Source organism: Melospiza georgiana, chromosome 1 (assembly GCF_028018845.1).
Source record: "Melospiza georgiana isolate bMelGeo1 chromosome 1, bMelGeo1.pri, whole genome shotgun sequence".
NCBI classification, from domain to species: domain Eukaryota; kingdom Metazoa; phylum Chordata; class Aves; order Passeriformes; family Passerellidae; genus Melospiza; species Melospiza georgiana.
Window position 1 is genome coordinate 148,667,160 of NC_080430.1, and position 72,089 is coordinate 148,739,248.

Genomic DNA, 72,089 nt, shown 5'->3' on the forward strand with positions numbered 1-72,089 from the left:
CATATAAAGAATTTCTTCCTAATATCTGGTATAGACCTTTCCTCTTTCAGCTAAAAGCTATTGTCACTTGTCCTGTTACTCCACACCCTTGTAAAAAATCCCTCTCCAGCTTTCTTGTAAGCTTCTTTTAGGTAGTGAAAGGTTGCAATAAATTCTACCTGAAGTCTTCTCTTCTCCAGGCTGAACAACCTCAACTCTCAGAGCCTTCCATCCACACTGCTCTCATCCTCTGCTTCACACCTACACGTTTGTATTAACTGTGCTCTCCTTGGCCCTTGCAGCCAGAACCCCAGAATAAGCATTCAGTGGATCCATAATTCTTGAACATTCCTTTTGTGGACAGCCTCAATTAACAGAATCAAGATGAATAAATCCTGCTTGATTCAATCCTTTCCAGAACTCTTCCCTCTGGTTTCCATAGGCTGATGGTTGCTACTTGTTAGGGAATAAATGCAAGGGAGCTGCACTGGATGGAAAGTCAGTGTCCAGCTTGGTGTCTTTGTCCAGGGTCCAGTGTCCAGTCTGTAGAATTGGCCCCTTCTGAAGGTGTCACTTGTGCACACCGTGTCCCCTTGTGCCTAGGCATCTTCAGAGGACCCAGTCTGTGCACACTTTCAAGTGTTCAAAGACTTAATTCTGCAAATGGGGGGCTGTGAGGAGAGCAGCACAGCTTCATAAAGCTTCCTGAGTGTGATTAGCTCATCTGAACATCACAGAGGAAACAAAAGAGCACATCTGTGGCTGATTTTTGTGGAACAGGAACAAACATCAGAATCACTCTGCATATGTGTTGGCTCCCTGGGAGCACTTGAAACTTCGAGGAGTGTGACGTAAAAGATCAACATGCTTTTAAAGGAAAGGAACAAAGTCTGAAAGGCTTTTATATAGGCTGAAGGTGTAAAAATCAGAAAGGTTCAAAGTGAATGCATGAGCCTGTCCAGACCTCCTTTTAACTCCTACTGCATTTTATAAATGTGTGATATCTGTCTTTAATATAGAGTGAGAGAAGTGTGGTATAATGTTAGTGATGCTGAAGATAGTATTTGACAAAAATATGCAGGCTTTTGTTTTGAATAATATATTGATACAGATTTTGTACTATAATTTCAGGTAATGGTTGCTTTGCACTAAACATAATAACCTTCTGAGCTTCTTCCTCATGTGTGTGAGCAGAACAGAGAAAACCTGGATTCAGGAAGGAATCTGTTAAAGCAAAAGTCAAGATGGATGAGCTGAAGATCAGAATGTGATGATCAAGAAACCTGTGTTCCACTCTGGAGTCTTATAGTAGCTTTTATCTAGATTTTGTTGAGTCTTATGCTTTTCTTTCTTTATGGTCTTTTTACAAGTTTTTATTTGTTTGTCGTGCTTATGCTGAGAAAATATCAGAGATCAACATTTCCATTTACAAGACAGAGTGTAAGAGGAATATTGTTTATTGTCTGTGGTGACCAAGAAATATCTAGATGAACAAGATTTATTGAAAAAAAATTTAAAAGCCTGGTCCAGCGAGGGCTCCTCTCTCCCCAGATCCACAGGTCCTACCAGGAGCCTGCTTCAGCCTGGGCTTCCCTTGGGGTTTCAGCCATCTCTAAGGCATCCATCTCCTCCAGCACAGGGCTCCCACATGGGCTGCAGGGGGATCTCTGCACCCCTGTGCCCTCCATGGGCTGCAGGGGCACAGCTGCCCCACCATGGGCTGCACATGGGGCTGCAGGGCAACCTCAGCTCTGGCACCTGGGGCAGCTCCTGCCCCTCCTTCTCCCTGACCTGGGTGTCTGCAGAGCTGTGGCTCTGCCGCTGTTGGTGATGGGCTCAGCCTGGGCCAGCACTGGGCCTGTTTTGGAGCCAGCATTGGCTCTATGATACTCAAGAAACACTTCTGGCAGCTTTTCAGAGAGTTCACCCCTGCAGCTTCCCCCACAAACCCATACATCTACATATTCTTAGATCTTTGAACATTCAAAAGAGGTAAATACCACAAATAAATTCAAGCACCTTAATGGGTTTTTTATTTCTCAAATACATATCATGTAGGAGTGTGGCTATTCTTGGCATTGTTCCCAATCAAGGCACAAATTATTCCTTGCATGTCTTTGTTGTGTTTCAGCTATTTAAAATGGTAAATCAGATCTTTTTCCAAGTTAATAATTTTCTTACTTTTTAAAGTTCTTGGGGAATACCATTATTCTCACCCTATTTTGTCTCTTGGGTATATAGCATGTTATCCATCACCTGAGCTAATTTCACTTCATTCTTCTATTTGTGCACTGAAGGGGGAAAGAATTGTTTTACAGGACAGCTCTTCCCACTCTTCAAAGGTGGTGCAGTTTGGGAACTCCAGAGATACTGCTGGATGTCAGCCACCCACATGGAGGTACTGTGAAATCTTTGGTCTTTTTCTTAATAACTGAGAGGAGGAAATGCCTCTCGGAATTGCAAATATACTTGTGAATTAATGAACTGGACAGTAATAGATGATTGCTTAAAGATGCCTTCAGCTCCAGGTGCCTTGATATATGAATTTGGGGTTAGTAAAGCAACTACTAAGTAACACTCAAATTATACTTTTGTAATTGTGCCCATACTGATATTTTCAGGCACAAATACAAGATTTTTATGACCTACTTTATTGTTTGCAGGAAAAACAGAGAGACCAAACAATGACTCATAGAATCATAGAATATTGAAATCATAGAATCATAAAATGGTTTGGGTTGGAAGGGACCTAGTTCAAAAACCCTTGCCATGGGCAGGGACACCTCCCACCAGACCAGGTCATTCAGAGCCCCATCCAACCTGGCTTTGAACGCTTCCAGGGATGGGGCATCCACAACTTCCCTGGGAAAGCTGTCCCAGTGTCTCACCACCCTCGGAGTGAAGAATTTCTCCCTAATATCTAATCTAAACTTACTCTCTTTCAGTTTGAAGCCATTCCCCCTTGTCCTCTCATTACATGCACTTGTAAATTGTCCTTTTCCATCTTGCTTGAAGGCTTCAATTAGGTGGCCCTAAAGCCTTAGGTGTAATTCAAGGAATTTAGGTGTAACTCAGATGAGAAGAGTTGTCACATCAAACTAAGGCAGAGAGCTTGCAGATCTCCATCCCATGTTGCTGAGCAGGGATTCCCTGGTTTCAGCTTCCGGTGAGATGGAGCCCATCTGACTAAGTGTGCTCATGTACAAATGCAAGTACTTAGGCCAACAAGTGACCCCAGGCTCATCTTCTGCTTGTTGGAGAGATAAACAAGATACATAATGGAGATTAGGAGACAATTTCATTTTAAAATAGATATTTACCTTTGGTGGAATCATATCAAATTCTATTGACTATTTTGGAAAAATCTGTACTGTGTGTAATGAGTGCTGTAATGACTACATTAAATGTAACTACTTGTATGACAGATGTCACAGGCTGAATGAAAAAATCTGGCCAGGGAGGAGAGAGGGATTTTGAAGTGCTCATGAACACTTGCCTTCTCATTCCCTTCCCACATTGCTCCCCCAAACACCCACATATATTCAGAGGATGTAAGACAGGGAGAAAGGCTGAGCTGCCTGCTCTCCCAGGCATCCACATGATTGTAGTGCTACACCAAGCTGGTCAGTAGTACAAATCACTGAGTGCAAGAGAGGATAAAAGCCTACTTTGTCTGTAAAGCTCTGAGAAGAAGAGATTTAATTCAGTAAAAATATTTCCAAATTGACAATCACTTTAACTGAAAGTATAGCAACCTGAAAGTACATCATAGATTCAGCTAAGAACTCAGGACCCTACTTTTGTTTTTGCACTCAATGTAGTCCTAGTTTTCATGTATAAAGGTAGAACAGTATGGGTCATGAAAACAATATACCACCTTAATTGATAGTAGTAGCACTTGGTGAGGAGCAATATAAGAAAAATTTTGGTGCTATTTTAATTTTCCATGGTACCTAGTCATGCTGCCTACTGTTAGGAGAAGACTTCATCTAACTATTCAGTGGAAAATTTGTCTCTTTCTCATTACTCTCAGAATCTTGAAATTTCCCATAAACTAAACACAGACAGCTCTGTAAAATCATCTGCTCTAGCATGAAAAATAGGTGAATATAAGCAAAGCTGTGTCTAAAACCAAACAGGGTAAAGCCCTGGAAATGGGGTGAGATGTTATCCCTTCATTTGGTTTTGTTGCAGGTGTCTGAGTGTAGACTGGAAAGGGTGAGGCTGGACATGCAGATTCATCAGCTGTAGTGGATTCAGGAATGGGGATGAGCAGTTTAGTAGACATTCCTGAATTAAGATGGTCCCTGCTTTGTCATGTGAAGTGGATCTTTTTCCCACCAAAAACCCCTTCTTCTAATGTCAGCCACAGCCTGATTCCCTCTTATTCTTCTCTACAGAAGTTATCCTTCCCTCCTCCTTTATCATCTCTAGCATTTTCCATTGTTCATCTCATACATGTTTAAAATACTGCAGCACACTGGACCTGACTCTGTTCTTATTCACCCCAATGTTCATGCATTTGCCTCAAGAGCTCACAGCTGTGATTGATATCCTGGGTTGTGTAAAACCAACAAAAGACACTATTTTGCTGAAGAGGAAAAAGAAAATTGTGTACTACAGCATTGGCAACATGGACCCTTATGTCTCCTTGCATCACCTTTAATCTAAATTTTTTTATTAACATCAACTGCACCTGAAGTTACTGTTAGCCAAAATTTTATATTACCTTTTATAAACATATTTAGCAAATGGATTTCAGCCTAAATGGACCTGTCAGGAGTGTAGAAGGACAGAGAGTTGATTTCTTGGTTATATTTCAAATAGTGTCCTAAAATCAATTACACCAGATAGAAGACTCCACGTGAGTCACTGGAGCCACTTTATAAACCATGGGATAAAACAAAAATTGAGTTGGTCATGCAATCCCTGCAAGTTTAGATTGTGATTTGGCTTAATGCTGGCTGGAGATAGGTTAAAGCCGTATTTTCCTTGAAACTGCATATCATTCATGCTCTACAGTAGAGAAAAAGAAAAAAAAAAGAGGAAAAGGAAGAGCAAGCTCTGCATTGCTGCATTTCTACTAACACTCATAGCCCAGTGATTACTGGGAGTTCAGCATTTCTGAAGATGCTGTCTGGCATAAATGCTGTCTGTCTTGCACAAGGCAAATATTATGGGGGGTGAACTTCTGCTGATGTTACCAGGTTCACTGCAGAAGTTAAACATGATATTACAATATTACATGGAACACAAAATGCTTCTGTTAATAATATATTTACATTTTATCAATAATATATTTACATTTTGCAATGGAAAAATCAGCCAACCAACTGAACACCAGCATACTACAAACTTAAGGTTCAATTTGATGATCTTGGAGGTCATCATTTCCAAACTACATGGTTCTATGATTGAGCATAACAATTAAAAATGACTGTATTATATAAATACAGCTCAACATCTTATTCTTGATAGTAATCAACAGTGGATACTTAAAACAAAACAATGAGAAAATATAAATAAATAGGTAATTATACTTCTCTAAATACTGTCCCAGAGTGTGATTTCTGGATAGGTGTGAGATTTATATATGATTGAGTCAGTACCTCTAATCTCTTAAAACAAGAAGGACCTCTGAGTCTTGCAGTCCTCTTAACCAAAACATTGTTACTGATGGGCATCACAACATATGTATTTATGTACATCAATTAAAAAAAAAAAGAGAAATAGTTATAATCCCCAATAATGTTAATATAGAGTGCAAGGTGTGTTATAGAAGAGAAGAAGGCTCATAAAACTTCAGAAAGCATAAAAATATTGACATAATTTTGTATTGGGTCCAAGTCACAGGTGAATTCAGTAAATTTAAGCTTTGCTCTGTATTTATATGTTTGTCCTTTATGACCAAAATGATGATTATTTCATCTCTGGCTGGAGAAAAGGCCTAATGCTATGCAAGCATGTAAGGTAGAACCATGAATGATCACCGTTGTATTTGACAACTTTTAAAATGTAACAGTTTATAATCATACTTGTTCCAAGTTAGAGATTAAGTCTGTGCTACTCATCCAGACTCAGCACAGAGAATAAAAGACACAGATTGGGATCTCCAGAGAAAGATATCTCAAAATGGGATGAATGACCTTCTGGAAGTGCTCCTTTATCTCTTCATCGACAGTAGTATGATTCTAAATGATAATCCAGACAGAAAACCTTTAGACAGTTAAGGTTAGGTAAGATTAATCTCTCACCTCATGCCTAAAAATAAATTCTATACACTCTAAATTTTATCTCTAGTCTCATCAAATCTAATTTAATTTTATCTAATTTAATCTTTTTGTGTCCACATTGTTGCAGATCTAGCTGCCAGGTTCATAGATAAATTCCTATCTATTTAGAAAGATGCTGGTGTCAAACACATACACAAAAACACAGTCACAAAACAAATAGTATTCATCTTTATATCCAATATGTCCATAACTTAATTTATGAAAAGGGAGAAAATACTCATGAAAGTATATTCACACTAAAATATACATAATCTTCATTAAGCAAAATGGTTTTAAAGCTCCTGCCTCTCCTTTCTCTAGTAATTCCCATGTTTTCAATTCTTTCCCATTTCCCAGTGCCTGAGGGCAAGAAGATGAGTTCTGTCACAGGAATATAAAATAAGATGCAAAATGTTCTTTTTCACTAATCAGAATTACCCTTTCCAGCAGCCTGAGGAGAAACTCACCCAGGTATAAACCTGGCTATAGACACTGTGTCCATTCTGATCATCTCTAGAGTACCTGAGCACTGACAGGAATCATTCCAAAAGTAAGTGTAGAAAGATTATGACTTTGATATCAACTAGAATTTAGCATAATAATAAAAACAGGCCAAGAAGATAAACAAAGATCTATCCAGAACTAAGTCTTTTATTCAGGAAGCCAAGCTTGTGTTAATACACATATCTGACACAACAGAGGTTAATCAAGGTCTGGTCTAGTGATCAGCAATGTTGCAGGGGAGTCAGCCTGCACCTCCCAGACCCCAAGCTAAAACTGCTCCTTGTTGCTTTGTCCCTCCTCAGACTCCCTAAGGAGATTTTTTTTTTTAATGGAAGCAAATATTTTGCTAATTTAACAATAAACTTGGCTTTCTGAATTCTACCTGTTTACATGCAACTGCAGAACAAATTCTTATTATCTCATCTAAATGGGCAACAAGTCTTGGGAGAATCAATTCTAATGTAATACAAGCCTCTATCTGTCTCACTTTTCCTGGGAGGTTTTCACTGCCACAGGAGCAACACAGAAACATTTGCTTGGAAGGTATTTTACCTTCTTGTTCAATTTGCAATTATTCTCTAAAATCATTCACTTCTGTACTTAACAGGAATACAGGAAAACACAGATTTTGTGTAACAGAAATACATAGGTACACGAGAGGATAACCTGCAGCCTGTTTCAGCTCCCTGACCTGCACTCAGAGTGTGTCACTGCTTCTGTCCAAGTCATGTGAATCTGTTATTTCTGCTTCAAATCCAGTGTGTCTGATAGGGCTGGTACCTGCAGCAGCAGGAGTCAGGACAGGGACACTTCAGCATGTGTGTCACAAATCTGCATCAGGGTCCTGAGTCTCAGCCTACTTCAGCCTGCCTCAGCTGAAGGCAATTACAGCAGTTCAGCTGCTTTGCAGAAAGTTCACCCTTGGAGATGTAACTGGCACTCATCTGATCCTGGTAAAGTGGCAGAAAGATTTCTGGTGTGAGCTCACACTCTCTTTCATGCATACAATTGATTGTTTTTCATTTCAGCTCCATCTCCCATCTCTTACTTTCGCCCATTTCCTCACCTACAATGAACACAAAAACTTTCTTCTCTTTCAAACTTGGAATCAGGATCTGGGGAAATTCCCCTCTTGCTCAAGCGGGAGTAAATACAGTCCTTACTTCCCTTTGATGCCACAAAGAATTAAGACAAAACCCTGTTAAAAACAGCAATGATAGCAAAGAACAATTAAAATGGTCAGAATAAGATTTACATTTGTCCACAGCACTAAAACCAATGCAACACTGGAAGCAAGTAATTCCAGATGTTTGTCCCACGATAGAGATACTGCTCAGACCTGAGGTGTGTTTCAGAAGTGAAGTTTATTTTCTACCTGAGGACAATGTCATATTTCTAGTAAATGCAAAGCTGACAGTGCTTACAGCAGCACAGAACCAAGGAGTTGCTCATTTGTTTCAGTGCCCTAGACTATACATTAGGAGTCTTGGAGTCATGCCAAACTACCCAGCAATAATTGTAGCAGTCATCTGTGAATAGTGATATTTGGCAGCATATTAGTAGTTCATTTAATTTATTGTCTTCCCACCTTATTAGCAGTACATCACAAGGCTGGAAAACTTTCTAAGCTCATATTTCAAAAGCAGAATCCTTAAAGCTGCACCTTAAAACTGGAAATTTGGCTTATGCAATTTTGTTCAGCCATGTCAATATAAACTCCAGACAATATTGTGTTGCAGAGCTCTCATTCATGCGATGACAGCTCTGTCTCCTCGGTGGCTAAGCTGGCAGTTAAAGTGATTCACTGCAATCAGCCTCAAAGGTTTCCAAGACAGACCCCAAGGTAACTTAGAAAGTTGTAGGGAAGTTTGACAGGATGCTTTATTTTGTTTTTGTTTGGAAATAATGCTCAGAAATCACAGTGAGCAGTGATGGAAAGGAAGGAACATCGCCCTTTGTTTCAAACAGGTTGCTTTGTTGGCTTGTGTACACAACCACAAAGCAGCAAATAACAGGGACATCAGTCACACACAAAAGCTCGCATGGGCTCATACACACTCAGCAGGAGGGATAACACTTGCTGTATACAATGCCACTCATTGTATTCTTTCCCTTAATCTTCAAGCATTTGAAGTATTAGAACTGGAAAGTTATTGCTCTCAGCCTTATTCTTTGACTGGTCTAAACTTATGTATTTATATACATATCTCTGAGGAGGCAAATCTAGGATTCCTAGTTTTACCTGAGACATTCCCTCCTAAGGTCTGTATTCCAAGATTCAGCTCAATCACAAATAGATTTGTCTTGCAAATTGCATTATTAATATTGAGTCAGCCCATTGATTATCCCTTAAATGTGGGACGGCACACAGCCAAGATAAAAGTTGGAGGTAATTTAGGGAAGAGCACACATTGTTCTCTATGAGGCATAAATATCACCAGCTGCTTTTCTTTATATGATGCAGTCTCCCATCCCAAGTGCAATCTGCAAACATTTCTCTGCATCTTGCAGAATGCATAATAGAGAATAACTTATGTTCTTTCATGTTGGCTTATTACAAGAATAGTAGATCTACTGGGCCAGCATTTTTGAACAAACAGGTCAGTTTATTTCCAACCAGAGACATGGGAGGAATGCATGATTTTGAATCATATTTCTTAAATCAGAAAAACACTCTGTGTATTCTCAAATAGGAAACTGTTTTCAGGATGTTTTATTGACTGTGGTGTTTATTGGCTTAAGCCTTAAAAGATTCAGATAGGCAAGTGGTAAAACTGGCCACATACCTTTCACTGTGGGTAAGAATACAATACTTAGCTAGGGTTTGCTGAATAAATTATTCAGACATTTGTTTACTCATTATATGAAAGCAGATTTTCATTGCTTTATGGGGTTAATTTTTTCTTCAAAAGTTTTAACAAATTTTTGCTGAAATTTCCAATCTTCAAACACATTGATGTATTTCTTAAAGGATCATTCAGAGGAATAAAGGAAGCAAAATAAAGGAAGTCAAAGGGTTCACCATGATCTTATGAAACTCAGACACACATACCCATAACCCAAACAAAACCTGACAGACCACCCAAACCCAACAAAAACCTCATTATAGGTCAAATATAATGAGGTAGCCACAACAATCAGTGTTTTCAAGCCTTATGATGTATGTAAAATTGTTTAAATGGGTACTTCAAATCACATGCTAGTATGAAAAATTGAACAGCAAGTTGCTAAAAATTACAAATTCAGTGGCTGATCTTTGAAATAGAGCAAATAATTAATGATGAAATGAATGAGTAGACCAGAGGATGCTTCATCATTTGTAAGACTGAATCCAAAGGTAATGTTGAAAAATCTGCAAAATATAAGTTAAAAATGTCGAGACACATTATATCATTAAGGTTGAGGTAAGAACTATAGCCTTTAAATTCTAACACTGAAACAAGGATCTAATTCAAATTTACATTATATTCGTGAGATGGTTGTGCATATGGACTGTTCCTTGCAAACATAAGTTGTTAAGATCCCATAAGACTGATCCAGAAACCTCCCATCTCATCAGTCACCCAAGTGACACAAGACACCCACCTGAAACAAAGTAAGGGGCTGAACTCTTAGGTGGCTTCACAGCAACTCATTTGACTCACTTCTACAGGACTTTTCCAGTGTGGCAACTTTTGTCCCTCCCACAGAATTCCCTGTACCAGTTGTTTGTTTAATTCAGTGCTGATTAACATCCTTGGTGAGCAACTGGTTGGTCCAAGCTCTGCTGGGAGGCTCCTGCTGCAGAATCCACATAACTGAGCACAGATCACATCCTTGAGAATGATCAAGAGGAGTTGTTCTTGCAGAAGAATAGGCAAGTAATTCAAGTTGTTGATCTAAGTTTTGTACAAGGCTTAAGATATTCAATATTGGTGCATTAGGTATGTGTTGGGTTGGGCACATCAGATCAAGAGATGGAGAGAGAATTCAGCAGAAATTCTGCTGTTTCACATCACATAATCCTTTATTCACCCATCTCTGCTCTTTTTAGACACCTGTCTGTCCTCTTTCTCTCCATCATGTTGTCAGTGAGAATGCTTGAACAGAAATTGTTTTTCACAAACAAAACTTTTGGTGGTGTAGACAAGAACAAGGTCAGCAAAAGATTATTTCCTGAATGATGGCCAAGGATTTTTGTTTGGGCAGCAAACTTTTTTCCCCAAAACAGTTAAAAATACATTTGAGATTCTGTTCACACATATTGTTAAAAGTCTTCTTTCCTGAGGAATGCATTTCCAAGCATTTAGCCAGTTTTGTGCAGCTAAGGACAGCACATGTCCTTCCCTGTCAGCCTTACACCACAGCACAGGCAGGAACAGGAATGACACAGGCATGACACAGATGGAACAGGGATTGTAATGGTTATTTTGTTTCTGAAAATGCTACTATTCATGATCACAAAGAAAACAATTTACACTTGAAGGTGCAGGTACTTTGAAATAATAGCTATTGTGCTTTTTCCCTACAGAGATTTCTCTGCAGCTTTTCAAGCAGGCAAACAAGGGGGAAAAATAAGAAAACATGCTGTAAATGGTTCATAGAAAATGAAGCAACACTTACCAATGCTAATGATTACTATGAATATCCAACCATAAACATGTCTCATGAGTGAGAAGGCAGATAAATTGGCTGCATGCTACTGATGGCATCCAGCATAAGCCTTCTAGAATTCATCTAGTCCCATCTAATTAAATACTCCTACACATGAGGATTTATTTGCAAGTTGCAATCTCCCTTTGCTAATGCAGGAAAGCATGAAAAGGTACAGCTGCAATTAGTACTTACGTTTGGAAGGAAAACTGCTCATAAAGAAATAACGTGTGCTTTTATAGGCACTCATCTCCTGCTTGCATATGAGGTTGAAGTTTGAGTCAGAGTTTCAGCAGATGTCAGACCAGTTTTTGTCCAATAATCTAAATAAAGAACAAGCTCCATTCTGAGCTCTAGGGAAACAGCAAAACTGGCAACCTGAAGGGTGTTCTCTCTTTGTCCCAGAACCAGGTGACATCTGGGGTGGATGTAGATTGCTATTGGGATTAGGGTGATTAAGAAAGAGGTTTTGTCTGTGTTTGTAATTGTATTGGGGGTGTTCTTGAGGTTCTTGGATAGAGGTGGAAATAGGATGGGGGTGGAGAGGGTTACTAGGGTTAAGAGTATGAATGTGTTTAGGACTAGTGAGAGGTCCATCACTTTCACTTGGACTTGTGCCAAGATGAGTGGCTCCTAAAACCATTGGATTACTATTACCCTTTGAAAGTAAGGAGACTGAGGTTTTATACTCAGATACTAGAGTTAGCAGTTCTCATTGGGTTTACCTCTCCTCAGCAGGTAAGAAGGGTTTAACGTCTATTTTTAGAGTCATGGTCTAATGTTTTGGTTGAAACTACACTTGCATATGGGGATATCGGAGATTAGTTCAGGTTTGAGGTTTAGAAGCATTATGGGGATTATATGTAGGGCTATGAGAAGATGTTCTCGTGTGGAGGAGTTTTGGACTGATGCAATGTGGGATGGGAGAATGCCTCATTGTGTCATTATGAGCATGTTTAGGATGTATGAAGCGGTACGTAGGACTGCGGCTCCTGTTAGGATAATTGTGAAGGCGGATCAGCTGAAAAGTGCGATTACAATAGTTCTGCTATGAGGTTTGTTGTTGGAGGGAGGGCCATGTTGGTTAGGTGAGCTAGGAGTCATCAGGTGGCTATGAGTGGTAGAAGGGGTTGAAGGCCTCGTGTAAGTAGGAGGATTTGGCTGTGGGTTCGTTCATAGTTGGTGTTGGCTAAGCAGAATAGCATTGAGGAGGTTAAGCCATGTGAGATTACTGGAATTATTGCCCCTGAGAATGCTCATTGGTTTTGGATAATAGTTGCAGCTACAACTAGTCCTATGTGGCTGATGGATGAGGAGGCGATTAGTGATTTTAGGTTGATTTGGCATAGGCAGAGAGCACTGGTCGTTAGTGCTCCTCATAAAGCTAGGGTAATGAAGGAGTAGTGTTTGATGTTGGATTTAGGACTGTTGGATTTAAGATGTAGGACTGTGATTCGTATAATACCATAACCTCCAAGTTTTAGAAGTAGGGCTGCTGGCAGCATGGCGCTGACAATGGGGGCTTCTATGTGGGCTTCAGGCAGTCATAGGTGTAAGCTGTATAGGGGAGCTTTGCCAATGAAGGCTAGGAGGTTCATGCTGCCCTATAAACTTTGCCCAGCAGAATAGTGTGTCTTGGCACAGGCCATAACCATGCCAGAGATCAGGCTAGCAAGTAGCATGGGTGATCACAGACAATATTTTAGCCCATGCTCTAGTGCTACTAACTTACAAAGACAGTGTAAACTCCAAGTGATCCACAGCACACTATTTAATCTCCAACTTTCACATAACCCTAACATAAAAAGTCCTCTCCTTTCTTCTTTGCCCATGACAGTAAACATCTCCTCCTATTTTGAGAGATTAATGAAGCTTTTCTCAGGCTAGAACCCTTAGGCACTAGAAATACCAAAAAAAAAAAAAAAAACAAAACACATCTGTCTCAAGACTATCATTTGGGGAAAATATCATCATGTATCATGAGGTTTTCAGTGGAAAGTTCAACACTGTCTTAATGCTTAAGATTAAAATTGTCATATCTTTTATCTCTTTGTACACATTTCTAGTTCCTGAAGCCCATTTCTGCTTGTTAAGAGCTGAATAAACTGACAGTCAGATAAAGTACCTAGTATATTTATTTTTACACACACCAATCATTTCTCAAAGAGAGTCAAAAGAGGGACCTTCCTTCTGACAAGAACGTTGTGCGCCCTTTGTTTTCTTTATTTTTGCAAGTTTGTTCTTTTTTTAGAGATTACCATAATGACAGCAAAGCAGCAATAAGGAAGTCCACCTGTATTCTCTGATTTCCCAGAGGAATCTGTGCATGACAACTGGAAAACAAACAAAACTCTTGACAGAGAAACAACACAACACTTGTGAGCTAATGAGCAGCACGGAGATGGGCCAGGCATGCAGACGTGTGCTGCAGCCTAAAAACTGTATATAAAATAGGAGGGTAGGACAGGGAGGAACTGGTCCTGTGTTAAATCACACTGCTGTGCCACAGAGCCACTTTCAGAAACAGATGCTGCAACCTTCCAGGAGCATGTACTTGTGCTTAAGGGAGAGCTGTGAGGCAGCAGGAGTCCTGGATTTCTGTTCACACCTTTTCACACAACCCTTTCTTTTGCCAAAATCAGTGTCTCAGCCTGAGGTCTGCCCTACAGGTAGATCTAGTTTGTGTGCAAATGCACTTTGAATGGCCATGCAGTTGTCCTGGCATGCAAATACCTGATATCCCTTGCTGTCAATCACAAAATGGTTTTGCTTCCAGAAAGGCATCTTTATATTGACTTTTGTTGGCACAGCTTCAGCAGTAAGAGTGGCAATAGGGCTGACACCTGACTGGCAAATGTGAGCTGGCAGAGGCTCCTTAGGTAAAGACAAGCCAAGTCCTTCTGTGACTGGCACAGTTTCTTTAGTCAGTGCTGTTTACCTGCATTCATATCAAGAATACTTTGCCAGTGCTATACATGAATATTCTGCTTTCAGGGAGGTAATAATACAGACAAACTCTGCAGCTATACAAGGGAGATTATGTTTGAGTCATGGAAGTGGCCATTTTTGACTACAAGGAGGGAAGAAAAAGAATAAAGAAAGAAAGAAAGAAAGAGGTTTTGCTTGGCAGTGCTTGTCACAGCAGGGTTGTGGGTCAAGACTATCTGTTTAAAACCAGTTTCCCCTCTGAGCAAAGGCAGAAGCTGAGACCACTGGGGATGAAACACTGATGTTATTGCTCCAGTAAGACCCTAAGTAGCTGGCAAACCATTTTGCCCTGATCTGCATGCAAGGAGTAGCTGGACTGTGAGCCTATAAGCCATAATAGCCAAGAAATTCAACCCTCAGAGACAGTGTAAAGTCAATGGGCCAATTAGCACCCATGTGAGCTGTTTCAAAGAGCAAAGACAATTATCTACATTTTGCAGCATGTGGTTTAAACCTTTAATTAACCTGTGCTATAGGGGTTTCCTTTATTTTCTTTGTTTAGTTTAGTTTTTAAGGTTTTTTTGTCTTTTTTATTTCAAATTTTTCTGTTCTGTTTTTTTTGCTGTTGCTGGTTTTATTTAGTTTTAATTTCACTTCCACTTCTCCATAGAGAAAAAACTAAACTGGACACACACTAAAACAGCTCTGTAAAGCTTGGACACCACAATGAACATGTGGCTGCCACTCATTTCTGTTGGAAAGCCATGTGTTCACAATCTGTCTGCTCTAATTGTGCCATGGATATCATATTTGTGTCTAAGGGGTTGCTGGGTCTTGCTGTGTGCCTTACTGTGTCTGGCACATGGGAAGAGCAGATGAGGAGCCTGTGGACATTGCCAGCCAGTGCTCAGCTGTAGCTGCATGGCACGGGGCTCTGAGGAGTGGGAGTGACTGCAAACAGCCACACTCTGTGGGTAGGACCAGGCTCCACTGAGCCATGGGGACAGATACAGAAGAGGATTAAAACAGGCAGAAAAGGTCAATAGGATAACTGTGCAATTTCTTCCTAAAAGGGACAAATATTGGGGGTTTGAGGAAGAAACAACAAAACCTGAATCTTTGGTCTATGTGTATTGCAACAAATAAAAAGAGAAAAATACAACATTTCTTTCCTTGTAGGTAGTGGAGCTTCTGTTCAGTTATCTAAACCTGAGTGCAGGCTCGTGACAAACATCAAACCTGGATATTCCCTTCAGATATTAACAGTTATCAGTTAATATCAGTTTTGGAGGACTGAATGTTTCTTCACACCCTTTGACCACCCAGCTAGAGAATGGAGGTGTCTGCTTTCTTGCTGGCATTTCCCTCTGAAAGGTCTCACAGGATTCCAACTCATGAAGCCAGGGAGCTGGCTGGTGATCCTTCACTCAGCGCTATCATGCAGGTAAGAAAACAGAGGGAGAAGGTCCCAGTTTGCAGAGCAGAAACACTTTGGACAGGAGGGTCTGCTTCTGAGAACCTACGGTTCTTACAGAGGCAAATTTTGCAGATAACAGCATATGACTAATAAAAATGATAGTTTCCTTAATTTTATATTTATAGACATCATTATGAACAACTGTAATATGGAAGAAATATTTCTTTATGCCTTCTTTCCTTATTGGAGAAACAACATCCTAATGATAAGAGATTTCTGATCTGGAGGCCATTTCAGAGCAGCTCTTTCAGAAGTTTATCTGTGTGTGCCTCTGTGTGTGTACATATGCACTTGTGTCTGTCTGCTTGGGTGCTGGGCCTGGCTGAGCTGGAATTCATTTCCCATTGCAGTGATGTCTCTCAGCATTCCTTCCATCAGTAGGCTGGGGGTGGGCAAGGTCCTGGGAGGGGACACAACCAGGCCAGCTGACCCCAATTAACTTAAGGGATGTTGCATACCATAGAATGGCAGCTCAGATACAAGAGCTAAGGAAAGGAGGAGGAAATGGGGGCATTTTTTATTTACAGTATTTGATTTCTGGAACAAATCCTACATGTGGTGAGGCCCTGCTTCCCTGGAAGTGGCTGAACATCACTTGCTTGGGATAGAGCAGCTTGCTGTGTGCCTGGTGTCCAGCCAAGGTCAGCCCACCAGAGTAAGACAGTAATAACATAAGGTGTTACAGTCAGTGGTTATGACCTTCAGCTTAGAGGGACTGTCCAGAAACTGGGCAAAAACAGTTTGAAGAATGTGTTTTGTACAGAAACCCTGAATGTCTCTAGTATAAGACAAGAGGCAGCAAGCAGAGACTAATGCACGGGAGGTTCCACCTGAATATGAGCAAGAACTTCTTCATTGTGCAGTGACCAAGCCCTGAACAGGTTGCCCAGAGAGGATGTGGAGTCTGCCCTGATGGAGGTATTCAAGAACCATCTGTGAATGCAGTCCTGTGTCTGTGCTCTGGGATGGCTCTGTTTAAGCAGGGAAATAGGAGCAGATGACTCATTGTAGTCCTTTCCAACCTGACCCATTCTGGCATCTTGTGAAGTGTGAGGTAGAATACAGAAACTGTTCTAAAACAGATTAAAAAAAAAAAAAAACAAAAAAACAAAACAACAACAACAACAAAAAAAGACCCAAAACAAGCAAGAAACAAAACCAACCCAAACAAAATACTTTGTGAAATAGTCCAGGCTAGAAAGATAGACAAATTTTGAAGCTACACAGAAAAGGATGTCATTATAGAAGTTCTGATTAATTTCTAGTTACAAACAGTCATAAAACAACCCTTTTTTCTTCCTTAGAATTCCAGCTTTAGGATGAATTGGATCTGTGGGGAGAAGTCTGTCTTCAGGATTCTTGAAGCTGCTCTTACTCTGAAGATTTCAAGGTAGACTGGGCAGCTGCAAGTAACAAATGCCCCAAAAACTCATCATATTTTTTTCAAATCTGTCTTCCCCAGCTAGTCAAACAGGCTATGTCTAGGTCTAGTAAATACCTTTGGGAACTTTCCCCAGGCACTGAGAGCAACAGACATGGAAAAACCCACAGCTGTGCCGTTGGACTCCTCTAGTCACCACTTCCAGACTCTTTACTGGGAATAGTTCCTGACCAGGATAACATCAGAGGCATGACCACAACATCTGTGAGACAAAGCTGCTTCTTCAAGAAAGAGATCATTCTAACTGCTTAGCAGTAAATTAAAAAAAAATGCATTTTACAGTCATATTATTATATTAGAGCATAATTTCAGATGTTATTTAATTTAATAACAAAGCCAAAATCAGAGAGGATGCAGACAGTTCCCAGTGCACACACTGGCTAACAGGCAGGGAATGAAAAATATCAGTTTCAGATGCCTCAGAGCAATGCTAGTATTGTCAGTCTATCCTCACAGATATTCTCAGGAGGAGTCATACATGACTCATCAGGTGGTGAGAAGCTGTCTTCATAACTACAGATCCATAAGTATCATCTTTACTGTGAAATTCCTGACCAGCAGAGAGAGAAGGTACAGACAAACTCCAATTTATACTCTTAATCCAGGCATCTGTCATGCAATGAATACATAATATATACACTTCATTGTACCAAATAAGGGTGTTATCTGGTGAGTAAGATAATATCTCTAATTTCCCATGGTTACCTGTACTTCTGAGCCAAAAAAATAGTGCTCATTGCTAGTATTGGATTTCAAACCTCACCTGAGTTTTACTTTTATTAACATTTTTATTAATTTGACTGCACTGATAAAATTGTAGGCGAATATGTTGTCCCCAAAATAAAAAAGGATATATGCTGATCAAAAGGGGTTGAATATGAAATACCTAATAATGATATTTGCAGCAAGAGGGGGGGAACAAAATTAAAAAAAGGAACAAGTTCTGAAGAATAAGTCAAGCATAAAGCACTAGAGCTGCTGAGCAGAACACCTATCAGAAAACAGTGGAAGCTCAAATCTCCTAAGAAGAAATGCAGAGTAGGCTCAAGCATTCCTCATCTCTGCAATTGCTCCAATGAGCCTGCACAGGTCCCTGAATCATGGAGGGCACAACAAAAAAAATAAAACAAAGCAATACTCCCAAGAAAGAAGTGGTTAGACACTTAATTTGTTTATTAGCAGCTCTGCATAATGGTGTTCCTTAAGCAAGGTCAACACAGTCTTTTCTCCAGAGAAATGCTGAGGTAAATGCTGGTTCTGCTGGTTCTGCATCTGGTTCTGCTCAAGGCAGGAATTTTGATCTGTGGCCTAACCCCAATTGTGAGTAAAATCAGCAGGACCTCCTTTTATTTCAGTAGTGACCATTCCAACATCCTTTCATTGGAATTTGAGCACAGGACTGGAATGTGTAGGATAGGAAGCTCAGGCTTCATCCAGCCTCTATCAAAAAAGAGATTGATGCTGCCCACCCAAAAATCTAAATAACCTCTGGAATGTCCTATGTTTCTGCATTGATTTCCTATTTCTCTCTCCTTTCATATTAATGAGTGTAGGACAGTTATATCTCTAAATTAGCTAGTTCAGTTATGTGCCAAAAGTTATATGGCCCTTGTGCTTAACCTTACTTGAATCAGCACATTGCATCAGAACCCTTTTTCACCTGAGGGAACCACTCTTCTTCTTTTTTTTGAGCAAACATCTGTAGATTCAAACGCATTCTATTTTTTTTAGACACAAAATTGAACAATTACAAATAAATTGAGTTAAAAAATGTTTCAAATTTGCACCTAAAAATACCCTGGGTATTGTATAGATAATTCAATAACTGTGCTGGTTAAATAAATACACTTAGAATGGTTCTCAAGAAGCATTTCAACTGAAAGTAGTGTCTCCTATGTTGGCTTTCTTTCTCTAATGACAGCATTATTAGAGGAAAAAAAAAAGGGCAGCAATTATTCCAATACAGAGTTTACCGTGCACATGGAATAAATTGGGAAATTGTTATGCTAAGACAAATAATACAATGAGGAAATGCTAACCAGTTTGTGGTAAAACTGGTGTTCCTTCTCCTTCTCAATTTCTGTATGTTCTCACACCGCCTGCTCCATCTGGATTAAAATTGCTTTAATGACTTGCATGAATGGCATCAGGAGTTAGCAGAGCTCACAAAGTCTCCACTGAGATTGTTGCTGTGCATTTTACTTCTGTTAACAAAATTAGATATGAGTTGCCTATGTGTTCTCAAAAGGGTTTTTTCTTTTACTCTGGGCTTCCCACAGAATATAAAAATAAGACAGTGCTTTTAAAGAATTGCTTCATAAGTGATAAATTACACAATTTTCTTTAGACTATTAATCACTGAATAATTTACCCAGAGGATAATGAAGCATACTTCAATAAAAAGTGTTTGGTATAATTGCAATTTTATCCACAAGCCACTTAGCTTATGTTCACTGTAGGTATTTTGGTTGTTTTTTTGTTTTTTGGTTTTTTTCCCCAGTTACTTTGATTTTTTTCTAAAATATCAATTATGAACTCAGCTATCTGACATTGTAACTGAAAGGCTCATGTAACAACTTTGGTTCTGGTTTGCTGGAATCTATTGTGTCATGATAATGATTGAGGAAAAAATGCTGGGTTTGGATCTTGATATTGTGATGATTCTTTATTTAGACAAGCAGAGCCCTTAATGTCCTCACCGAGCAAAGTTTAGTTTACTGGCTTAGATACCACTTTTAGTGCAGCTAAGTAGTTAATTTTGGGGTAGAAACTTTGCTTCTGTGCTGAAATTCATGGTAAAACTCAATGGTTATGAATATATCAATAAAACGTGTTCCAGAGGGCAGACACAGTGTGATTGTCAACACTACGAAACTGCTAGACTGGTTTCTGTCATGGTGTTAGTGTGGTGTGGCTCTATTGGACTTGTCCAGAATTTAGCACAGATGAGAGATCATTTTCAAAAGGCTGGTCAGATACAACCTCTCTCTTTTGTAGGATAAGAGATTCTAGCTGGACTGACACAAGCCTATCACACCTCTTGGCCTCAGGATTAACAAACAGACCAACATCTCATAGTACTGCTGGAGCTGGGGCTATTTGATCCCTGCCTGCTCTACCTTGAGTTTCTTCCAGAGCTAAGGAAATCTCAGGTCATCAGAAAAGACCTGGTTTAAGAAAAAAGTTGTGATTACCATATTTACAGTAGTTAATTGTCTGTTGCATTTCCAGAGATATGCAATGTGTATTCCAAGTGTATTAACAAATGCAAGACATCTCAAAAGAGATTTTGTAGAAACTGAGCATGTTGAACAGAAAGATTTGACAAGAAATACCTTGACAATAGCCCAATGGTTAGGATACAGGTCCACAAAAAGGAAAACCTATTTCTCACTCATCTTCAATCCTCATGGGCTTGAATTCAATGTGTTCATGCTGTTTATATGAGGGAAGGACAAACAAACAAACCCAAAACTAACCACCAAAAAAAAAAAACCCCAAACACCATTATTAGGTTGGTGTGCAAGGAGCAGTGAGCTGTAGGCTCCTGAAAAAAGCCTAATTCTTGACTGAACAGGGAATCCATCTGCCAAGACAAATTAAATCTTGTTTCTCTTACTTTCTGCTGTTCCTCTATGTGACCTCCACCTTCATGACCACGGAGCTCTCTGTTGATGTGGGTTATAGTCCCTAAACAGAGCAAGGTCAAACTCTGTGCTTGTGCTCTTGCCAGAAGACTGCTCTGCAGAGCACAGGTACTGCCAATTCCTCTGTCCATTTTTTCACTTGTTCATTTCTAACAGTATCTAATCAGAATTGATATTCTGATTTGGGTTCCTCTCCTTGAGTGTGAATTGCAACAGAGCATTAGTGCCTAAGTTGAGTGTTTTGGAATGTGTGCACATGGGAGTGAAGATGTACAAAAAATACTGAGACCCACCAGACAGGTTCTAGGGAGTTCTGTGTGTTCTGTGCACCAAGGATGAGGCTCTGTTGGGGATCAGGTCATCCAACATGTTTGCATCAAGTCTTAAATCTGAAATCAATCATCTGGACTTCTCAGACCTTAGCCACAGGCTGTATCCAAAGTGGCTGCTGTCAATGGGGGCCCTGAAGTTGGATGGCATTTGTTTTATATATATATATCTTCAAAAACCTGTATCTGAATAATTTCAATACATTGAACATCTATTCAATGAAAAATTCCTGCTGTGTGTGAATGATTTTAATTTCCTGTTTGAGGCCAGCTATTTATCTTAGTGAGCAAGCTACACCATTATTTCCTTTGGCTGGTTTCTAAACCCAGAACTGATACTGGATTTGAACATAAGCCTGGACCAGTGACAATAACCTTTTGTCACTGAGGTTGCATTTTGATTTTTGCATACATCTATGCTTTTAAAACTTTTGGATGCTCACAGATATAGACCAGCTTAGAGCAAATAAATGCTAGTAAAACACAGATAAAAGTCAGTAATGAAACACATTTGGATTCCACATTGTTTATTTTTTGAGAGCTCATTATGGTGACTGCATAGTCACCTGCATAGTTAACTTATATCTTTCATGATTTCAGATATTTCTCTTGTATCTCAGGACATGAGTAATATGCTTGTGCTGATTCAATCTGAAAGCATCTTGTACTGTTGTGATTTATTTCAGTTATTTTCAATAATGTCTTGATAAATATTCTCTTGTGAATAGAAGGTGGAAGGTGATAAACATTTCCAAACATGCTCAAACACTTGCAGGGGACAAAGAGACAGAGGAGGGGGGAAGAAAGACACTGCTGCAGGGAAAAATAAAAAGGGACTTATAGAGAGAAAGGGGAGCAGAAATCTGATCTGTTTTCAACAGGCAAACACAACTTGCATGCAAAGACCTTCACATACAACGTTTAACACACTGTAAAATAGCATTATTTATATAAACTTTATCAGATGTTTCATCTTTCAAATTTTATTTCGCAATTGGATTTGAAGTATCCCTAAGGTATTGTCTTACTTGCAAAATGTTATTTCAATTAGTTGAATATCATTCTTTACAGGCTTCAGGTCAAACAAGGGGCAAAACTAAATCCAAACCAAACAATATGTGTCTGCAATAAATTTCTGTTCCTGAATTATTCATACATAATGGCATAGGTGACTCTTCAAGCATTTTGAATTAACTAGAATTGATTTCTTACTTTTTTATGCCTAGTTGTACAAGCTTTTTTGTACTTTTACTTCTCCTTAACAAATAAAGTATTGATTCAACTCCACTGAACATGCTTTATTTAAACTTTGCCCTTTGTCAGCAACTTAGTCCTCCACCCAGAATTCTCTTCTGTGACTTTCTATTGTCTCCTGATCTGGAAGGTGAAATATGCTGGATAGGCTCCTTGGTATGGCATAAGGGATAAAATACATTTCAAATTTGCTGGGAACAGTTACAATACAAAGCACACACCATGAACATTAAAGCACTTACTGCTCCTTTTTTTGACTAGGCTCTAACTACACCCTGGGAAATTCAGCAGCTTAAAATTCAAACAGACACACAAACTACAGACATATTTCCCCTGCTTTTTTTTTTTTTTTTTTTTTTTTTTTCCCTTAGGCTAGTTTATTCTTATTGCAAGCTAAAACCAACATTGTATGCTGAACTCACATCCATTTTTGCTCTCCCCCAATTGGAAGGGGAGAAAATAAGATGAGAAATTCATGGGTAGAGAAAGGGCAAGGAGATCGCTTACAAATTACCACCATGGGAAAAATAGAACCAACCTGGGCAAAATTAAAGCAATTTTCTGCCCATTAAAGTAGAGTTCATGGTGAGAAACAAAAACAAACATTAAAATGTTCCCCCTCATTTCCCTTTTCCCCAGTGCCACCTTTCCTCCCCTAGCTCCTGACTCCTCTAACCTTTACCAAAGCTAATAGGAAATCAAGGTATCTTGACTGTTTGACAAAACCAAAAGCTTGTGGTTCCTTCTTCATATGACTTTTCATTCGGAATCTACCACACTACCTATCTTCTTTAGTTCAAGCTTATGACTATAGACCAGCAAGAACTTCCAGTGAATAAGTTTTTTTGTTTTTCTGTCAGATAAATGTGGATGACTGATTATAAAAAGCAAACTGGTATTTTGGCAAAATTAAAAATTACTACCTTCCAGGAGGTGGAACTTAATTGCAATGGTCACTATTTCACTGCAATGCTAGAATCCATTTGAGCAGTGTCATTTACGCTGCAGTCTAATTCTTTAAATTTAAAGTTGTTTTTATATTTATGGCAGAAGTAAAATCAGATTATTTCTAAATTTTATTGTTTGCAAATGCCATAGGGTACAGCAGTTTATCAACACTAGATGCATAGTACAATCCAGCTTTGAGCATGGCTGACAACATTATTTCCATGATAGCTGTCTGTGTGACATCATACAAAATACAGATTATTATAATCATTACCAGACCACAGGAAAAAGACCCTGTGTATTCCATTTACTCAGGAAAAGATATTAGTTACATAATGTACCCAAAACATTAGCTGTGTTCCATACAAAACCTTTTAACTCTGCAAAAAAGCTAGATATGAAAATAAATAAATAAATTTCATCAGCAAAAATTACCTGATTGTAAGTCTAAAGACAAGTGAGGATACAAGAACATACCACATTGACAGGAACACAAAATTCCTGTTCACCACATGCAAACTCTTGTTCTCTAACAAGCACAGCTGTAGACCATTACCTCTAAACAATCCTCAGTAAAAACTGACATAATTCTGTATTTGTACATCCCTTAATGACACTCAAAGAACAGCCAGTCTTTACTGAGTGATGGTAGGCATAAGAATCAAGCAGAAGTTTATTTTATTTGGTAGAATGCAGTATAGAGTTAGTTATATAGTTATCATAGTATACAGTTATACATATATATATGTGTAACTTCAGTGTATATGTGTAGAAATGTAATAAAATCATAGAGGTAGCCATTATTCAGTATGTAGAAAGAACAGGATCTATACTTTATAAATTCTTTTTAAAAAGCAAAGACCTGATATCAGATTTCAGGAGATCCCATGCTGGCCTCAATGAGCTATGAATCAGGATCCAAACAGTGATTAAAAGTGATTGTTTTTATGCTCTCAGTTCCAGACCTGTGAATTATCTGAAACTGCAAATAAACCAAACAAGGAATGAAGTGATTCTTTCTCAGTTTTCCTAAATAAATTTAAAGCATGCACAGGCCTTAACTAGTTTCACCATAGTGAATGCACAAACATGTATGAATATTTACCTCATAGTTTTAATGAAGCTCCGAGAACTCTTGAAACTCTTAATGAAGCTCTTGAAACTCATTAAGCTGTCCCCTTTCAATGGTGCCCTGTGACAGGACCAGAGCCTGTGGGCACAACCTGAAACACAGAAGTTTCCTTGATCATCAGGAAACACATTTTCACTGTGAGGGTAACCAAGCACTGGGACAGGTTGCTCAGAGAGGTGTGGGGGGATTCTTGTCAGAGACATTCCAAAGCCATCCAGATGCAGTGCTGGGTGACTGTTCCTAGGTGATCTCTTTGATCTCTTTGAGCAAGAGAGTCAGCAAAGAGGATGTGCAGGGTCACTTCAAGCCTCAACCACTTTTGAATCTGTGATAATTTTTTTCTCTATGATGTTAATCCATCAACCTCATTACACTGTAAGGTTCAGACATAGATTACCATAAAGTACATATGTCAGAATGTGCCCAAGATATTAAAATCATCTATATTGCTTCCTGTGAAAACTGCAATATGTTTACATCTGTGCTATCATCTGTAAAACAAGAAACCAGTACACACTACAACAACTGCCAGAGGAAATCCTGGAAGTACATGAAGATTTTGAAGGAAAGTATAGTCATTTTCTTTCACAATCAGCAGACAGAAATCATGGGATTTTTGAAGTTGTCATATCTTATGGCTTCCTACAGTAAGTAACCACCTCACAAAGTGGTTTTTTTCATACTCACACAAATTCCATTTTAAACCTAGATTGACTTGTAGCCCCCTACACACCTTGTGGAAAATTATTTAAGATATCACTTAGATTACTAGAATCCTTCTTTTATTTTCCAGCTTAAATGCACTCCATTTCTTCTCATGTCAACATTGACAGTTAACTTAAATAGTTCTTTGTCCTCCTTAATACTTAGCCCTCCTGAGTATGATCCAATACCCATCTAATATTAATTTAGCTAGGCTAAAAGACACTTTTCCAAGGCTCACTTTCTATACCATCATTTAGTATTCTTTGGGTCTCTCCAGTAGCCTGTTTCTGATCCCTGTTGGAACATATCACTCTTGAATGCAGCGGGCCAGAAAAGCAGAGATGATCCCTCTGGGCCCTTCCTGATCTTTTCTGCAATCTACTTCACAATATGAACCTGGGCACACAACCTGATTCTTTCAGAACTTGCATTTTTGTTGACAACTAACACCCCTGTCCCAGGGATCTTTTTTAATTCACTGTTTAAGAAATGAATGAGTAGGCTGCCTGTTTTGTAGCTGCCTACATCAGTGTGCGTTGCCTTGGGAAAGAGGATTTTCCTGGAGTCATCTCCTCTTCTGATTTTCCTCCATTTTGGTCCACACAAGTGTCCAGTCTGCATGGTCTGAGTGAAATCTGAGACTGTGATTGGGGAAGTATGGGACCCATGCCCATGTCACCATGAAAACAAAGTCACACTATGCTGCCACAGAGTCAGGCAAAGCAGCTTTCCCCTGAGGCACAACAGGTCTGACCTTCCTCTTGCAAAGGAAACACCCCACAGGGACTTGTGTACTTAATGAATTCTCTGTAATTTCTCATAAAGGCAAAAAAGGGGATTTGTTTCATTTTAGGTTCCTTGTTTATCAAATCACCTGGTGATTTTCATGAGAAAACCCATTTTGGAGCAGAAAATTTCATATCATATTAAACAATATTTTTTGAAATAGACATTGCTGAGACTGACCAAGCAGAGAATGATTTGCTTCAGGATGATAACACTGATACTCAAGCCATGTGTTTCTCAGCTGCTTAATACTGAAGATTCGTTTTCTTCTCTTTTTATATTCAATAGTGGACAAGAAAGGAGCAATGCAAAAGTGTGGGCAGTGAAGGTATCCAGAGCAGAGACTGATGAGGGTGGCAAATAACACAATGCAATAATGAGAGCTGGAGAAAGTAGTCACAAATGTGGTACTTATCCCTTTCTCCTTCCCACGTCTTTCTCTGATGTTTTGATATTACTGAAGTACAAAGAAATTGCTGCTGAAAAGCTGTCATTGGTGTGCTGTGAAACCACAATAGAAAACAGCAAGCAGTGGGCAATCACACAGAGTTGCTAATTGAGTTGAACTAGCTTAAAATAAACTCTGTACAAGGAAGTTGCAGAGATTCCAGCAAAGAAATTAGCCTCCTATGAATATTTATTCCTTGATGATGGCAGCAAAGTACAGTAAGAGACTTTTACCCACATCTACTTGATGAAACTTTGGACAGTGCAACTGCCTTCCTCTCACCAGTCCTAACCATCACATTTGAATCCATGAGGTGTTCAATTAAAGCCTTCATTTCAGGGAGAGAAGAAAATAACTGAACTTTTCTTGTTTCCTTCCTTTGGATCAGGATCACTGTTTCAAATCATGGCATTTCCTAGAAAATATTTAATTCTGTTAATCAGCCTTTGCAATTATTTCTTGTTCCATACTTCAGTTTCCAAATATACAATAAAAGGCTGATATTTACAGCGGTTGGTAATTCATTTTTAAAATAATTACTTGTTAAATTGAAAATACTAATTTGTCAGAACCATTATTTCTGAAGGCAAAACTATATTTTGACTGATATCTTATGGTCAAATTTTGAAAAATGGAGTTCTGGTTATTACAATATATTTCCTCAGATTTTTTCCCCCTCAATTTTTAGAAAAACATTTATTTTGAGTTTCTGATTAATTTATATTGTCATGTATGCCAGATTGATAGCAAATACTTTCTAATTTTCAAACGGAAATGTTTTGACTTACTTATATTTCTGCCTTTCCATGGTTTCAATTTCTTTAACATTTTTCACCTATGGAACAGTTTGATTTTTTGTCCAATTATGACTAAAAGTTCATGGCACTTTTTATTTCTGAAACTCCTGTGTGCTAAGAAGATTGTTCTCACAGTTTCCTTCTCTTTAAAGTTGCTGTAGTGCATTGCCCTTGGCTGGCACCAGGTGCCCACAAGGTTGCTCTGTCATCTCCCATCCATGAAAAGGAAATAAATATCATGGGCTTGAGATAAGGACAAGGAGATCATTCACCAAGAACCATCATGGGCAAAAGAGATGCAACTTGGGAAATTAATTTATTGCCAATTAAATTGAGTAAGATGGAAAGAAACTAAAAATACTTGGCTCTACCTCTCCCTTCTTCCCAGGTTTCACTAAATCTTCTGCATCCTCCATCCAAGGGGTACAGGAGCATGGGGAATGAGGGCTCTGTCAGACCAGGATAGCTTTGGGTGTCTTCTGACAGAAGCCACCCCTTCAATCTTTCAATACCAAAATCTTGCTATGTGAATTCAATACAGTGGCTTTAAGATCCATAAGCAAAGACATTTGATTAAAAACTGTGCTTTTATGTTCTCACTGTGAAGAAAGTGTGTGTTACACCAGGGAGTTCCAAAATCTTCACTACATCTGGAGATGAATGGCACATGTATCTTACACCCTTGCACAGCAAGTCCAAAGCTGCGAAGCCCCCTTGCCATCCTCCCTGACACAGATCCCACCAGCAGCACAGGGACACTTGCATCCATGCTAGTTCTCCAGCTCTCTAGATGAGGTGGCTTTGTCCATGTTCTCTACTGGGAATTGTCTGGGAATGTTGCCAAAATTACATCAGGAACCATTCCTTGAATTTAGCAACATGGACAATTGAATTCCACTGCTTGGAATGGAGGCCAGTGAGGCCTCACTCAGTTCATGAGTTTACAAGTTGCTTTGGAGTTCTGTTTGATCTTCTACCATCTTTTACTGAATGATCTTATTGCCTTGGTGACTGGAAGTGGGTTTTTTTGTGTTTTAGAGGTGAGAGACTAATATATCACATACAAAAGAAATCTGACCTAACTTTAATGGATAGGATTTTGTCCCATCAAAACCTGAAATTAGGGGACTTTATAGTGTCACAGACAGGTTTGTCAGCTGGCTGCAGAAGGAAACTGGGATGACTGATTTAGGAACCATGTGCTACTGGCTGGGACCTCACAGCCTTTGACATCTGCATCTGCATGTTATGGTGTGACAAATCCAAGACACCACAGAGTGACTTGGTCAGGCTCTGCACCTCAGTAGTGTCATTAGAGAAACACAATCACATCTATAGGTCTGGCAGCCATGGTGGGAACTCCAAATATGTTCTCTTTGTACCACCAGTACCACACAGGGAAGGCTCTGCTACATGAGCCTGTCTAACCATTACCTGGTGCAGAAAATGAACAGTTCCTCTATGACTTCCAGGTGCATGTTCACACTTCCCTGTAAACATTGTCTGTTATTTCTTTGGCCATTCTATGACTGAAGTCATTAAACAGACAGGGAAATAGCCCATCAAAGCTAGAATAATATTCTGTCAGCTTTTTTTTTTTTTTTTTTTTTTTTTTTCTTTTTTTTTTTTTTTTTTTTTTGTCAGGAGCTGAGAAGCCAGACAGTCGTCATTTTCTAGTGAAAGTGGAGTACACAGCAAGGAAGGGAAGAAGACAAAGTGCTGTGGGACTTTTCTGAGCATCAGCAACCACTTTTATCATCTTGTGTCTCTCCTGGCCACTTCGCCTGGCCTTGACTGCCTGATAATCAGAGCTGTTAGCAAAATCACTTTGGTTGGTAACTGCAGAATTTCAAGAATTCTCTTTGCCTCTTTTTCTAGTTAAAAACTTTTATCAAGCAAACAATAATCACTTCAAGCATCTTATGATTGCTCTTTTAGAAAAGACATTTTTCTAGTCACTTAACTCCTCCTTGTTGGGGCTCTGAACACAGTTAGACGGGAGCTGTTCAGAGAAGAGCTTCATCTGGCTTCCCTATTATGCATGTTCAGCTGCTATCTTGACATTACCTCCCTGCCAGCATTTCCCACCTGCCTCACAGAGGTGTTATGTGATGTAATTAGTTTTATTATTACTGTAATTACCATAAAATCAAGCTGACAAAATGAGACTGCTTCCCCAGGTTTTTCCCAACATTTTTTGCTGAGCTTTAAGATTATTTTAGCTGTAGTTATAACTTTCTCCTGCGCTAGTTCCCTGTTCTCACTACTCCTTGCTTTTGCTTTTGTGCCATTTGGCTATGGGGGTGGTAAAACCTGCTGACATATTCTGCTGTATCATTTTCTGCAGCTGGCTTGAAAGCAATAATAAAATAATAAAATGCTGTTACTAGGAGGACCTTGCTCCCATTTTATGAAAAGAGAGAACAAACCAACTTTTTCTACTTCTAATTTTTTCCAAGGAAACTGAGCACAGTGGACACACACACTTTGCACACTCACAAATCCTGGAGAACAAACTGAATTATTTATGTAACATTTTGATCCAGGTTCCCTGGTTTTGTCTCAGTTTCATGCAGTGCTATCACACTGAGCATTTCAATGCTTTACCATGGCATGTTTTGTTCCAGGAGGCAAATTCACAGTGGCCAAGCACAGGTTCACTCTGCTGGAAGGGAGCATGACAAGATGTTTCACACAGGAGAGGAAAAAGGTGTCATGCTGAGCCAGTCTGTGCTTATCACAAGGGGAATTTTGGAATTATGTCTCTCCCAAAATCACCCGGGGAACAAAAGGAAGTTCACAGGCATGTGCTATGCAAAATTTCTTTTTTGCACCGCTGTGTGGGCAAGTGTAATGCAATAGAAATTGTGTTCATCAGGAAAATTGTTGTTGGCTAAATTCCATCCATCCTCAAGGATATCAAGAGTTCAACCTCACCTTTTTCACCTCCCAAAAGAGTATTGCAGGTGGCCACATCTAACTCAGGCTCCCCAAATCAATCTGTCTATTTACTGGGAGCTAGCCTTCAGTTTATTTATTTTATCAAAGGGAAAAAGGAGAAAGAAGGGCATTTTGGAAGGATAATGTTTACAGCTGCAGTTAAGCAAAATCAATTCTTTAAAGATGATGCTGGAAAGAAACTGTTTGGAAATGTCAACTCTTTACATTTTTTAATATTTCTGTAGGAAAATCTCACTTGAGCCTGGTATACATTTACCATTAGTTTAATGCTTTCAAGTAATTCTGTATGCATTCTTAATAAATAATTTCCATTTTTCTATTTATCTATTTCTTTATTACAATATGGTATGAAATATTATTAAATATAATTTAAACATCATATATTAGTTATTTTCAGTTTTAAAGCTATTTTGAATGCAATATTTTCATTCATCATAAATTAAAGTGTACTATAAAATCTTTGCTTACTATTAAAGGTGACCTTGCAAGTTTTATGTACAGCAAATTATTGATCACCTAAATTGTTCTTTCTTTCTAGTAATCTGCACTTTTTTGATTCATCAGTTTCAATACCAGAATTTAAAAAATGTTTGGGTTCATAATGTTGAGAGTTTTTTTAGTTATTCCAAAATACAACATCCTTTATTAAATAATTTTTTTAATATACTTGCTAGGGCCTTCAGGGTACCTAGGCAATAAATGCATAACTATGTTTTCTTTTTTGGATCAAGACAACCTTACCTCATTTTTTTTTGAAGAAGCCTAATTGTTGTTTTTTTTTTAATTTTTTAATTTCACTAATACACTCTCTCATATTTCATTTAATACAATATTTCATTTTTCAGTGAACTTATTCACTGTTGACTGCATTATTCTCTCCAAATATGTGACACACTATGAAAAAATTTCAGAAAATTCTTGTCTGATTCATTAGGATATAAACCCCAGAACAACAGAAAAAACCTCCACAAATGTAAAAGAAAATGTAACTTGGTGTCGAAGCCAGGTGTGGAGTGACCAGGAGACCCTCATTCAGAAGAAACTCCTCTAAAAAGCAGGATTTGAAATTCTTGGAAAGCTGCTGTTACCACTACAACTTTGAGCTTGTCTTGACAGCAGCTTGAGTGGAGTGTCGTTTCATTTCTTTCTTCTTATTTTTCACCAAATCTTTGAGGAATGCCTGTGTAATGCCTCCTTCTTTCAGGAGGATTTTTTTTAGTATTTCCTCCTTTTTGCAGAAGTCTTGATTAATGCCTACATTACTTGTCCTATCCTTTATCCTGCTGGAAAATGAAAGGTTAAAACTTTGTTGTCTTAATCCATGTTCTGAAAGATACAATTAAAATGGAGAAACGGTGTGATACCATATGTGGCTGGAACCTTGTTTGTGCTGGAAAGGAATATGGATGCATCAGATTTTTTGCAGGATTTGAAAGGAAAGCAAATGCTCTGCTATTGTTCCCATTCTTTTATCACTTTTTTTTTTTTGCTTCACTTGTTGATAATTATATTTGCAAAATTGATTTTGTCTATAATATTTTGTGATTTGAAGATAGTAAACTTAGAACTTCTGCATCTGGAATTTATGATCTTCACAGTTATTTTCCTCCATGGATCCCATCAGTCCTTCACAGTTTTGGTTCTGGAAAAGTTCCATATAAGCAGTGAAATTAATGTGACTGTGTCCTGGAATTCCAATTAAAGATTGTGTGGAATTTGAGCATTATTTTGAGGAAAACCAAATAAATATTCCTTCTAAATTCTTTATGCTTTGCTAAGAGGTGAAGTCACTGTAGGTGTTAACTACTGAGTTGTTATTCTGAATACTGAGACACTTTGCAGGGGCATCAGTGTCAGGAAAAGCCTTTGATCACAGCTGGCTGCAGCCTCTGGTTACTGCCTCCCCACCACCGTGTCCTTTTGATCTTTGTGCCTCTATTTGAAGGGTAGCTACCAGAATTACTTCAATCTCCATGACCCAAGTTAGCAAAAATAAGCTATTTTTAAACTCACCTGTCCCATTTTTACTGAACTGGGTTAGATCAGAATCAAGGAAAAGCTCATCTAGTGGGTCAGAAGGGCTGCTGACCTTTCTGAGAAGAGCAGGGGTGATATGAATGGTGAGCTCTGCAAATGGCATGATATGGCTAAATAGGGGAGCAGAGAAGAGTCTGGAATATTCTGTCTGTGAATGAATCATTAACAAGATCTATCTTGGTCCTTCCCTAGATGCATATGTGTGACATTGTGTAAGCTAGAAACTTTCATTTCCCTTACAGGGGTTTCAAGCAGGATGAGAGGTATTCTGCTCCAGGGAAAACAAGGACTTAACATCCTGAGTGTTATGAGTAGAAAAGCTCCCATTTTTTTTAAAGGTTGAAGAGTTCACAGGTTGGACTAGTTGCTGCCAGGGTGGAGTTCTAACTGTTTGTTACTGTAATCACCTGTCCTTTTTGTTAACTACCTGTTGCTGATGGTTAAAAATTCCCCCCTTTTGTGAGTGACACCCTGCTGCTTCCTGGTGGATGGTGTAGAGGAGGAGACCTTGGTGTTAGCATGCAAATGACCTTGGAACCAGCATGCAATGGGAGAGACCCCTCACCAAACCTTGCCAAAAACCCCTAAAAACAATGAGCCAACATGAAATGGACAAATCAAAGTCATGTCTAATGTGAGGGACAGAATTTAGTATTGGCTAAGACCCGTTTTACCCCTCACACTAACCTAAGGATGTCAGCTAGACAGAGGCCCTCAAATGTTAAACCAGGAAGATTGGGCAATCTCGCAGTGGTTTTGTGAGGACAGAATCCCTAGCTCTGCCCACAGACCAGAGGGCAAAGCTGTACTCTTTGTCCTCCTCCTCTTCCTCCTTCTCACTCCTGGGAGCAGCAGTGGTGGCAGCATTACACCTGTCAGTTCTCCTCACCTGAGCTGATCACTTTTAATAAAGGCATTAAGAAGGAGAAAGGTTTCATGCCTGTGTTTCTTTCATTGAGAGTCTTTAAAAATGCAGATCACAGTTGGTGGAGAAAGAGAGCCTGCAGCTTAGCTGCTTCTGGGATCCTTGGGAAGTCCAGTTTATTGCAGAATCACGGGATGCTTGAGGTTGGAAGGGACCCTGGAGGTAAGCTTGTTGGACAGCCCTGCTCAAGTAGGGCTACCCTAGACCTCTTTGCCCATGTTCACATGGCTTTTGAATCTGAGCAGAGAAACTCTACAACATCTCTGAGCAGCTTGTGCCAGTGCTTAGTCACTGTCACAGCTATAAGACTTTTTTGATGTTCAGAGGGAATCTCCTGTATTTTAGTTGAACCTGCTGCCTCTGATTCAGTGACTGGGTACCACTGCAAAGAACCCCTCTCTGACCTCTTTTCACCCATTCTTCTCTATTAATACACATTAATAAGGCCCTTTCTGAGCCTTCTCTTCCCCTGAGTGACAGTCCCAACTCTTTCAGCCTTTCTTTGTACATCAGGGCCTGCAGCCCCTTAATCCTCTTGTGGGCCCTTCACTGGACTCCGTCCTGTGTGTACTGGGGAGTTCAGCACTGGGAACACTCGGTGTGGCCTCTCCAGTGCAGAGCTGTAGGGGGATAGAATACAAGTAAATAAAGGTAATATAGAAAGTAATCTCACCCTCTAAAGAGTTGCAGCTGAGTTAAGGATTAGGAGCAGGCCTGATTTTAACATACCATACCTGTAGCAAATACTAAGAGTGTTATAAGAGTGGATTGGTTGGTTGAGGAGGAACTGGAGTCAGTGCCTAGAGGAGCTGCCTACAAGAAACATCAAGGCGGTACAAAACTCTAGCAATGTGAAACCCTTGCAATGTAATGAGAATAGAATTCTTGCACTATAATAACAACAGACAGCAGAGGGGAAGGATCACCTTCCTGTGCCAATATTCTCATGTAAGACTGACCAGCTCCTAGATGAAGAAACTGTTTCTTATCTCTTACCATGTATGATGTGTTTTTTCAACAGCTTGTTAGACAGGAAACAAGACTTTTCTGTAGTGGACAAGAATTGTTATCAATTAACCAAATTCCTGTGCTGTTACAACAGTGTAAATTAAATGCTTCTGTACATTGCCAGTAGAACAAAGAAATAACTCACCATAATTCAGTTTGTGCTTGGTCAGTTAACAAAATGCTTTTCAGGCCCTGGATTTCTGACACAAACATGCATGTCTGTACATAGATTACCCAAACATACTGTGTTTTTCACAAAGTGGGATTGAGAACAACTCCCCTGTTCTTAGTCTGAAGACTCTAATTAATTGCAACGACTATAAATTACAATGTGGCTTTAAATTAATTCTGCCTTGAGAAAAAGTCAATAAATTAACTACACATATCATCAGTTGGTTTGGACAAGACTAAAGGCTACAAAAGAGCAAAGAGCTTTCAATAGTTTCTGTACCTGGTGCAGATTGGTTCAGTCAGGGTTTTTTTTCCAGCTGCCAAAGTTCTGGCAAGCCAGAAGCTAAGATTTTTCTACGCCCATGATCAGTTTCACTAAATATTCTAGACAATATTTTATGTGGATGTTGTTCTTTTAAAATAATTTTATTATTCCAAAATAGGTTTAACCAGTAAGAAATTTGCCTCCTGAATAAGAATATATGCTAATATTGAGTTATAAAACATTCAATGTATCTTTTGTTATTCAGATTATGTTCCATGAGTAAAAAGATGCTGATGGAACAGTTTTTCACAATAAAGAGTGGAATCAAACTTGTCATTATACTTTTAAAGAAACTCTAAGGAATGTATTAGAACAGGAAAACACTGAGAATTCAGTTATTAGATCATTAGGTGACAGCATTTGCTTAATCCAACTCCAAAACAAGCACAGTAGCAGCACTAGCAATCGGTTAAGGTGGAAGAACATTGATTTTTATTTTTTTTTTTATGAGGAAAGAGATGTGGGGGTAAGGAAGGGGAAGTGAAGAAGGGAAGAGGAAGGAGAAAGGGAAGAAATAGGAGAAAGGAAGGGAAAAAGTTTACAGGGTAAACTTTTGGCCACTTTGCTTCTTTACAGATTGAAAAAAGAGTAGCAGAGAGAGAATGAACCACATGCACAGCATCCTTCATTGCTTCTCTTTCAGGGCTGCTCTCCCTGGGAACTGGGTTGAAACCATTATTTGTGTTTTATGAGATTGTAGCCTTGGACAACAACCACACTGCTCTGGCTGCTTTGCTGCTGCTTGCTGATAATATGCAAACCTCTCCTCTAATTGAGAGAGTGCCACTTGACCTTGAATTCAGTAATGGGAAAAAGTTTATTTTAGACTATAACTCATGCTTGAGGTCTGAGGATGTGGCTGTTTGTGGTGCAGCCCTGCACCCTCTCTCTCAGTGATTTATTGCAGCACACAGCTCCACAGACACACTGATGCCACTGCACTGACAGAACCACATCTCCTAAAGCAAGGGCCCCCAGAGGGATGGGCTGCAGGAGAGGGAGAATTATTAATGTAGAGGTGATGAATGATAGGGGTTTCTTTTCTAAAATTCTCAGATTTCTTTAATGTAACTAGAATAATCAAGTTGTTTCTAGAGTGTCGCAGACATCTTTTCATTAAAATCTTTTCATAAGGATTTTTTCTTCTTGAGAAGCTGAGAGCCTTCAGGAACAAAATGTAAACAGTGGTTATCTGCTGCTGTGGAATGCAACAGGTGCATCTGTGATTGGCCCATGTTGGATGTTTACAATTAATGACCAATCACAGCTCAGTTAGCTTGGACTCTCTGTCCGAGACACAAATCTTTATGATTCATTCTATTCTATTCTTAGCCTAGCCTTCTGAGATGAAACCTTTTTCTTCTATTCTTTTTAGTACAGTTTTAATGTAATATGTATATAATAAAATAATAAATCAAGCCTTCTAAACATAGAGTCAACATTCTCGTCTCTTCCCTCACCTGAAAACCCCTGTGAACACCGTCACACTAATGAGCATGAGGTCTGAGTGATTTGAGGATATTATTATAGGATATTTTTTTCCCCAGGTCTCCTAGAAAAAACTTTAGTCTGGGAATCCATCACAAGTCTTAATAGATCAAAACAAACAAAGAATAAATAATATTACTAGTCATAAGGCAAGATATAAGCAACCCTATCATATTTCTTTTTTTTAATCTTTTTGTTTTCTATTACCCTGTCCAGTATGGGCAGGTTGCAATTAGCAGTAAGGAATATACTGCATTTTAATTTGATTACTTTTTAACATATTGATAGAGAAGATACTTTCTGGAAAATTTCCCTTAAAATTTCCCTGTGCCTAGAAAATGGTCTGTGTAAGCATAAGGTGTGAGAAATGTATTTCCCGCAGTTCATGCTAGCATGTTAACTTTCTAATGAAGATTATTTTCCTAAAAAGCACCTCAGAAGTGAAATTGTGTATGAGAGGATTTCCTGTACTGATCTGCAAATCACAGATGTGGGTATTCCAGCATCTTCTCACTGTGGGGTGAAATGTGAAGCTCATTCCATAACCTTGGGTCAGGCAGAAGAATGTGGATTGTCTCCAGGATGCATTTCTGCCTCTTGGCTGAGCTGCTCTGAATCTTTACCATATTTCCCTTGTGGCCTTAATGCACAAAGAAAAATAATGCAGCGGTCAGACTTTAGGCTTGAGCATAGTAGTTTAGTTCCTCACTGATGCTGAGAGCATAAATTTGCTGCTGTTAAGGCGTTTTGCAGTATGGCTGTAGCTCTCAGCTCTTTTCTTTCAGCAGGGACTGGCAGTTTCTTGCAGCCGTTCTGAGCAAAGTGCACCAGCCTAGTGAGAGCTAGTGTGAAGTTCCCTTGGTGTTTGAATGCTGTGTCTGGAAATATCCATAGGCCAGAAATATTATTTTGGGAAGATTGCTCACTCTGCTAAGGTAGGGTACATCACTACTCACTTTCTAGATATCTATAGCTGAGCTCTCTTTTATGGTGAATGGAAATAAATAATCATTCCTGGTGTAGTTCTTTCATCTTAAAAGAGTTCCAGAATAGGGAAGATGAATTGCATTCATTTATCTTCATTTTATATACAGAGAATTCTCTTGACCAGCTCGGATGGAAAACTCTTCACTATATGAGTCTAAATTAGAGGAGATAAACCCCACAGTCAGGGGCTTCATTTCCTATCTGAAAAATAGGAATTACATTTTGCTGGCAGATACTGACAAGATAGACCTATAATAAATATTGGTGCATCTTGTATGTGTAAGAGAAAAAGGTGGAATAAATCAGTTGCTGATCAGTCAATAGTGCAGAACCAAGGTAAGGCAATATAAAAAATATGAACTTTATGACAGTGTCTGAGGTCAGAGTCTAAACAACTCCTTTCACAGCAATCTGAGTTTTTTAAGTGATCAGATCTGCCTGGAGAGGATGGGAGAGATTCAACCTGCACATAGCACAGTGGTGTTCCCATCCTGAAGGCTTTGCCACTCATCTTTGCTATTTTGCACCAAGTAATTTATTTACAATGTCCGATAATTTGTCCTTTGATTCTAAATTACAGTTTATCTGCAACCACTCTTTTCATGCTCACAGGAGATGTGGAAATAAAAGATTGAGTTAAATCTTATCACCCAGTACGTTGAAAAATCAAAATTGGAAAGTTGAATACATGCACACATACATATAGTTTAAAATCCCTTAGAAATAATAAAATTTAATGAGGTTTGGGGGATTTTCTCAGTTTTCTTTGGATACATGGTTTTAGCAATAGTAGACAGGGAATCTTAGGATGCCACCAAAGTGTAAACAAGTGCTGCTGTAAGCTCAGTCAGAGAACTGTAAAATACTCTGAACCACCAGTCTCTTACATGATCACAAATTTTAAGACAGCAAAACATCAAAAAAATCCACCCTACCTAGAGTTCTAGTCCTTACTCAGAACTAACCTTCACTTCCTTTTGCTGTAGGGAAAAAAGTATTGCTCTTCCATCTAATGTGTGTGAACTCACAGGAGACCACACTGATCTAGGTATCACTCTTTTTTAAATTAAGTGGATGTTGAGTAGGAGACAGCAAAATTGGCAGAAGAATAAAGCTGCTTGTCTAACAGCAATATTTGAGAAGAGACTTTTTTTGGTACATCTTGGGCTCTGAACTCATTAGCATGATCCTTGGTAAACTTTTCTGACCTGTTTTTTGCTTTGCGCAGGACTGGCACAACTGCATTTCTCATTATATCACATCAAATGAGTCCCACTGACATGAACTAGGCACCAGCTTGTTAGGGAAAAGACAATAAAGGAAAAATTCTCCCAGCAGATCTGCATGACAGGTCCTGATTACTGATACTCTGTTCTCTAAAAATGTGTAGTCTTGTCTTTGACATACAGTCAGTACCACAATGTCAGAGGCAAAAGATTTTCCTTGAAAAAATGAGTTTGCCAAACTGCACTAACAAACCTATTTTTAAGAATATTTTATTTTTAGATATTTTATTAGCACTCTTCATGTAGAACATTTTAATAGCAAAAGTGATCAGTGTTTAATTACAAGAAACAACAAATCACATATTCTTCCCTTCAATACATTGTACAGGAAAGGGAGAAAATCAATATTTGGACAAATACATGCAAACTCAGCTGGGCACTTGGAGACTGAGAAGGACCCTACAGATTACTTGGAGTGTGGATTAACCCTGATCTCACCACAAGGCAGCACACAGAGAGATAAGAATGGGATCTTACTGGTGGAGTGGCAAACAATGCAAGAAACTTCTCCACACAAAGGATCAATTTATAAAATAGAGTAAAATAAAATACTGGGCAACTGAAGGAGCAGAGCCAGAAGGAGTTTGAAATCAATGTTTATGCCTTGTGTCCTTGCAACCAATACACAGAGATGACATTAAGTCACAGTATAAAATGATGGAAAAATCCTACCTGGTTCTTGGGCAAAGGCTGTGTCAGAAGTTTTTCTGGGCAAACCCTACTATAGCCTCTCAAGGAGAGAAAATTTCTGCTTTATTTTCTGCAAGGAGAGATAGGACAGCTTGAGATTTTCAAGTTGTTTGCATGAAAAAATAAAGAGGATGGGCTAGGCAAAGCAGGAAGAATTGTTGTGCAGCTGCTGAGGGTTACCCTTGGAAACATCTCCAGGGCTATTCCTGTGCTGGACATTTATGGAATCAGTCTACATCACCCTGATTCAGTTGAGAAAGCCTTCAGCCTAGAGAAAGTACAAGCTCAATAAGCTTCTCTCTCATTTTGCACATTTACTGTCCTTAGGGGCAATTTCTTCTTGTTATCACACCTCTGTTCTTACAGCAACTGCGCATAAGACACCTCCTTACAGAGTCCAGGGTTCAGTTTAATAATCAGTTTCCTATCAATAATTCTACACATTCATTTAATGACTTGAAGTTTCCTAAAATGTCTTCTTATTCAATTCTCTATCAAATTGCAGGGAATTATTCTATTTAATATAGAAAAATTCTATGGAACTGAAAAAAAAAAAAATAAGCCCTTCCAATTATCAAATGAAAACTGGCATGAGAAGCAGAGTGTACATTTTGAAGGACAAATAGTTTTCTCAACAAATTCATGAGCTGAACAGACCACTGATTTTAATTAAGAATTCTTCATATATATATGTAATAAAGAAGATAGGAATTTCAGTTGCATTGCACTGACTTCAAAAGTAAGCTCAAGAAGTCTAAAAACATATTTCTTTGTAATCAGTCCACTGTGGAACCAGCTCCTGGGTGATCAAGATCTGTGTTTTTCTATCATCAGTATTTCCATATTCTCCTTCATTCACCAAGCAACTTTTGAATCTGTTACCCAGCCTCAGCAAAAGCTTGTGTGTTCATGGCTCAATTTGTATCACACTCTGATGATTTCCATGAAAACAGGTGGCAGAGGAGAGGACAAACTTCCAACTGATGAGAAGGCTGAAAACGTTATCAGATGTCAGAGAATCCACATGGGTGGGGGCAGCATCAGTAACTTAACTTCATTAATTTTACCCCTGACTGAATGATCAGTTTATTACCTCATATTTTACCCACTCAGTTCTGATGATCTCAGAATGACTTCTTCTTCAGGAATCACAATTTCCTAGGCTAAAAAGGATTTAGATTTTTTCTATTCCAGTAGGTATATTTCTTTCTATTTATGGAAGGAGAAATTGTCTAAAGCACCTTTCAAGTGCTCTATATTCATCTGGTACTAGTCACATTCAGAGGATCAGGCTTACCTGCTCACACTGGTCACTCTTAAAAATCCTTTTTCATTAAACACTTATTTGAGAGATGTGACAAAACCCCCACAGAATAAGGAGCTTCATGTAAATCTAAAAATTTAATTCTTAAATTCAAATAGGGAAATGTGGAAAATCTTATGCTCAGACACATCCCTGATGTTAATTGGATAGGAACCTGCAGCTTGATGTGATGCTTGTGGCCAAGCTGCTGTGTTTGTGTGTTTGAGGACTATACAGCAAACTTGAGATTCACAGAGAAAATAAAAAACAGATAAACATTGTGGGGATTAAGGAATCCCAGAGAGGACCCTGGGAGACTTGCTAATGGTAACATTAAATTTTATTAAGTTATTTATATATTAAATCTTTATTAGTTACATTATCTCGACAAATCCATGCTTCATAATGCTTGCCTAAATTTGTCTTACAAACTATCACCTGAAAAAGATATTTTAGTGACAGATAAGGAATAATCTGTGTCCACATCATGTGCTTTGAAGGTGCAGGGACCTTTATCACCCAGTCAGAACATCATGGAATTCAAAATCACCAAGGTCCTTGCAGATGGGTCAGGACAATCCCAAGCACAAACACAGGCTGGGTGGAAAATGGATTGAGAGGAGCCCTGGGGAGAAGGATTTGGGTGTGTTGATGGACAAGAAGCTCAACATGACCTGGCAATTGTGCAGTCACAGCCCAAAACCCAAATGTGTCCTGGGCTGCATCCAGAGCTCTATGGGCAGCATGTGAGAGAGGGAATTCTGCTCCTCTGCCTGCTCTGTGAGACCCACCTGCAGTGCTGCCTCCAGCCCTGGCATGCCCAGAGCATCCCCAGAGAGGATGGGGACCTGGGGAAACAAGTCCAGAGGAGGCCATGGAGATGCTCAGAGGGCTGGAGCACCTCTATGGAGACAGACTGAGACAGCTGGAATTCTTCAGCCTTGAGAAGAGAAGACTGCAGGGAGACCTTATAACACCTTGGGAGGTTTACAAGAGAGCTGGAGAGAGACTTCTGACAAGAGCATGCAGTGACAGGACAAGGGGAAATGGCTTCAAACTCAAAGACAGCAAGTTTAGATGAGTTATCAGGAAAAACCCCTGGACTTAAAAGGGGGTGAGACCCTGGCACAGGTTGCCCAGAGAAGCTGTGGCTTTCCTCTTTGCAAGTGTTCAGGCCCGTGGTGGATGGGGTTTTGAGCAACTTGATCAAGGGAAACGTATTCCTGCCCATGGCAAGGGAGTTGGAATGAGAGACCTTTTGTCAGAACCCAGGAAATTCCTCTGACTGCCCTGGAGGACTTGAGACCCTGACAGGGGGCTCAGAGACCCTGGCACAGAGCCCAAAACTGCTCTGCCTTTGATTTTGACCCATGGAAAAAATTACCAACCTTATATGAGCATCTGCAAGCCATGAAAGCTTAAGTAGAATATTAGTGAATTTATCACAGGGTGAAAATGTAGAATTTTGGGGTTTTTAGAATGGGGGTTCAGGGGGCAAGATGGAGGAAATGGGGCATGTCCAGTCCTACTTCCTTCTTCTTCCTAGCCTCCATCTTCAGGGTGATGCTGGCACCTTTGGATTGGTTTAAGGTAGAAACTCACTGTCTAACATAGGTGATAGGTATTGGGAAGTTAATGTAAATAAAGTACAGGTAGTTTTTAGTATAAAAGGATAACATCACCCTGGGGGTGGTCAGAGTGCCTCAACCCAACCTGCCAGACAGACCTCAGTGGGTTGGAGAAACAATGTATTAGATAAAAAATAATAAACAACTTGAGAATGAGAACAGAAGAATCCTGACTCCTTCTTCAACTGCTGGGCTGGGTAAAGAGACTTGTACGTATCTCAGAGTCACTCTGACCAGCAGAGAGTCTGAGAACCTTTCAGGCCCCTTCAAACCCAAATAATTTTAAGATCCTGTGATGCACTTTCTCCTCTTATTTCAGCACCCCATGGCAATGTTTTCTTTTTCATTATCACAAGGTACCTGAACAAGAGGGCTTGCTGGTGTAAGAAATACAGGGGGAAGCTGGGTGGAGAAACAGGCATTACAGGAGAGTGGAAAAGTCAAATGCTTGTGCTTGTTACTGTGAGGATGTCAGGCTCTGTCTGTGTAGCATTTTCTCTCCAGGTCATTGACAGAAAAACCTCATGCAGAGCAGCATGTGACATTGATTTTCTTTGCAACTTTCAGCTGACCTTTGGATACACAGCAAGTCAAGGCCACTATAACAGATCCCTTACCTCCTTTAATTTTCCCCTTTTTCTTAATAAACTGCCTATGAAACATCTGTTCAATATTTTCTTATTTTTGTTTGATGAATTCTTTAAGAAAAAACTATCCCAGGTAGCTGCAAATAAGATTTCTTAGTGTGAATCCTGATTTCTACATGCACTTTACCCTTCTGTTTCCTCTCCTATGTTATAATTCATTGAAGAATAAGAAATGTTTTGAGATGATGAAATCAAACCCATCGAAATAAAAATTTTTACTGAGGACATTAATATTTTTTTTTTTACAGCAGAAATACAATGCTGCACAATATTTCACCATTCATAGGAACTAGTCATGCAGCTCAATAAAAATACTGAAATTAAATAAGCTGTGGTTTTGGCTGGATTTATAATTACCCTTCTGAGCTTTGAAAATGTATTTTGCATCTAATTTTATAGAGTTTCTTGTTGTTCTAGTATAGCAAGAAAATTGTCCTTCAGAGTCATTAAACAATATTGTGAATCGAGAAATATTTAGTGCAAAAACCTCAGCTGGTGCACATTTCCTTCCAAAGGCATAACAGAGAGTCTGTTAAGATATACAAATTTTCAGCATCTCCTCCTTTTCTGTCTGCACAAGTTTGCACTACTGATATTGGGGAGCATTTCTATGATCATGTAGATGGGAAGGAAAATAGCTGCTCACAGGCTTGGGAAATGTAAGAAAGACAGGCACACAATTTGGAGAACTGGAAAAAACAGTCTAAAAACGAGGGTGTGTTTGTTTTTAGATTTCTGTTTTCCAGGTTTCCAACTGAAGAAGAAAATAAGAAAAGAGATACTGCTTATATAGTGTGTTTCTTTAATGAACAAATAATACTTAGAGAAAGCAAAACAAGTAACTTTAATGCTGAAATTCACCCAGCTCTACCAGTTTACATTCAAATTCGCTAAACACAACAGCACACCCAAGAGAGTTTTAAAATCTTTGCTAAACTTCCTGAATTATTATAAAAGGTATGAATGGAAAATGTACCTCTGGCACAATATTATCTATCTATCTATCTATCTATCTATCTATCTATCTATCTATCTATCTGTAGACAGATAACAAAGCTAGTATGTATGTATGTATGTATGTATGTATCTATCTATCTATCTATCTATCTATCTATCTATCTATCATCTATCTATCCTAAATTTATTTTTGTGTGAAGTTTTCAAACAGTTTTTGATCCTATCAATGTGTTTATGTACAAAACTAACTCAGCCCAAAATCACCCCAAAGATATTTGGTGTGCTATAAAGACTGAAAAATCACAATTTTGTTTGAATTTTATATAGAGTACAAAGGTTTTCAAAATATGACAGCCCAGTCCTCAGTGCATTTTGGAAAGGGAGAATATACATATAACTATTTCAATGCACTGGGATTTTGTAGTGGAATGATCTATACAGGACATCTGGGAAATGTTGCGAGAAGCAACTACTAAAAATTCTGTGTAATGTAGTCAGAGTAATAATAACAACATAGGAAGAGTTTTGCAGTGTTAGATTTCAATTAAAACACCAGAGTCATTGTCTCCCTCAGTAGACTTAAATATATCAGAACAATTAATTAGTAAATATTTGTCTTCATTTAAATGTTTGCTGTTTGCTATTACCTGAAATCTTCATGTCAGCATTTCTATGTGAGGAAGGAGAGCTCTAAAATAGACCACATTTACACTTCAGATACTTTGGAATTTTGGTGTGATAAGGCATTCTTTCCATTCTCCACTTGGCATTGCAGGGAACATCTCCCTCCATGGGTCCTGCTAAATCTGCAGTCCCAAACAGAACTTTCAGATATTCTTGTCACATTTAAAATGTCAAATTTAAAATGGCAGATGACTTTCATATCCTGACAGTGACCTCTCCCTGTTGTTTGCCTTGCAAGATGCAGTAACAGACACTTAAAAATTTCCAAAGCATTGTTTTCAGTTTAAATACATTTTGATTCACAGGAAGAGTACTTGAACAGTTTTCTTTCTCAAAGAAAGAACAGTTTTCTTTCTCAAAATTTTCTCAAAGAAAATTACAGAAAATTTTCTGTAATTTAATTAATTTAACTACTTTAATAAAAGTATTTTTAACAACTTCCTTTGGAAACAAAGATGTAAAACTGTGCTGAAGTAGAGTTGCCACTGATATTGCTCATTTTTTCATAATTTGGTCTTTGACAAAAGATGAGACCACTAATACAGGTGAGAAAACATAATTAGCCCTTACCTTGGTAAACAGATTTGGAAATGTCCCATCCATTTCTTCCCCAAAACTGGCGGAAATATCTCCCTGTTCTTTTGGGCACATAATTTTACTCTTCCAGGATTAGGTGCAGAGACAGAGAATTGGATTCCTTGAGTAGCTGATGCAGCTTGATAATCTACTGAAATACTTTTTCTGTCAAATTAGTTTTTTCCCATCTCCTATGTATGGAAACCAGAGAGATACCAAAGCTAGCAAGAGAGAGTAGGGACGGGAAAAGGGAAGGATGAGGCAGGAAAATGTCTCATTCTCTGTTAGCACAATTTCAAACTGTTATCTGTGCTTACCCCATCTGCTCTAATTTTGATGCAAAACTTTTTCTCTTGAGTGACTTGTTGGCAACTCAAAATTCTCACTTTCAGTGGAAAACCTGAAATATAGGAATCCCAAAAAAAAGTAGGTGTGCTTATTCATAAGGAATGTGGGAAGGTGTAAGAAAGTTATAACAAACAATAGTGAACAGCAAAGGCCCAGGTAACAGCTCTGACAATTACCAGATGCTACAGAGATCATGTTGTTCCCTGAGGCTTTACCAAGCACTGCAAGCAGACATAGCTAGAAAAATTTCACCTTTGTAGGAGGGTGTCTTGAACCAAAGACCATCTTTACTGAATCATTCCTTTCCCCCCATCAAATCCCTTTCTCTCCCAAAATAAGAAGCTTCTCTTTTTTTGCTACAAGAAGGGACCTTCCCACTTTTTCACTTAATGATGAGAAATCTCCTGTTTGGTTCTCTGCTACAGATAATGACTTCAGTCTCTAAGGCTATCTCTAAGGCTATCTCTAAAGAGGTTGGGATGGCTCAGAAAAGAGTTGATCAGTCTCCAGACCATCCCAAAGCTGCAACAGCTCAGTGGTCTGGGAAAATAATTGTGGCTCTTTCAAAGCTAGCACAGACCAGATGATGTCTATGTTAAAATGACTGATGGAGAGAGAAGTGATTTCTGTGTGGCAGGCAGCTTGAACTTCTTGGGTTTCAGTGCTTTGCTGGGCCCAGATAAAGCCTCCTGACTCTGGTGATAAGGAAAGCCTTGATGTGATGAATCCCTCAGAAGATTCATTCCCTGCTCTGATTTAAGCTGATTCAGTTCCAATCCCTGCAAACCAAACTTCTTTCAAAGCCTATGATCCAAGCCCTGTGACGTTCAAATGGTTCCTCTAAGGTGCAGTTCTTATACTTTGCTCTCACAAGGAGAGTCTGTAAACCTGGGGTTTCTGGAAAGGTCTCAAAAAATAGGACTATTTGATAGATAATTATGGGGATTATGTAGTGTTTTTGCAAGCCTGGTTCACCAAAAAATAGCAATGTTGAGAAACAAAGCATAAAAGCCTCGTCCTTACTTAATTGTACAGAAAAAAAAAAATAACTTCAGCTTCTTAACTGTTATATTGGGTTTACATACAAGGTTGTTGTAACAGGGAGGCTGCAGGGCTGCCTTTTGTTGGAAAGTGCAGAAGTTGCTGCCATGTCAGACAAAGCCAGACCCAACCAGCCCCAAGATGGACCTGTCACTGCCCAGATATTGAACCAAACACTGACATCAGTAGAGCCTTTGTAATAACCTAGCTAAGAAAGGGTGAAAAGTGCTGCACAGCAGATTGAAATACACAACTGGTCTGTGTGTGGTGAGAAATTGTACCATGCATCTCTTGCCTGTCTTGGGCTTTGTTAGCTTCTTTGTTTTCATTAGAATTGTTGCTGTTGTTGGGCTTTTCATAATTTTTTTTCATTAATTAGCTCTTCTTGTCTCAATTAATGTGTTTTGCTTTTGGTTCCCTTCCCTACCCAAGCAAAGGTAAAATGAGCTGGTGTCTGCATGTACTCTGTTGGCTGAGGTTAAGCCATGAGCTTACAAAGAATGTAGGGGGTAAGGAAAGGTATTTTTAGTTTATTTTTTTTCTCTTTTTCTTATATTGTTTAATGGGCAATAAGTTAAACCAATCTCTCCAGGTCAATTCTGTTTTGCCCAAAAGATGGTAATTGGTGAGTGATCTCCCTTTCCTTATCTTCACTCACAAGTTTTTCCATCATGTTTTCTCTTCTTCCATGTTGAGGAGAGGAAGGGGGAGTGTGGCTGGGTTGGCATCTGCCAGTCATTCAGCTGAGGTGAACCCACCACACCTCTGTTACAGAGATAAACTCATTTAAAGTAATAAGAATGAAAATGTAGATCCAATTTCTAACACAGAAAGCACCAAATCTGTGGGTGCCTGGATGATGAGAAAATATTCAAGGGTGGGTGAATGCTGGTCTGTCACAATCTTCACAAAATATTTGACAGTCAGAGAACTGTGCCAATGGGGCCCAATTCAGTACTGCTGCTTTTGCTGTCAATGTTACTTTGGAATATAGCAGTGTTTTTCATGTCAAAGTGCTAAAATTATGTTTGCAATCTTCTGAAAGCATCAGATATTAGTCTAACATCTTTCTGGACCCAAATCTTCTGTAAGTGTGCCACCATCACGCACAAAGTTGCCACCACAGTAAAGCTGTGGAACATTAGTGTTTCCAATCGTGTTTCACAGATGGGGTGTGGGTTTGCTGCCAAGATCAAAGGGACAATCTGGCAGAGCAGCAGCCCAGCAGAGCTCTGGCTCTGACCCCAGTATATCCCAGTCTGGACTGCAAAAGGGGCACACCACAGCTGTTTTGCAGGAGAGCTAGGGGAAAGAATAAATCTACCATTTGTGTACTGTAAATGAAGCACCAATTTTTATTTTTCTCTAGGTGTTAATTTGTGTGTATTAATTATTGCTCAGCCCATGTGACTTGCAAATGATAACATCATAAACACTCCCACAGATGTGATAGGACGTGAAGCAAGTACAGGAATAATCAAAGCCATACAAGTAAATAATCAAAATATCTGTCATGTAAATAAAACAATTAAGTGAACTTTTTTAAAGTTCCTGAATCCAATGCAAAGATAACCCTCTGGGATAATGGCTTAAATGTCAAATCCATAGCTTACTTGGAAGAACTTAAAAATAAAACAATGTGTATATATATAGATATAAATTCATGGCTTTTATCTCAGCAGGTGCATCTTATGTTGTTGTAATATATGTAATTTAAGTGTGATAGCTAGTCTAAGGAAAATTACTTTATTGGATTGATCAGTAAAGTGTTTCACTTTACTGTGTATGGACAGCGTATGATTGCGGTTTAGTGTCAAAAAGGATGAACTTACTGTTCAAATTAATGAACTGAAAAAACCAGAAAATTGAGAGCCTTAATATTAAATGCACTCATTAGAAGTTTCTTAAGGCAGAAGCTGAACAAGCTATAAGTAATGAACAAGTGTCTCAAAACCATAATATTGGGACTGCAGCAACTGTCATTCCCTTAGCAACCACATCATAATCAGCTAAGGAAACCTGATATGCCAGAGAGGAAAGGGAGGCAGATCCTGCCAGCATCTGGGCTCAGACACTCAGAGTGCTGAGCCCTTGATCTCAGGATTCCAAATTGCTGCCAACTGCACACATGAACCCACAGGACCACGAAAAATTACTTGAAGAACTGAGAGCATCTCACCCTGAAGAAACCACACTAGAAAGACATTTAATAAATATACTGTGAAACAGATACTTGCACATGATCAATCCTTTTTATACACTTAATCCTTCTTTTCCCACAATTTTTCCTCCTTCACACTATCTAGATCCCTCCCTTCCTACAACTTTGGCCATAATAAATCCTATTCCATCCCAAAATGCTTTTCTCTTGCATCCCTTAGTGTCTTCTTGTACCCCCAGGCAGCAACAATCCCAATCCCAAATGTGCTCCAGCACTGACTCCTCATGATGCATTTCCCATCTCAACAGTGGGACTGAGGGTCTTCTGGGACAACTCCCTGGGAAGGGATCAGGCAGGATGTCCCTTTCTCTGAGTCCTTAATTTATGCATGAAAGAGAAAGAGAAATATTAAACCTGTTTGGAAAATGAACATTACAAAACTCAGTACAAAGCAAACAAAGAAAAAAATTTGTTTCTGCTTTTATTTGCGCCCCTGTGCTCCCCTGGATTTGGGCAGATTGGCTTTTGATGGCTCCTGAAATGGGCCTGAGGCAGTTAGGGCAGGGTTTTATTGGGGAAACCTCTCCTGTTGTGTCTTTGTGTACCTTTAGGGTGTGCCTAGGGGCTTTTATCACCATGCAACATCATTGGTCCTTTCAAATCTCCATGATGGGCTGTAAGGAGGCTTAGCTGATTCTGCACAAAACACAAAACACATGGGGCATTGATATCCCATCTTTCTTTATTTTAAATGGTTAAAGGTACAGGATATTGAATCTGGCTCACATTAAAGGAGAGACTTAGATGTACAAGATGGGAAAAGTAAGATAGGGAAGCAGGAAGCAATATAGTTCAAAACACTGCTTCCAAATTGGAAAAGGAAAAAAGATCCAAAGGAGTAGGAAAAGTAGCCTGGAAAATGCAAGAACCACTTGCAGTGTCTTTTTTTTCCATAATATTCCATAAAAGATGTTAAAATAGCACACTTGGCAAACATAAAATCCTCTGGTTTAGTTTGCTTTGCTGCTATCTCTCTGTTTAAACAAAAATATGCAAATATTTGTGTAATGACTGATATGGCTTTTACTAGATGTTTCTAACTCTTTCAGCAGCCTAATTGCAATGTGATTTTAACCTAAAGTAATTAATTTCTTATGAATAACAAATAATGACCTGTGATGACTTAGCTCTATTTCATTAACATTTGCTAAAGGACTTTCAAGTCCCCAGGTGGAAACTACCACCGAGATTTTATAAAACACACATTCCAAAGCAGTTTTTCTCCTGTACTGAACTTCCATCTACATATTTACACTCACCTCATGCTGCTGTTTACATTTTTTTCTCTAAGGCAAGCTGATATTTTAACGACCTGAATTCTAGGATTACATTTTCTAATAAACATTTGATAAAGACTGCATTCCTGGCACATCTCCCTTCCTTTGTGTGCTTTCCCTGGGCTGCTGGGAGGGTTTCTGCACCAACAGGGCTCCCAGGACTGCTGGGGAATGATTCCTGCTCCAAACCTTCAGCCCCTCCTACAAATTTCCTCTTTCTCCAGCCCCCCTTGGGTCCCTTTGCTGCTGCTCCCTGTTTAGCTCCTTCTCTGCCCCCACCTCCTTTGGTTTCTCAAGGAAATTTTCCATACAACTGAAAAACCCGATTTGTGTCACATGCCAAGTCACATAATCCATCTGAAAAAGCCACTTCTTCATTGCCTGAACTTTAGAGGTCAGAGAATGGTTTGGGCTGGAAGGGACCCCAACATTAAAATTATAGAATATTGAGGTTGGAAAAGACCTCTGAGGTCATCAAGGCCATCCTGTGGCTGAACACCACCTTGTCAGCTAAACCACAGCACTGAGTGCCACTTCCAGTCATTTCCTGAACACCTCCAGGGATGATGACTCCAGCAGTGACTCCCTGTGCAGTCTGTTACAAGACTCGAAAACTAATTATGTTGTTCTGACCCATTCCAAGATTTGAAAACTCTAATTGTCTTGTTCTAACCCCCCAACCATGGGCAGGGACACCTCCCACTGGATCATCTCGCTCAAAGCCCCATCCAACGAGATCAAGTCTCTCCAGCACAACCCTGACTTCAGGTGTTCCACTGAGCCAGCTGACTTCAGTGGAGGCCAGGAACAAGACTGGCAGCAGAAAAACACCTCTCTGCTAGAAGACACAAAAGAATATGGTGGAATTGGTAAATATGACAAATATTAGAATCTGACACTTGCAACTTCTTGCTCATCCTGTGGTGATGGTGAAAGGTTTCCATCGTAGGTATCACCCACCAGGTGGGTTGGAGGGGTTGACAGAAAAACCTGAGCACCTTAACCGTGCTAGTGCTTCTTGAAATGGAGAAAGTCCTTGGGGTAAGATAAAAGTAAAAGAACTTTTGCCTTTGTAGAACGATGATAAGTACAAACCAGTCAAGCCTTTAACATTTGGGGGATGTCGATTTTGAAGGCAATTCTGTGACCAATTTTCTAGAAACATATGGTGTATGAATGCCTCAGAGAGGATCTAGGCAGACATTTCAGCACAGTTGCAAATAGAGCTTCTCATTATCACTTACAGTTTCACTCACTTTTATAATTGTTTGCATTCAGTGAGGTGCAACTTGGGTGTACGTCCCTACTTTTCCAATTAACAAAGTTTAAAAAGTTACAAAAGTGTGTATGTTTATTAAGATATTTCTTGTTAATTAAAACTTGAAAGTGAAAGCATGTTTTGCTCCTTTCTTCTCACATTTTTAGCAAAAAGTGGCATAAAAGGGAACACATAATATTTTTCCTTTGTTTGCTTTGTACTGAATTTTGTAATGTTAATTTTTCAAACAGGTTTTATATTTCCATTTGTCTTTCATGCATTTATTTTTCTTTAGTATTCTTTATTTCTTTCTTTTAGAGATCAAAATGAAAAGAAAAAATATTGGAGAAAAGGTGAATATAGAATATTAAAAAAATAAAAAAGAAGTGATACATCAGCACATAAATAAATAAAAACATTCAAAATGGTATAGATAAAACACACTTTTGAGAAATATGACACTATGCATATTTCAAAACTGGGTTCTGCACATTAAATATACAAAAAAGTTCTCTACAGAGATGCTAAATACACCTAACTCTGATATGAGTGTACCAAGTGCTGGAGGTCATGTTAGCTTCTAAAGGAACATTTTTCATCTTGGTTATGTCACACAATTTAGCCCAATTAAAAATAATAAATTAATTTTAATAGGTGCTCATAAGCAACCAGGTAAGGCAATAGTTATTGGTGACACCGAAAAGCTGGTTTTCCTGTTTTCCTGCTTTGTGCATATGATTTTTTTTAATTCTTTTTTTTTTTAGAAGGCACAATGTTCAAGAGCACAGAATCAGAGTGGTTTGATTTGGGAGGCACCTTAAAGATTATTTTGTTCCAAGGCCCTTCCATGACAGCAATACACTCCCCTAGAGCAGGCTGCCTAAAGCCCCATCCAACCCCTGGCTTTGAGCACTTCCACTGATGGAAATTGTTCTTCTTATGGCAATTTCTCTGGGCAACATCCTTCAGTGCCTCACCACCCTCACAGCGAAGAATCTTTTCCTGATTCCAATAAAAATCTCCCCTCTTTCAGCTTGAAGGCATCGCCTTTGTTCCATCACTCCATGTCCTTGCCAGCTGTCCCTCCCCAGATCTCCTGGGGCCATTTTCAGGTACTGGAAGGTGCTAAAAAGTCTCTCTGGAGCCTTCTCTTCTCCACACTAAGGATGAATAGTTGCTACTTCAAGTTCATGACTTTGCCTGCACCCTATCATGTCCATTTAATAAACCACGTGGGGAAATAATCTGTATTAAATTTTGAGAAGAAAAAAACAACCTTAATATTTTATGTTCAGTGTAAAATATTAAATGCATCTATAAGTTTGTTGCCAGACATTCTCCAAGTGGTTTGTACTACCTGTACTACATACCAGCGAATTGTTCTTTTTTGCAGCTTTCCAATCTCATTAAAAGAGCATTTTTGGGGTTGAAGAGCAGAGTTTTCAAACACATCATAAGGGCAAAAGTAATTTCAGGCATTCTGTGTATATAACTGAATTATTTGGTGCTCACAAAGCAGCCTTCCCCTGCCCTATTCACCCCCATAGCTGCAAGAAACATGGGGATAGGTCAGAAGAGAGAGAAGAGGGAGTGAAAATGCTGTTATTACTTTAATAGTCCAAAACAACTCTGTAAGTGCTTCCCTGGATCTTCCTGCTACTGGCCTACATAGCAAATTCTCCCCAACAGGATCTGACATGCTGTATATTGTCTCTTTCATTCAGGGAACTCAAAATGCTTTAAAAGACATCAGTTTCAAGGCCCATTAAAATCAGTGTGCATCTTCTCCACTAACATCAAGAGGCTTTTAATCAGACTTTAAATTACCCCCCTGTTTCAACTGAGTTTTGAGCTGTTTCTTTCCCACAAATACAGTTTCCCTGCTTGAAGCTCATTTCCTGCCTCTCCTTCTAATCACCTTTTTAGGTTTTAGGGCCCTTCTGTTTTTTTCTCTCTCCTTACAGTATATTTTGTAACATTTCCCACCATAGTGTCAGCTACAAGGCCTGCTCTGTCTTCCAGATCATTAACAGTGAGCATAATCCCAGGTGAAAAATGCCCATAGCCACACTGTAAGGAATGACCTGCATTCCTCTATTCCCCACAGGATTATACAGGTTCTCAAAATTCCTCACTTGTAGCTCATCGGGCTCATTCAGGTCCTCTTTTCTCTCTCCACAGGAAGATCTGTACACACAGAGACTCACATAGATAGGCATATCTATATTATATTCAAGAGATGAGATATGTTGTATGGCAGAGCTACATAAAATTCATTTTTTCTTCTGAATCCAAACCACAGCTCTGTGTCAGCTACCACAAAGAAAATTAATTATATCCCAGTACCCAGGATGGTAATGCAGGTAGAGAAGGCTCTCTTTATGTTTGGTATTTATATACTCCATATTCACCTTTAGTCAGATAAGAAATCACATCATTACTTGCCATGTTCCACAGAAAAATGATCTATTTATCTATGATACAGATAAAACACTGCACTTTATTTTCTTAATTATTTATTTGAGTGGAGGAAATTTGTCTGTTATTTTGCTGAGGAATATCAATGCATGTGACCCTCAGAGCCCCCTAACATCATGGAATAACTCACACCAGGGAGGTTTGGGGGAACAGGGATGGTGTTTTGGAGGCACTGTGTGTGTATGTATTTACTGCCATATAGATATGCAGGCACAGAGGGGCCTCTGCAGGGGTCAGGAGCATAAATCTGGCAGTACACCAAGGATCCTTCACCTGTACTGCTGGCAGAATGGTGTGAATAACTGATTTGCTCATTTTCTGCTCATCTGTGTCTGCTCTGAGCTGAGAGCAATATCTCCTCACTAACTCTGTTCTCTTTATTCAGTCAGTTCTGCAAGAACTTTTTGCATGCCATCAGAAAGGGGTACATTTGGATTTAATCTCCACTATCCACCTCATCCATTTCTAATTTAGTTATATGGCTATTACATGGGTTGTGTAAGTAAATGGCAGCAGAGTATTCCTGCCATGTAATTATATTTTAAAATCCAAGTAATAGCAGTTACTTTTATTAGCAAAAACAATTATCATCCCTCCTAGCACAGTCTCAGATAAAGAAATTCCTTGTAATGATCTTGTAATGACAGTCTTACATCCATGTCATATTGACATGAATAATACATTTAATATTAAAAGAAAAATTATTAACTCTTTCTTCAATAAAAGAGCAAGGATTTTTATACAGCTGTGTACTTACACTCAGCTATCCTGTCTCAGTAGCTGTGAAATATATTAGAATAATATAATGATTAACAAATTCCAGGTTTTAGGCTTTTAATCAATAGAAGTCCAGAAGAGATTTTTTTTTTTTTTTTTTAATGAGCTGAGTTAATAAGGGTTCAAGGCAGATTTACAGAGATTGTGTAGAAGTAGACATTGAGTTAACTCCTAGGAAATTGGTATGTCTAGATTTATGAAAGGCTGCTGGGATCCCAAAAGCAGCAGAAATGTGCCCATAAGGGCTTCCTAGCATCTAATGAGCCCTGCCTCTCTGTGCACTTAATTAACTCTGGCACAGCTCTGTTTATGCAGCTTGTGGTGGCAGAGGCAGCTTCCCCAGCACGGTTTTGGGAACCTCAGTGGCAGAATCACCTGCCCCACATCACCTTGTTCTTGGAGCCAGAGCCAAGGGATGTGTTTCACAATGCTGTTTGCATGGAGTTTGCCACACAAAAGGGGCAGAATCTGATCCTGACATGAGGGATGCAAGGGGAGACCAAGCTCTGACTGTTTAGAAGCACATTTCAGAGATGGGCATCCATGGGAAAGACAAACAAATGGTGAAGCACCAGTGTGGAGTTCCAGCTTCGACAGTTCCCCAAAGACACACCACTGGAAGTGACCTGGGCAATCTTCCTGCAGAGCAAACACTGATGTCACAGCCCCATGAGCAAATTTGGTGTGCAACAGCCAAACCTTGGATTTGTCCCTTTGGACAACAAAACTGAAGTTAGTATTGCTCTGATTCCAGCTCAAGAAGAGTTATTAACCTCATGATTAGCTGTCAATATTAACTGTGAATTAGTGAATGATGTGAAAGTGCTTTGTCCCAGAATTGTATCCTGGGCTGTACCAAAGGCCGTGTGGGCACCAGGGAGGTGATCAAGGGAAGAGATTCTACCCCTCTACTCTGCTCTGATGAGACCCCATCTCCATCTCCAGTTTTCCCAGCATAGGAAGGACATGGAACTGCTGGAGCAAGTCCAGAGCAAGCCACCAAGTTGATCAGAGGCCTTTTACACTCTTTAGATTGTATGATTATTTTCTTTAGCACATACCAAATACATATGAGCTTCTATATCTCAAAAACCCCAACAGTTTTTGGCTAACACAATCAGTAATATTGAAATAACAGGAAAAAGAGATGCCTGTTTCCTATGAGATATATCTGTGTGTACATTAATGCAGAAGAAAACTCACATAGTTTGTCTCAAAGAATAGATAATCTAATACTGCATAACTCAAAGTAAAACACAGTATATAATTTCTTAAACAACACAAAGTTTAAAATTGGAGCATTTAAAAAAAATTAAAGCTTGCCAGTGCCACTATTTTTGTTTCAAGAAATTCTTGTTTAAGTTCTGAGCCACATTTTTAAATCTTTGGGGCAATTTTTCATTTAGGAAATACTTCACAATCATCGCTCATAATTTCTTCATTGTAATTGTTTTTATAATGGCAACATTTGAAAAAAAGCTGTAAGATGTAGTCACTTTTTTATTAGAACTGCATACATGCACAGTGCATTCACAGTCAAGAGACAGGGAATAAGATTAAGTGCATAAAAAACAATATTGAAACATTTTTCCATACATCACTTATCTGTTTTATTTAACCTATAGTGCTAAAACTTAGAGAAAGGAGTGCAATATATCTATGGAGGATAAGGTACAGAGTTATTTTAATACATTTTATTAATACTTCAATAATAAAGCTTACTGTGGAGCCAGCATTTTTGATAGATTTTTCCTCATTTGAAGCAAAAGGTGAAATCCCATCCAGCAAAGGTCCCACTCCAACCTGTGTAACATATTTTTAACTCCCTCCCTGATGTGCTTGCTTGGGCAGTCAGCTCCCAATGTCAGTGGAAGTCTGCCTGCTTGTGTGCTGGGAAAGAAAGGAGGAAAATCTTCAAGATATGGTCTCAGGTTATCAGCAGCGAAGTCTCTGCAGTACCTTGGTGCCTCTGAAGTCTAATTATCCTGAAGCTAAGCAAAGTTCACAGATCTGGCACTGGAGCTGAGCCAAGTCTAGCACTCCTAACCTTAGCAAAGTTCTTGCTGAGGGATGGGAGTTCCATTGGATTAAAAATTTCAGGGTCTGGCCTGATCTCTTTTAACTTGGTGTGTGTTCACTCACCTGCACTCAGGAAGCAGAGGGCTGAAAGATCTCAATCCCTTCACGGAGCTTCGGTTGAAATAAATGTGAACAGCTCCTGTGGCTTGAAATATGGGACATAATTTGAGAGATGCTTTTGAATTATTCTTTTAAACAAGGTAGCCCAGCACTGCAAAGATTTGGAAACCTTCAAATGGGAGCTATTTTTAAAAAAGCTGCTTTCCTCTCTGTTTGGGTTTAGATCTGAATGCTCTTTTTTGAGAAAATAATGAGGTTAATCATGTCCAGATCCTGGGATCACAAACTCCTGTAAAGGACAAATCAACTGGTGATGAGGTTTTCTTTCTAGGGACAAGTGTTCAAATAGGCTTTAGTCAATGTTGCTTCAGCAAGTTTGTTAAATGCAAAATGTGGGAAATAGCCTTACTGTTCTTCATGGAGGGATGGGGACACTGAGGTAAAAAAGCAGAACAACTGGAAATCTTTTGAATTTTGAAGAAATGTTAGTTCTGCTCTCATTACTATTTCAGAAACCATCTTTGTCTTGGTTTTGCTTTGGGATTTTCTAAAAATTGTAGTTTAAAAGTATAAATTAAACATCTTTCCAAGGCACACAAAAATCTTCTGCATATTATTTGAAATTATCTATTTAGGACCCTATACTACCCCAATTCACTTTTCATCATTTCCACATCCAAAAAAATATATTTAACAGCTTCCTGCAGTCCTTCAAAGGATTCCACCCTCTCCCTGTTTCATGCATCACCACCAAGGCTTAGTGGTGTGTACTTTCTTGTTAACAAGACCTCGATTGCATCCTTCCATCTTTTTCTTGATTTCTGCCTGTCAGTGACTGATCTGTCATCTTTATCTGAGTGTTGTTACCTGAGATTTTCTCTTGCTCACGTGATACTTTATGCTTTTGTTCCCTCTGTTTTATTCTTTGACCTCTTGAAATATATTCTTTTTGTATGCATGAATTCTTATGGCAGTTTGAAATTAAGAGTTTTGCCACTTCAGCATATTATAACCTCTTGTTTGAATGCTGATAGTTTTTCTTTTATTTTCTATTGCTTTCTCAAACTCCTTCAGATCTTTCTTAAGTCCTTTTTATGAGTTATGCTCACTTCATTGCTCTTCTTTTTATTATTTGGTCAAAGAGCTTTTCAAAATGCTACCCAACTTTTCATTCAGAACTTAAGTTCAGATGGCCTAGAGCTCCTCAGACACTGAAACATCATTCTCAGAGTAGCAAGAAACTAAATTTTCTCTCATTCTTGATGTTGTAAAATAGAAAGGAGAATTATGTTTCATTTGAATTGTAAAAGGCCCAGTTGCAGTGATCAGTGTCATTTGTAAGCTCCCACTTTGGCAAATAGTAGAGGACATGGATACCAAACCTTCAGTCTGTTTAAATATTAAACAGTTTGAAAAGTGACAGAAGTGTGCAAACAGTATTGTTACCTGTCGTCTCTACATCCAAACACACATTCATTGAAATTTTCCCACAGTCCTCCAAACATCAAAATCCAGTCTCATAAGCCAGCACAAGTTATAGTTATACTGTTGATACTTTAAAATAACAAAGAAATCCAGCCTGTCTTCTGTTGTTTTCAGCATTTTATCCTACATGTTGAATTTTGTTGTCATTCTTTGCAGAGAACTGCTGCATGTGGCTTGTAAAATTCATGAGAAACAGGTTACGTATTGCATAGTTACAACTCTAAAATGTTATTTTCAATAAATAAATATTATTGATATAATATAGTAAATGTAAACAAAAAAAATCCACAAGAAGATTAATAGAGCAGATTCAACCCAGCTATGCCTCTGGTCTAGTATTTCATTATTGAGTGATACATATTCATATTTTATATTTAAGATACCATTAAATTTTAAAGCAATTTAATGAGTTCTTTACATGGCACACAGATATCTTCTGATAAGATGCTGTTTTCAAAAGCATGAGACTTTCCTGACTTTAATTGTTAGCTATAATCTGATTTATGATTCAGTTGAAATGACCCATCTGTTTCTGAGAGCTTAACAAAAGAAATGCAAAATAAAATAAAGCATAAAACAAAATAGAACTCTTACATCAACTGTAATAAATAAGAACTTTATGTTTTGTTGGGTGCATTCTGGAGATAGTGAAAAAACCTTGAATGTCTGTGAAAATCAACTTAAAGTTGAGTATGTCATCCTGAAATCCCTCTTTGCCTGTGTTTGCATTTGATGTTTTTCACATCACTACATTAAAGTTTCAGTGCATAAGGAAGCTGCTACAGATCTAAACCACCATGGGAGGTAAAAAAAGCCATATCTGCTGTTGTAACCCTCTTCTGGCAGGAGTTCCAGGAATGCTGAGAAAAGGGAATGCATCCTCAAGCAAGATGACAAAGATGGGTGAAGAGGAGTCAGGGAAAGGTTGGGAGCAGAGATTGGACTTTGATGAAAGGATGGCTCTCTCTCCCAAGGCTGCACATCTGCACATGCAATCTGCATTCTGCTTTGGGAGTCCAAGCCCCCACTGCAGCCAATCCGTGCTCAGTTCAGCTGATCACATCTCAGGGTTTTCTGCCATTTGCATTCTCCAAAGACATTCATGTTAGCAATTCAGGCATGCCCAATACTTGGATCTATGTGGTAGATCCATGTCTTTCTTGGAGCAGCAAAATCCTAGGGAAGGATATCCTAGAGCATGTCAAATGGCCAAGATGAAAACTGCTTAATTTGAGCAGCTAAACCATCTTCCTTTATTAGGAACTGGAGTGTTGAGAACTGCTCAGCTGATTAGGCAAAAGAGTTTGGATTTAGCTGCCAAAATGTAGACACACAGCACCTTTTGAATCCTGTAGGTTCCACATGATCATGAAATGGGATATCCATAAGGGATCAGAGACTCCTGTGCTTTTGGAGCCGCAGTTGAATGCAAAGAGGAGCTCTGTAATGTGTCTGAAATGCGGCTAGGTGCATCTCTTTAAATAATTTATTGGGGCATCTGCCCCATTCCTGGACATTTGAGCTCAAATCAACTGTATTCACCACCAAGCCTCACTGGTTATATTCCCACAGGCTGTGATGACACCCTCCTTGCTCACATCTGACCACCAACACAAGCATGCAGCAAGCCAGGTGCTTTAATCTTTCCAGAAGACTGACCCCAGAAAATCTATGTGGTTTCTGACTTTGGAGCCCCTTGAGAAGCTGTAAGTTATCCAGAAGGCTGAGTGGGACATGCACATGAGCACGAGGTGCACTTTCTCACTGGTATGTGCAATAGAGGATTGTGGGGAGAGGCACAGGTGTAAATAAAGCTAAAGAACTTGAATCTCAAAACAGAGATGGGTCTAAATGGGGACCTGCCTTTCAGAAGAAGGGATGTTCTGTAGCTCACACTGGCTGAAAACAAACTGGTGTGAGCACAGCTCACTGTGTGTACTGGCACATTGAAAGGTGTTCAGGTATGTACAGTTTTATGAGCAAATGAGTTTCTAATATTCTGATTCATTTGTTACATTGCTGTTATTGATCCCTAATGTCTGGTTCACTGTTTGTGAGTTAACTAAATATTATTAACAGATAAAACTTTTTTAAACCTGATTCTGCTAAAATTCCATGAACTGAGCAATTTTTCCTTGGTGCAGAAACTCATAGTGGGGCACGGTACTGGTCTGAAGGACAAAATACTGTACCACTGTGGGTATTTATTCCATAGAAGAGATGCTCAGATCTTCATTGTTTTCCTGTATAAGTTATACCTCTGCAGCAGAAGAAGGTGTAAAAAGGTGTAAAAATTGAGTTCTTGAACTATGGGAAACAAATGAAAAGAGGTTTTGTGGGGCTTATTTCAGTTCCTTTTTAATTATTTTGCAGTATGATGATAGAGCTTTTAATTACCCTAAAGATTTTCTGGAATACAGAGAGGTAGATACTCAGCTTGTTTCTCAAAAGTGTGTTTCCTCTTAAGAAAATCTAAATCAATGTTCCTAAATAACTCCTAAACTGGCCCTGTGAACTGTCAGTGTAAACATCTCAGTGACACAGGGGCCAGGTCAAATTGTAAATGCAGACAGCATCAACATTTCTGGAAAGAAATTTCTCCTCATCTGAAAACCTGCAAGTAGAGCTCTGAGTTCACACAGAACACTGAAGAGCCATTTGTGCACTCATTCTTTTATGATAAAGCACTTTTCCCTATCTTTTAATTTTGAATTCCCACACCATTCTTTGTCCTTACTGTACCTGGTGGTGGTGCTCTCATCAGGGAGCAGAAGATTAGAGGCTGAACATATGTCACATTTTACATTAATAGCTGAGGTCTCCTAAACAAAGCTGATATGTGTGATTTTATGTCTGCTTTTACCTTTGCTTCACACAGTGCAAAAATACCCAGGATACCCACAGAGCTTTGCTGTGTGTAAGGACTCTATGTTCTGTCAAAATAAATGCAGAGGAATTGTTCAAACTTCTGAAGGATAAATCAGAGCTCTTCTGAGAGCTGTTTTGTTTCTAACCCTTGATAATTCCCTCAGTGGTTACCAAAGTACCTAAATGAATGAAAGCTATATTGAGACATGTCAGTATTAGCTGTGGAGGGTGGAGATTTAATCCAGGAATAAGTGGCACCAACCTATACAGGATTTAGAGGTTCTGTTAAGGAGACACCAGCTAATCTATGAATAGCTCCACAGGAATCACATTCTAGATGGACTCCAGGGAATCAACTGAATTGGCTCTTGTTCCATTCAAACTGAATTCTGACAGAGCCATGTGAACCCTAGAAGCAGAAAGGATTTTTTAAAAAATAGCAAAAGGAACCACAGGTTAGCTGCTTAATGCTTATATTTCCAGCTTTCTGTCATGTAGCTGCTGCATTTCTCCTAGGAAGGGAAAAGGGGAAGGAAAGAGGGGGCAGGGAAGCTCTCTGGAACAGATGCCAAAACACCATTAGACTTTATGAGATGTCTTGACTCCCCAGTGGACTCTGATGGTAGTTATGGAAAAGACTACATCACCTGACCTTCTGTTGTGTTGAATAGAGTGACCTTGAAAAGTCTTTGAACCAGACACTCTGTTGGCTGTTTCTTGCCTGGAGAGATTCATGGTTTCTATGAGAAAAACTATAAACCTGTCAAATTCAGATGCAGGAGTGCTGGAGACATATGATGGGATTTAGATAACATTCCTGCTTCTCTCACTGGATGCTTGTGTAAATGTAATCTGCTACCTGCTGAAATGTGAATTGTAAAACAAGAGATGCCAAATAATTTTTTCCTTCCTTTTTCCCCCCTTTTTTCCCCAAGGTGGAAATACAAGATCAGTGAAAGGATGTAAATTTGCTTCATTTGTAAATAGTGATTTCTTGGCTGATATTACCTAGCTTCTGCCTGTGGGAAACAACATTGGTGTGTTTTGGGGCTTTTTTTCCCCAGTTGTTGTTCACATGCTGCACAATATTTTGTTGATGAAAATCTCAAAGTATGTTGTACAGCAGAAGATTTGGCATTAACATACCACTGAATGCTGAGACTATCTCATCTAAGGATATCTATTTCTAAAAAAAAGGCTGTTTGAATCTATAGTCAATCAAGAAAATGAGCATGTGCATTTACCAAGGAGTAGGAGGATGTTAATCTACAGTGAAGAAATATAATTTTCAGTCATTTAAAGCCATACATCTGTTCTGTTTAGCTGTGAAGGACTGATTCCCTTCTTACTTAATAAGTAAGTCAGGAGTGTAAAGGATGATATCTTTTGGCAATACATTGTAAAATCAGGATTGAGGCAAAAACATTCAAGGTCTCCTATGCCATGGACACAAGCTTCCCAAAATACATCATGGTCAATTCTTAACCAACCATTTTTTGTGAAATTTATGGCTATAGATACACTTGCAATACAGCAGATGCTTAATGAGAAAAAACCTTTTTCTAACAAATTTCTCCAAAGCAGTGGGCTCAGTACAGGATTGCTGTTGCCACTGATTTTTTCATGGAAGAGACCAGTAGGTATGGTCTGAATTTAGAGACAAGAGTCTTTAGATGGCAACATTTGCTGAAGGAGATTTTGAAGAATGAATTTCATTTTTCTAACAGCATCAAAAATGTATTTGAAATAAGAGATTGCATTGCTAATGTCCTATCATCTGCTTTGCCTTGGTTCACAGAATCACAGGATTTTTAGGGAAGGGAACTCTGGAGTTCATCAGGTCAGAGCCCTCTGGCAGGGTCACTTAGAGCAGTTTGTAAAGGGATGTGTCCAGGTGGGGTTTGAATGTCTCTGGAGAGGGAGACTCCATGACTGTTTTGCGGAGATAGCTAAAAACTCCACAACTTCGTGAAAGTTGCAAAGCCGGGATGTTTATTATTACAGCACCGAACTCATGTGGAGATTACTCTCCTTAAAAGGCATGCGTACCTCTGGGAACTTCAGGTCCCTTTTCATCCCCCTCTCAGATACAGATGCATACAATTTCACAATAGGTTCATACATATTCATTTTTACGAATTTCGCGTGACATTTGTCTCTAGTTCTTCTTTATCAGAAAGAATTCTTAGGTCAGGTTGACTTGCTCTCACAAGAGCAGTCCCTATCTCTCTCTATCACCCTCTGTCTCCCCCCCTAATCTCTGTCCTTCACTGAAGCAACTTCACTAGGTTCTATGAGCCTAGGGTCTAAATAGCTATGGTTTCTAACCACAGACTCAACTCAAAAATGTGCATTTCACCTAAATCAAAATGGATTTCTACCCTGGAAAATTTCTACTTTGCCTCATGACCTCCCTGAGCACCTGTTCCAGAGCTCTGCCACCCTCAACAGATCCCACAGCCGCCCTGGGTGTGTCCCATCAGTCCCTGTGGATTTATGGCTGTTACATCTGTCTAGCCAGCTCCTAACCCAGCCCTCTATGACCAAGGGGAAGTCTCCCTTTCTCCAACCTCCTTCTCTTACCTCCAAGGTTCAGGATTCCTGAGGAGCAGTCTAAACATTAAAGTTTGAGGCAAAGAAGTCTTTTAGTAATTCTGACTTCTGTTTTTCATCACAAGGGCACACATTTGATTCAGAAGCAGCCTCACATTTCCCCAAATGTGTGCTCACTTCAGTCGCAATTTCTCTACTTCTTTACCTACAGTGGCAGAGGGAGGTGGGGAATGAGGACTGCAATCGTTCATCACTCACAAGGTGTCTCTGCTGCTCCTTCCTGCCCAGGGTGAGGACTCCTCACACTCTTCTCCTCCTTCAGTCTGGGGTTCCTCCATGGGAGACAGTGCTCCATGAACTTCCCCAAAATGAGTCCTTCCCATGGACTGCAGGTCTTCACAGGCTGCTCCAGTATGAGTCCCTCCCAGTTGGTGCAGTCCTTCAGGAACCAGCTGCTTCAGCATGAGTCTCCCATGGGGTCACAGACCTGACAGAAAACCTGATCCAGGGTGGACTTCCAAAGGGTTCCAGCCTCCTCCAAGCACCCACCTGCTCTGACATGGATCCTCCATGGGCTGCAGAGACAGAGCTGCCTCACCATGGGCTGCCCCATGGGCTGCAGGGGAATCTCAGTCCTGAAGCACCTCCTGCTCCTCCTTCTCCACTGGCCTTGGTGTCTGCAGAGCTGTTTCACTCACATATTCTCAGTCTTCTCTTCAGCTCCCCCAAAACAATTCCAATCCCCAGGCTCTCTCCTTAAATATTCCCTTCCAGAGGCACTTTCTGCCATCCCTGATGGGCTCAGCCAATGCCAGCAGCTGGTTCATCCTGGAAGAAACTGGCATTGGCTGTCAGACATGATGGAAGCTTCTGGAAGCTTCTCAGAGAAGCCACCCTGCAGCCCCCAGCTACCAAACCTTGCCACACAAACCCAATACAAAAGATATTTTTCTCTTCATGTGCCATTGCGGAGAAAGTTAATCCTAGGTTACATAGGTAGCAGAAAGACGAAAATCTGTTTATTGCATGACAGATTAGGGTTGGAAATATTCATAGTAAATTTGTAAGTGTGGTATGCTCTGATTAGAAAAACGGGAGAAAATTAATTTAGAGCAATCATTTCTAGCAACAGACAAGGCACAGTTCTGCCTTAGCAGGACAGCTGGCAGCTGGGAGGATGTCAGTAATTCAGTGCCAGTCTGTAACAGCTTTCTTTCATTGAAATAAAGGTGTTACAACCAAACTGGATTTGCAACAGGGAATGCAAAATATGAGCATGTCATTGTCTCTGTCAGCATCGCAAATGGAAATGTGGATGTGTTTCCCTCTTATTGTTGATTTCTCATCACTGAAACCTTTTTCAGGAAGCAAACCATTTTAGCAATCCTATCTGGAGGTCTCTCTCTGGAATATTCTCAGTTTCTTTTACCTGACAGACCCCATAGCTCTCTGTTCAAGGTGATGCCCATCTTCTGATGGTTGTTACTGCAGCTCTTCTTTATCCCATGCAGTGGAACTCTTTTCCATCAATCACTGGTGCCATTTTCTGTTCATAATTTCAACACCTCATTTTCTCCTTCCTAATTATCTGAACTGCCATTACAAAAAGATGTCTTTTTGTGAGCTAATCAACTGGCAGTACTAGTTTTTCTCCAGCAGATAAATATGGTCATTTTTGTTCTTTGAGAATCATGTTGTGTGTCTCAGGGTTAAGGACTTCTTACATGTATTGTCTTTCATCCATCAACTGAAATTTTCATTGGTCTCTGTTGTACCCACTCCATCAGGCTTTTTTTATATCTCCATGGAGATTTTCTTTCATATATTGCATATAATTAATCAGTCTAACTAATTTTAAATTCAAGAAAAGAACTAGAAAATTGGTTTGTTTCATAAAACAGACGGTGGTGGGAAAGGTGCAGGTCTTTAGAAAGTGATTCTACAAGAAAAAGGTAGGAGATTAATTATTTCTATTAATGAAATCTATTGGAAATAATTTATGAATAATATTCATAGACTCACAGAATCATAGAATGGTTTGGATTGGAAGGGTGAAGCAAAGTGAAAATTTTCCAGGACAGAAATCCATTTTAATTTAGGTGAAATGTACATTTTTGAGTTGAGTCTGTGGTTAGAAATCGTAGTTATTTAGCCAGACTGCAAGGCCTAAACTCAGTGAAGTTACTTCAGCAAAGGGGAGGAGACAGAAGATGATAGAGAGAGACAGGGACTGCTGTAAGGGCAAGTCAGCCTGACCTTAGAATTCTTTCTGACAAAAAGGAACTAGTGGTAAAAGTCACACGAAACCCATAAAAATGAATATTTATGAACCTACTGTGAAACTGTATGCATATGTATTTGAGAGAGAGATAAAAGGAGATCTGAAGTTCTCAGAGGTACTGTCAGGGTCCGTCCTAGTGGACAGATGACCTGTCCTGATGGTTTGTAGAAATGATCTCAGAGTGCAAAAACCAACACAAGGTACAAGGGGGTTTGCAGTGATAATCAAATCAAATGTGGTTTTATTGAAATAACTACAGCAAAAATGTGATAGAGGGATTAAGGGAGAGAAAAAGATAGAGAAAGAGAGACAGAGAGAGAGGATATAGCTACCAACGCAGAGATGAAGTCCTTTGGTCCAGTCCAGCCGAGGGTCCGCCTGCTACACTGGGGAGATGTCAAAGTCTCAAGCTAACTCTGAGGTTTTTATTACTGAAAATTGTGAGGGGGGGAAACAGATACAATAGGGAACAGATGTAACAGGTAGTCTATGTTCTCAGCAGTAAGCGAGAGCCATTGTATTCTCGGTCCAGTAGTCACAATCTGCAGGCAAACATCTTGCTTCGGTCAGCTTGCCTCCCCACACGCCTCCCCTGGGCTGGGGGTGTCAGTCCCAGTCCTTGGAAGGAGCAGAGGGACCTTTTAGGAGTTTCACGTCTCAGTCCTTGATGGAAAAGCTTCTCACATTTCCGTCTGTCTGTCACGGTGGTTGTAAAACAGGTGAGGGTCTTCTGTGGGAGACCACCCGAAACTCAGGAGAAGTCCAGCCAGACCAAGAGGTGGGACAGCTTCCAGAGCTGCTATTGTTGCAAACGGGGCATGGTGCCCTCTTCTTAGCATACAGCAAACACTCCTGTGGAAACAATAGCTCAACACTGAGCTTTCAGGTCTCAGGGCCCGTGGCGTGTGACTTTTCTCCTTCAGAGCCAGATATAGATGGGGGGGGGGTCTTCTCTTCAGTGGTCTCCCAAAGACGATCGTGAGGCAGATGAGGGAAAATTCTGACAGACTCTCACAGGTACGCATGCCCTTTTTGAGGAGAGCAATCTCCGCATGCGTCCAGTGCTGTAACAAACATACCAAGCTTCACAACTTTTACAAAGTTGTGAGGTTTCTTCTTTACTCTGCAGAACAAGGGGTATGAAAGACCATCTAGTTCCAACCCCCTGCCATTGGTAGGGACACTTTCCATTAGACCAAGTTTCTCCAAGCCCCATCAAACCTGGCGTTGAACACTTTCAGGGATAGGACATCCATGACTGTTTCACTGCTTCACCACCCTCCTACGGAGATGTACATAAGTGTTGCACTTAGTAAAGAAGCAAAGCATAAGCCTGTGTTTACATCCAGATTTTTTACAGCGGACAAATGCAAAGGTGCATCCAATGTTATGCACATTAAGTCCTTTAGAAGATTATCAACCCAGTTTAAATCCTCTTTTATCAGGGTTTTTACTCAATTTTTCGTCTCTGGATTTATGTAAATGTAATGGTGAGTGGGTTTTTTTTTGGAGCTGATTAAGGCTGCCTTGAGCTGAACAGAATTAACTGTATGATCACTGGGTACAAATGTCATCTCAAAATTAACATTGTTTAACTTTTGCTTTTCTTATGAAATATAGAATGCCATTTTTTCTAGTTTCTCCACTTCTCAACTGCATGTGGGAGGAGACCTCTAGTAGCTCTATTATCAGTTAAAGTAATTTAATTCATAGTGCTTATCCGTTTGATTTTTTAATAGGTAAAAATTTGTCATGGATAAAGTAATTTTTCATTGAATGGAGAATAATTATTTTATGTAAATATATGGATTTAATATATACAGAATACGTAGCATGCTTTTGTTTTAAACAAAAAACAGATGAAGAAAAAATAAGAATCAAGGAAAGAACTTAAATGTTGAAAAGAAAGTGAGTTTAGAGTAAACCTTCTGAGTATTTCATACATAATTAAGAAGAAATTATGTAATTCACCATATCCTTGCCAGATATAAAAGACATTCAGGGTAGATCAATATGTCCTGGTGTGACCATCACTGGCCTAATGAGAAGGTTGCCATTTCCAGCTTACCTGAGCAAGTGTCATCTGTAGTTTTGCAGTTTTAAATCTGTCTCATGCTCAACAGCCACAGAGAGAATCATTAAATTTTGAATACAGTGAGTTTGCCAACCAGATCAAATGGTCACAAGACCTAAGTATTAGTGACAACTACATTTAATTCTGACTTTTTTGTTTGAGTCAAGCCTAAATACTCCCCTAAAATCATAAACTAAACTGACTGTGGGGCCTCACGGAGTAATTTTAAACTTCGCTTTGTTAAAAAAGGCACAGCAGCATCGCACTCCAATTCTGCCACTCCCTGGATGGTTTAGCACCACTCACTGACAAAGCCTCAGCATGGTGATCTCATTGCACACTCAAAAGGAAATACAATGATAATTTGCTTCTTATCATATGCATTGCTTTATCATTTCATTTCCATGGATTCTTTTTTAAAATTAAACACCCAAATTCTTCCTTTCTTCAAAAACTAAGTACCTCTCTATTTTTTGAAAACACTGAAGAATAACTGGAGGGCGGACTGTTGCAGGCAGCTTTTTCTTTAGTACAAATATCCATAGCTGATTGTAAATTATGACAAAAGTTACTACAAATTCAGGAATAAAGGTGAATGCTCTATCAGGATGTGGGCATTTTTGAAGTCCCATTCTCTTGATCTGCAGCTGCAAATCATGTAAGCTTGACTCAAATTTTACATTTCTCCATGTTCTTCTTCATTTTTCTTCTTATCTGGAGCTTCACAAATGGGTTGTTCTGCTTCAGCCAGTATGGCAAGAGACCAAATGAAAGGTCCCATTTGATGGGACAGTTCAAGGAGATATCACATCCAATGTAAATAAATAATGCAGTGCAAGCCCATAGCTCCTGCTGGACTGAAACTGAATATTGCTGTTATCCCCAACCTCTTTGGCAGCTCCTCATTTAATTAGAAAACAAACTCTTCTGTTTTCACCCCCTTGACATTATTACAATAAGGTTTGATTTTTACAGATGTAGCTGGGAATAGAGTTTAATTTAAATTGATAGTTCCCACTATGTTTTTAATTGCAAAAAGAAAGTCCTTGGTGCTTCTTTCTCAGCTTTTTCTTAAAGAATTTAAATAAATGGATCTAAATACTCGTTTCTGCTAATCAGAGAGTCCAGATTCTTAAATCTTAGACTGCTGTATGATTTTTTTTCATACAGTTCAAGTGTGTGGAAGCAATTGTTAATGAAAATGTGATTCATGCACTGTTGTTATTGTTTAAAATATTCTGTAGTTGCTGGATGAAACCTAGAAACATCAGGTGAAGAGTAAATGACAAGGAATCTCCAGCTTCACCTAGTGAAATGATTTTTTTCCTGATGTCTTGCTAGAAATAACACAGACTAAAATATATTTTGTGTGTGCTTTTCTGTATCTATTCAAATATAGGGAAGTAGTTTCTATTCAGATGTATACTAAACATGCAGAGAAGATTTTGTTATTGTTAGTTGATTATTTGCTGTTAATTAAGATTTTAATGAAAGCTGAATATAAAATAAATTGTTTCACCCTAAATGGACTTTGCTTCCATAAATAGTCTTTTTGCTGGGCTTTTTGAGGCTGAAGAAGAGAAGGCTCAGGAAGATCTTCTCAACATGTGAAAATATTTAATGAGAGGAATAAAGAAAATGGAGCCACATTTTTATTAGTGACAATCCATAAAGGTACAGTAGGCACAGAATGACACACCAGAAATTGTATCTAAAAATAGGAAAATAATTTTATTCTGTGTGTGGTCGAACAGGTTTTCCAGGGATGCTATGGAATCTCATAACCAAGATATTGAAACCCACCGTGGCATGGCCCTGAGCAACCTGCTCTAGCTGCCTCAAAGTTGAGCTGGGTGTTAGACTGGATGACCTGCAAGTGGTGCCTTAAAAGTGAAAAATATTGAAAAAAAAAAGTCTGTTTTGTTAACATAAAATTTGCAAGGGTTGAAGTTGCCTCTGCAACTTCCAATACTAGAAGCAAAGGCATGGCTAAGACAAATGTCTTTTAATAACATTACTTTAACATTGTTGTCTGGAAGAGGAACTCATGTCTGAAAAGGCATAAAAAGTAATTATCTTCTGACCACTCCTGTTTCTTTTTTTCTTTCAACAACTCATCATGATATTGCATATACCCCCACTCCCATGGAGAAACAAAGCCTGTCCTTGTTCATTTAATTAAATGTCATTTTAAATGAAGCAAACAGTGAGAGAGCTCAGAGAGACTGGGGAATCCTGTCTGGTAAGTAAACTTGTATTTTAAAACAATTGTTTGTGAACATATGGGCAGCCTAGCTTACAAGGACCAGAAAATATGTCTGGACATGCTGAGAGACATGGAAAGCATATTTAATATTCACAGCTCTTCAGTGACTATGTCTCTTCCACTCAGAGTGCTTTCTTCCCATTTTCCTTTTCTTTTTGGTCTTCTTCAGGGACACAACAACAACAGTGATATTCTACATTGTGCAACACTTCTCCTGTTCTCTCAGGGACCCTGTAGAGATGTCTGAAGTTGGTTGTCACCGACATCTTTTCATAAAAATCCTTTCCTTAGGATTTTTCCCCCTTCTGAGAAGCTGTGGCCTCAGCAACAAAATGTAAACAATGGCTATCTGCTGCTGTGGGATCCATCAGGTGGATCCGTGATTGGTCTCGAGTGGATGTTTGCATTTACTGACCCCTCACGACAGAGCTGGGTCTCACTCTCTGCTGAGACACAGCCCTTTGTTATTCATTCCTTTTCTATTCTTAGCTTAGCTAGCCTTCTGAGAACTTTCCTTCTATTCTTTTAGTATAGTTATAATGTAATATATATATCATAGAATAATAAATCAAGCCTTCTGAACATGAGGTCAACGTTCTCCTCTCTCTCTTCGTCCTGCAACCCTTGTGACCACTGTGACAGTTGGTGCCATGGGTTAACCCTGGCTGGTAACTAAGTGCTGGCAACCTTCTCACCCCCTCACCTCCACACCTTCCAGTAGGGAATAGAATCAGAAAGAAAAGATTAACCTTTTCAAATCTATGGGTTTAAATTATTGAATTGCTCAAACAAGAACCATTTAATAATTAAAACAAAATGTAATAGTGGTAGCAGCAGTAGTAGTAGTAGTAGTAGTAGTAGTAATAATAACAACAATAATAATTTAAAAAATAATAGAAAAGATAAGGGGAGAGAGAGTACCAAAACCCAAGAGTAACAAGTGACACACAGTACCATTGCCCAGTGCTCACTGACCAGTGCCCATCCCATCCCTGCGCAGTGACCAGTGGCTCCCAGTCAACTCCCTCCTGTTTTTATACTGGGCATGATGTCCTGTGCTATTTAATATGCCTTTTTCCAGTTCAGGTCACCTTTTCTGGCTGTGCCCCCTGCCCTCTTTTTGGTGCACCTCAAGAATAGCTAAGTTTGAGATACTGGAAAGTCCTTGATTTAAAGTAAAGAGTGCTTAGAAACAATCAAAACATCACTGGGTTATACTCAATCCAAAACACAGCCCTGTACCAGCTTCTAAACAGAAAATTTATTCTGTCAATTCAGAGTTGGTAATACATCTTCTCTTTCCATAATGGTTCAGAACACTTGATGAAGCCCAAGTGCAACCCTGGAACCCATTCTAAAGCCACTGTTTTGCATTTTTTCTCCAATTTAGAAGTCCTCAGCTGCTTCAGTGATGGATAGAAAAAAAAAAAAAAAAAACTAATGGAGAAATAACTGTGCAAGTCTCTGATATAAATATCCCACCTAAGACAGTGATAGCTGTACAGACAGTGCATTTCCAAGTTTGATGTGAGTTTTAAAAGAAACCATAAAAATAGAAGGAACCGCATTAGTAACACTGAAGAGTGAAGTCAGATAGATAGATAAATGACATATTTCCAGAAGAGCAGCAGTTGTTCCTTTTGACAGAGGCATGGACATGTCATCAGAGACCACAGGGTAACAACAGTTCAGCATGTGATCTGTCCAGATCTGATGCTCATTTTTTGAAATTACTGTTGTGGATCAATACTTTTTATGATTGCAGATTACAAACCTTACTTTGCTTTGGCAGCTCAGAGTTCTCACCTCCAGCTGAAGGTAGGGGGAAACTGCTTCTCTTCTCCATTAAACCACTATTTCTTGGTACACATCTGCCACCAGGGTAGTGAATGACACTGAAATAGTTGAACGCTGTTCACAGAACAGGTGGAAAGCCAATATTAGGACTAAAGCTGAACTGATCAGAAGATTGTTCAGCATGATCCATGACTATCAAGTTAAACTTACTGAGGATTCACAATTAACTTTCTCACCCACCCAAGCAGAACACAGATAATTTTGAGCTGCTTGT